Source organism: Chelonia mydas, chromosome 23 (assembly GCF_015237465.2).
Source record: "Chelonia mydas isolate rCheMyd1 chromosome 23, rCheMyd1.pri.v2, whole genome shotgun sequence".
Taxonomy (NCBI): domain Eukaryota; kingdom Metazoa; phylum Chordata; order Testudines; family Cheloniidae; genus Chelonia; species Chelonia mydas.
In genome coordinates this window covers 12537839-12609927 of record NC_051263.2, presented here as the reverse complement: position 1 = coordinate 12609927, position 72089 = coordinate 12537839, and the positions used below count along the sequence as shown (strand labels likewise).

Below are 72089 nucleotides of genomic sequence, written 5' to 3'. Positions count from 1 at the left end.
GTCCCCAGAACTCTTTGTTTGTTCAGTAGTACCTGTAGTCAGTTAGTTAGTTTAGTTAGTCATTGAGCCCGGGCAGGGGCATGCCCTGCACCCCAGGCTTTAAGTCATGTGGCTCTTGTAGGCGCTCTATGCCAAGGAGCGACCCGCACACGGATTGTCTGCACTGCTTGGGAGAAACCCATATCAGCAAAACGTGCAAGATCTGCAAGTCTTTCAAGCCCCGGACTAAAAAAGAAAGGAATATTAAGCTCCAGACCATCCTGATGGAGTCAGCGCTGGTCCCGACTCCGGCACGCTGCTCCGAACCGGTATCTGGCACTGCGGCATCGGTACGCGGAGACCCTCTGGTTCCATCATAGGGTCTCTCTCCCTTGTGGATCCTCTGGTGGGCGATAAAGTTGGAGCTCATGCTGAAGCTTTTCTCACAGTTGGGGCATGTCCAGGGCCTCTGCCCAGTGTGGGTTCTCTGGTGCACAATAAGGTTGGAGCTGCCACTCTCTCCTCCTTCAGCGTGAGCTCCAACCTTATCGCCCACCAGAGGATCCACAAGGGAGAGAGACCCTACGAATGCCCCAAGGGCGGGAAAGGGTTCACTCGGAGCTCCCACCTCGTTTCCCACCAGAGAATCCACATGGGAGAGAGACCCTACGAATGCCTGGACTGTGGGAAGACCTTCAGTGAGGGCTCAGACCTTACTAAGCACCAGAGGTTCCGCACGGGCGAGAGACCCTATAAATGTCCTGAGTGTGGACACCAGAGCCTAATTAAACACCAGAGAGTCCACACCAGGAAAAAAAAAAACCTATAACTGCCCTGAGTGCGGGATAAGTTTCCCCCTGAGCTCCACCCTTATTGCTCATCAGAGAACCCACACAAGAGAGACCCTATAAATGTCCATTCTGTGGGGAAGGCTGCAAGCGGGAGGTCTCTGTAATGTCCCACTAGACATGCCACAGAGAAGGTGGCAGGAGCTCTCCCTGAACATAATGATTCTGTGCCCTGCTGATGCAATCTACAAACGTGCTTCATTTGAGGATGGTCTAGGTAGAGGGTGGGCCAGGCAGGTGGATGCTTTGGGTTTCAGTGTGGCCAGAGGCGGGAGCACTGGGTCCTGGGGAGATGGGTCATTTCAAGGTCTGGGGGAGCAGGTGTTGAAATTAGTGAGGAGACGTTTCGGCTGGGACTACACACACTTGCCAGGTCAGAAAAGACATGAAGATGCCCCATTACAGTTTGGGTCCATGTTGTCTCTGCAGCTCCCAAGGCCTCTCAGGGTGGGGGTGAGGGCAGAGATGCTCTTATTATTAATTATTGGTGTTATCAGAGCCCTAGTCATGGCCCAGGACCCCTCTGCACCAGGCACTGTGCAAGCATGGAATGAAAAGCCGGTCCCTGCCCCAAAGGGTTTACAATATAGGTTGAGAGATGGGACAACAGATGGAGACGGACAGATGCGGGGCAGGGGTCCAAGGAAGCAGACAGTACTGGTAGCATGACAGGTACTGCGCTCAGCACACCAGCACCCTAAACACTGTCAGGTTTTTTCCTCACCGCAAAGGAGAATTTTAAGTTTTTCAGGGAAAGAGTGTGGGGGCCCGTGGGGCCATAGTATAAACAGTAAGAGCTGCTGATCCGAAGTGACAGGATGGACTCTGTAAATGCAGGGGCTGGGGCTGGAGATTGGGGAATTCATGAGAGAGATGGGGGATTGCCCTGTTCCCAAGAGGGTGGTATGGTGTAGCAGTGAGAGCAGGGGGAATTGGGCCTCCGGAGTCCTGGGTTTAGTTCCTAGCTCCAAGCAGGGACTGTGATCTCGTGGTTAGAGCAGGGTGGGGGTGACTGCTGGGCTCAATAACCAGCTCTGCTAGTGTCACCTCATCCCAGTCACTTCCCCTCCTTTCTCTGCGTGTGTCCCTTCCATCTGCCAATGGGGATAAGTCACACACCATCCCAGGGAGTCGTCACTAATTACTGTGTGCTCAGAGGCTCAGGAGGACAGAGGTGCCAAGGGAGGGGAAGTGTCATTGTTACTGTGTTTCATTATTAGCTGATCCTCTCCCATCCCTCCCCAGCTGAAGGAAAGGGTTTCATCTATTTCTAGGGAGGGGCTCAGCTCACATTGTCACATACTGGGCTTATTCCTGAACTAACTGTCCTGGGAGGACTTTTCTCTTTGTTTCTGGATGGGGCAGGGGAGAGGTGGGGTCCTGTTTTTTCGGTTTTCGGCAATAGCAAAGGCTGGATTGAACGACACAGGAGCCCCCTTCCAGTTCTATGTTCCTACTTCTGGAGACGCAAGTTTCGGAGGAATGTTTATGTCTTGCTAAAGTTTTTAACCTAATCGGATTCCCAGATAAATTCCTAATAAAATGTTTATTGTGAATCCCTCATCTCCCTGAGAATTTCCCGTTCTCGATGTGGGGAGCGAAGTGCCATACACGGACATTCCCTGGCCCCCCTGTTATTTGCTCCCCATCAGCAGGAATTGCTGACTCCTCCATATCCACCCATTCACTGATGTCTCTGCTCCCCCGGTGTTTGAAGTGGGGTCGGGTGCCCCCACATCTTTGTTCTTGCAACCGTTTGTGCCTCAGGGCTCAGTCTCAGTATCCTCCATTCCCCTCTCCTGGGGGTTAATTGCTGCCCGGGTTAATGAGCCACCCAGGCAGAATCCAGGCGCTCCAGCTGGGTGTGAGCCCCTGAAGCCAGTTCCCAGTAGGCTGGAGCCAGGCACATGTCCGGACAGGGAGCAGCCCAGCTCCTTGTCCCCAGTACCGTCTCCAGCATCTGTCTCCACTCAGCTCTGTGCCCAGCGGGTCTGAACAGTGACCTTTTCCTGTGGACGCAGAGCAGTGCAGGCCTCTTTACGTCCTGGCCACACTCCATCCCAGGATCCCTGTTCCTGGGGCTCAGACCCTGATGGACACTGAGACAGGGACCCATAGATCAGCCAAAGTTGGGAGTTCGTTTCCCCAAGCCTAGAAACTAAAATAGCTAATAGAGATTATTGTTACTCACCTAGGCAAGAATCTCTCATATTTTGCCTATGGATAAGTTTTATGTCCACTACAGAATGGAATCAAATAGGATAACTCCTTTTTATTGAGTCCAGGGAGTGTTAGCTTACTCATTTTAATGCTGAGTTGTTTTCAGGTCAACTTTTAACCTGAACTGTGTTTCTCACATCAGGACACTTGCTTATGTTTAACCAACCAACAATTTATTAATTCACCTGGCTCGATATTAACATACAATCAACAGTTCACCACTTAAGTGTAGACACAACCAATGTTCTAGGTGTGTACTACTCACACAATACAGTCTTGAAAGCAATTATCACAGAGGAGTGATACCAAAATTTCTTATTCCATTTACTTATGACCATCCGTTCTCAGTGCTTTATTACCTAACACATTTATCCCAAGTCCAAGGATGCATTTGCCTTCAAGGCACTTTTAAGAGTGTGGTTTCTACTGTTCAAATGGCTTCGGCTGAAAAGGCACTAGTTTAGAACAGCAAAAACAATTGCTTAAAGTTATTGTTTTCAATCTCTTTTAGGACAATTTGCTTGGACGGATAAAGAAGTTAAAATGTAAAATACGGTTATTTGAGGTCTCACTAGAAAGTGCAGACTCAGCTAGATAACCCATGGTTACTTATATTAACAAATAGAAGAGAAAATACAATCTCTAAATGAAATGTAATCATCTCTTATCCTCTTAATTCTGGGATGGGGAACATTCCTTTCTGCATGGCTGACCCGATTCCAGAGGCTCCAGAATAGGGGACCATGATCTGCCCAGTTCTCAGATTTCATCTCTCATTTCTCTGCTGCTCCCGTAAATATCCAGTAGATGGCGATGTTCTATAATAAATGTCTTCAATCCTCACTATAACCTGCAATCTCCCCAGCCTTTAAAGGAATATCTCTTAATATTCCAAAGTTATATCATGATTTATATCCTTCAGCATTCCTTCTTCCTTGTGCCAGGAAATCCTATTACTTCACTGCGGGTTGGTTAGGTAAATTTCAGTAGAATGATTGGTTAAGGTATAGCTAAGAATATTACTATATAAATTAGGAGCAAACAGGAAGTAAGTTGGGATTCGAAAATAAGGAAAAAGGAATTTGGATTTCAGCTTGCTAGGTTTACTTGGTCCTGCCGCAGGGGAGTGGGCTGGACTTAGTGACTTCTCCAGGTCCCTTCCAGCCTGACGTTTCGATGATGCTTCAGGCCACCTTGGACCCCAAAAGACTGAGCTGAATGTTGGCAGAAGATTTTACAGGGTGGTGATAGCTCAAGCTGTCCAGAAGTAATAAGCAATGGCCCAGTTTGCAGCAGAAGAGGAAACCTGGGGCCAGAAGCAGGACCACTCTCTGGCAGGCAGAGACCAGTACACCCTTGGAGTTGGTAGAATTGGACTCCTGGAAGGTGGAGCCCAGCTATAGTGGTGCATCCTGTATTCTGACCATGGTGAATCACAGACATTTTATGGTTCACATCCTCTCAAGTCCAGGCCATGCAGTCATGGCTACATTGTGCCTGGGGCCAGAGCCATCCCTTGGGTAGGGTGAATCAGGGAGACCACTCCGGGCCCTGCACTTTGGGGGGCCCTGCAGGCCTGGGTCGCTGACCGGCACGGTCGGACACCAAAGGCGAATCCGTCACTGCCACAGGACTGCCATCTTGTGGGCAGTTAGCAGAGACAGCGCCAGGCTTGGCCATTCGCCTTTCAGTGCAGCGAGTCCCCCACCGTGGCCAGAGCCCTGAGCTGCCAAGGCACGATGGCCAACAATAGCCCAATGGTAGATGCTGGCAACTTCCAGCAGCAGCAGGTGGCCCAGCACCAGGCTGGATCCGTCCCACTGGCCTATCCGCTGAGGGAGAGCGGGGCCCCCAAGCTGCTAGGGGCTGATTTGTCCTGGGCCCCGCACCCCCCAGGGACAGCTCTGCCTGAATCATCTGTGATGCCCTCTAAGCGACTGCTCAAACCTGAAAGGCACAGAAACCCATACAATCACACACACACCAGATTTATGTTTACGGATTGGCACCAGCTTAGTTAGCGCAACACTAAATTCCTCCCACAAAGTCAGATTGTCCAGGACTGTGGAATTTAGCACCATCTTTTCTCTTTGCATCCTGTCGAACATCTGCCTTCAGATTAGGGCGAAAGCAGGTCTTTACGGTCATCATTGTCCAGATTCCCTAAAACCTGTGAAGAAACATGGCTCAGGTGCTGCGAGTTTTCAGATAACAACTTAAGGTTTCATTTTAATTTTCACGGGATGCTTTAAAAACCTTTACTTTGCGTCTAGGCCACTTTCTCACATGGCTTAACATTTGACTTCGGGATGCTGAGTGACACAGACATCCTTGAGCTCCAGGAACTGCCAGCCTCCCAGCTCCAGTCGGGGGTCTCAGAGCTTCCCAGCTCCCTGCTGCGGAGCTGGCAGCCCAATCCCAGTTAGAGTCAGGTCTGCCAGGCACTAGCTCATTTACTGCCTCGAAACTGACAGTGCTACTCACACGCTAGGGAAGAATGATTCCTTCCCCTTCAGGAGTAACAGGGTAGGGGTCTCTGGCTTGGGTCATAACAGGAGGCCCTATGTCATTGTCCATTCCATAAAAGGCATCTTCCAATTCTCCCACAGGCAGTAGAAAGTTACTATGCACCGTCTTTGTTTTTCCCCAACCTAGTCTCGGGTTTAATCTTGTACACCCGCAGATCTCCCAGCTTTTCCACCACCAGGTAAGATCTTGCCTTCCACCTGTAAGCAATCTTGTGTTTGCCAGCCACACCAAATTTCGCAGCAGAACTCTATTCCCTAGCTGGAGTTCCTGCGAATGCACCCTTGCATGCATAGGCGCCAACTTCCCCTCTGCCCCGAGGGTACTCGACCCCATCCTCCCACGGCCCCACCCCTGCACTTCAAGACTTTAAGAAGTCTTTTTTCATGGTCCTTCAAGTGTCTTCCAAATACAATCAGGTCATTTATATAAACCAAGACTTGCAGTAAGTTCACGTCTCCCACAACTTTCTTCATAAGATGTTGAAATGTGGCAGGTGCCCCAGAAATCCCTTGAGGCATGCGTTCAAACTGATAAAACCCTAAAGAGCAGATGAAGGCGGTCTTCTCCTTATCTTCTGCTCCCAGAGGGATCGGGTAGTATCCACTTTGAAGATCCAACACTGAGAACCACTGGCTTCCCAGCAAACAGTCTAAGGAGGGGTTCGCACAGCAAATATTTGGTGGCCTCAAAGTGCTGGTGGTCATGCTGGTGGCCATGCTGACAATTTTCCTCAAATAATTTACTTTAGAAAAATCAGATAAATATACCCATAAACATGTCTAAATCATTATTTATTGAGTCTTTTTGCAGACTCAATAACAAAAATAATGTACGTTGTCTCTATTCTTTATTAGAGCTAAACAGAATACAAACACAAATAAGGTGCTCTGCAGAGTCTTGTCTTGTTTGTTCTTGTTTCTTTTGCTTTTTTGGTTGCTTTTTTAAAAGATTTGCTAGCTTGTGTGTCTGCTGCTGTGAAATGTGAGCATAACAAACATACAAGTAACTTTTCACAGCAGCAGACTTACTCGGTCCTGGCAACCCCAGGGACAAATTCAGCCTTGGATGGGGAGGTCAGTAGGGTGGAACTGAGGAGGCAGCAATGGAGGTAGCAGGGGCCACAGGCAATGGGGCGGGGGGGTGAACCCTGCACCCAGGCACTTACCTGGCAGTTACCCCATTCCTGGGCTAAAACATTGAGAGAAGCTGAGGGAGGCTGGCTGAATAGCTGGCCACATGTGTGGCCAGCTCAATCAGGGCACCGCTGGTCTCATCAAAGCGCAGGCTGAGGCAGAGTTAGAGAGTCTCACGTCTGTCCTGGAGTGGGAAGGACCTGGCTTCCTGGGAGTCCCATTTCAAGCACTGCTTTATATTCTGTCCTTTCAATCTTCGTCATGACTTATGCTCGAGGTCCTATCCGCCCTGAGGCGATCCCAGCTGGATAGTCTATCCCAGACGAGCCCACCGCAAAATGTATCCCTTCTGCCAGCAGCAGCGAGGGCCAGGTTCAATATCATAGAATCATAGAACTGGACGGGGCCTCGAGAGGTCATCAAGTCCAGTCCCCTGCACTCATGGCAGGCCCAGCACCACCTATAACATCCCTGATAGGTATTTGTCTAACCTGCTCTTAAAAATAACCAATGAGGGAGATTCAAAAACCACTGTACGCTATTTATCCCAGTGGCTAAGCACCATGAAAGTTAGGAATTTTTTTCCTAATGTCCAACCCTAACCATTCTTGCTGCAATTGAAGCCTGTTCCTTCTTGTCCTGTCATGAGGTTGAGAATATTTTTTTCTCCTTCCTCCTTGTAACAACCTTTTAGGTATTTGAAAACTCATGTCCTCTCTCACTCCTCTTTTTCAGACTAAACAAACCCAGTTCTTTCAATCTTCCCTCATAGGTCATGTTTTCCAGATCCCCTACTCATCCTTGTTGCTCTTCTCTGGACTCTCCAATTTGTCCTGAAATGTGGCGCCCAGGACTGGACACACTACACCAGTTGAGGTCTAATTAGCGCAATGCAGACTGGAAGAATTACTTCTCGTCTTTTCTTTCGACACTCCTGCCAATACATCACAGAGTAATGTTTGCTATTTTTGCCACAGCGTTACACTGTTGACTCATATTTCCCTTGTGATCCACTATGTGACCCCCCCCAGATCCCATTCCACACTACTCCTTCCTAGCGAGTCATTTCCCATTCTGTATGTGTGCATCTGAGTGTTCCTTCCTAAGTGGAGTACTTTGCATTTGTCCTTATTGGATTTCATCCTATTTACCTCAGACCGTTGCTCCAGGTTCTGCAGATCATTTTGAATTTTCATCCTATCCTCCAAAGCACTTGCAACCCCTTCCAGATTTGTATCATTCACAAACTATAAAAGTGTACTCTCTGTGCCATTATCTAAATCGTTGATGAAGACATTGAAAAGAACCTGACCCAGAACTGATCCCTGCGGGATCCTACTTGTTATGCCCTTCCAGCGTGACTGTGAAACATTGATAATTACTCTCTGGGAGTGGTTTTCCAACCAGTTATGCACCCACCTTATACTAATTCCATCTAGGTTGTATTTCCCTAGTTTCTCAATGAGACGATCATGCAAAATTGTATCAAAAGCCTTACTAAAGGCTAAATATACCACATCTAACGCTTCCCCCTATTCACAAGACTTGTTACGCTGTCAAAGAGAGTTATCAGGTTGGTTTGATATGATTTGTTCTTGACAAATCCGTGATGACTATCCCTTGTCACCTTATTATCTTCTAGATGTTTGCAAATTGAGTCCTTAATGATTTTCTCTATTATGTTTCCTGGTAGAAAAGTTAACCTCACTGGTCCGTAACTGCTCTTATTTCCCTTTTTATAGATAGGCACTATATGTGCTCTTTTCCAGTCTTCTTGAATGCCTCCTGTCTTCCATGATTTTTCAAAGATAATAGCTAATGGCGCGGCTATCGCCTCAGTAAGTTCCTTGAGTAGTCTAGGATGCATTTCGTGAGCCCCTGGTGACTTGAAGACATCTAACTTGACCAGGTAACTTTTAACTTGTTCTTTTCCTATTTTAGCATCTAGGGGTTCCTTTCCATCGAGCCAACACAGAACCGCCTCGAGCCCTCACCGAGTAAGCTGGGAAATTTACACACCACCCCTGCGCGCCTCTGAGAGTCAAAACCTCCCCTTTCGGAAGCACAGAGTCTGAGTGTAAAAAAGAAACTTTTAATAAAAGAAGGGAAGTAACTCATCATTAATTTGGGAAAACACCACAAACAGAGTTCATAAACATAAACCATGAGTAAAGACCCACCTCAAGTATGTTAGGCAGTCTCCTTTTCCCCTCAGGTTCTTAAATCCAGTAATCCAAAAGTCTCCTTCACATGTGCAACCCTTCTCTGCACCCCACTCACAGCTGTCTGTGGCCAGTGCTGCATAATTATTGTGGAATACAGAAAACAGGACTGTGCTTAAACTGTATCCCCACAATATTTACACATTCGTAATCATCCCTCAGTGTCCCTACATTCAGTACTAACATAATTTGTGGCCCAACAACAGCTAACTTAATTACAATGACCAAAACACTGCTCTGTCTGAATATCTAGCAAAGCACGAGCAAACTGTATTTACGTAATCACACCCAGAGTCTCTTCGCACTACCAGCTAGCTGTCAGGGAAGCATTCATTCATTCATATTCACTTAATATTTTAATTCACAGTACAATCACAAGACAATCTTTATATCTAGTTGTAAAAAATAAAACTAAATATGCACCTAATTGGAGGGGATCTTGCATTGATGAACACAAATCCTTGAAGTGGGTTTCTGTGAGGCAGAGGAAAAACAGACGTCATCTTCAACAGTTAGACGGGCCCTGCATTTGTTTTTCAGTAAATCAGTGAACAAAAGAAGATAAGAATGACCAAAAGTTCACCTAGCCCAGTAGTCTGTGTTCTGACAGTGGCCAGTGCCAGTTGCCTCAGAGGGAATGAACAGAACAGGTAATCAAAAAATGATCCATTTCCTATCACGTTTTTCCAGCTTCTTGCAAACAGAAGCTAGGGACACCTTCCCTCCCCATCTTGGCTAATAGCCATAGATGGACCTATCCTCCATGAAGCTATCTAGTTTTTTTTTGAACCCTGCTATGGTTTTGGCCTTCACAATATTAGTTTTAAACCGGCTGCTTATTGATTGCATTTGGTGACACACACCCCCCCGCCCCCCCCCCCCCCCCAGTTCTTGTGTCATGAGAAGCAATACACTTCCTTATCTACTTTGTCTACACCACTCATGATTTTATAGACCTCAATCATATCTCCCCTAAGCCATCTTTGGCATCTGAAGCAGGGAGCTCAAATGCTTGGGCCAAAACTTTGAAAGTCTCCAGTGCCCTGCATTGTTGGTGTAGATCTTCAGGTATAGTGAGCAGTTTTGGAATATCATACAATACCCCAAATATCCGGGGGCTAGGCTAGTATTTGCGACTTCCCCATGTTTTACCCGATTGGACAGTAAGAACTTGAAGGGGCGTTTGCTATGAGTGTAATATGATCCGGCTGAGGCCAATTGGAAAAGAAAAGTGTTGTATGGCCCAACTGGTTGCCAATAGCTACTTTTCACAATTATCATACTTAAGTTCAATTGATGACATTCATAGGTTTGATTTTTCTATCGAACACCTTTTTTTTATAGTTGATAAAAGGGACCTGCAATGGAAGAAAATGGAATGAAATCCCTGTGGTACCCACTTAAACCCAAAGAGGATCTAAAGGGGTCCTGTGGCAAAGGCAAGGTTTGGATTTCATTTACTTTGTGTTGCACCAGGGTTCTACCCCGTTTTGATTGGCTGAGGCCCAAGAAAAAGACACGATTGGCCATTAGCTATTATAGTCCTGGGAGAGCTAAGGCTGGATTTGGAGCTCTAAAGGTAAATACTGACCAGGAACTAAAGGGACCAGTAGAGACACACTCTGCAAAAGCTTCAGACGACGTGGCGGTACTGAAGGTGTTACAGGTGGAGAACCAGAAAGTCTCCCTGGCAATATTTACCAATTTGGACTGAGTGTTCAGAGCTCACACCTACTAAAGGAGCCCATTGCTCACCAAAAGATTGATGGTCTGTGACGCTCTGTACCTCGGGGGAAACCCCAGAACTCCCATATTCAGCCTTGTTCTTTTGGTAGTTCTACCACTGATCAACCTAGCTGGCCACTAGATTAGTCTGGACTCTGGACTGGTAACTATAACATCGAGGAGAGGGGCAGTGTGTCTGTGTGTGTGTGATTGAATGCATATGCTAATTGTTGTATCGCTAATAAACTCGGCGTATTGCCTTTGCCCCTGAAAAAGAGCTCGTGTGCTTCTTATAAGCATAACATTTTTTGTGGAGAATTGTAAAAGGGGGGAGACATGCACTGGGCAATAGGGGGCGATAAGGGGGAGGATTAGCGTCTACACTGCTCATATCCGTCCATCGGGGAAAAATTGCTTAGGTGAATATGTCCTCACTCGTAGCAGGATTAAGCCCAGAAGTAGGGTGCTTAGCGTTCTCCCGTCCTGCTCCTTCGAGCAGGGTTTTTAGTGGGTATAGACTGGCCACCGGGATCCAAAGCTAGTTGGACAGTCTCAAAAAATACCCTAAAAGAGAAGGAATTCTCTGAACAGATAGAGGAAAAAAATTGAATACAAAAAGAGAACAGGGAATGGTAAAGAAACTAACGTTGGAACATAAGATAGAGCCTCGGCCAATCACAACCCCTGTGAATCCATTATTAAAACCTCTCCATTCAAGGTTGGGGTTTGCCACATGCCAGATAGAGGCTGTGACGGCAGGAGAATGTGGCCAACCCCAGACGGTGAGATTCCCCGAATGGGAGGGAGAATGGGACCGTAGTGAAGCTTGGAATGGAGCTATATGGGATGAGCCCCAGGTATTGGAACCTATTGAACAAATCTCTATCACAGCCATACAACGAAGAACAATCACAACACCCACAGAAAGTGGGGGAAATACAATTGTCAACACTGTCCCTGTATCAGCCGCTGACCTAAAAGCCATGGTTGATAAATTGGGACCTGCTAAAGAGAGAGAGGTTTCTGAGTGGTAGCCGTGTTAGTCTGTATCAACAAACACAACGAGGGGGGGGTCCTTGTGGTACTGTAGAGACTAACAAATGTATTTGGGCATAAGCTTCGTGCGCTAAAACCCACTTCATCAGCTGCATGGAGTGTAAAATACAGTAGAAAGGAAGTCAGTGGTGTCTCGAAGATAGCTGGGAGTGCTGATAGCATAGGGCCTGAGGAGTGAGTCTACATAGCCAGACAATCCTGCTGTCAGGGTGCCAATGCCTGAGATGATGAGGCGTCCAGGATTCCCAAGTTTATGGATCTTGGGTAGCAGATAGAATACCCCAGGTCGAAGCTCTAGGGGGTGTGTTAGTGTGGATCTGTGCTTATTCAGGGAGTTTCTTGAGCAGATGATGTAATTTCTTTTGGTAACCCTCAGTGGGATCAGAGGGTGATGGCCTGTAGAATGTGGTGTCAGAGAGTTGCCGCAGCACACAATCCATTGTCTATAGCCAAGCTCTACGATGCAACTGCATTTGCTCCAACCCCTCAGACAGAGACAAACACCTACAAGATCTCTATCAAGCAGTCTTACAACTACAGTACCCACCTGCTGAAGTGAAGAAACAAATTGACAGAGCCAGAAGAGTACCCAAAACAAACCTACTACAGGACAGGCCCAACAAAGAATCTAACAGAACACGATGAGCCGCCAACTACAGCCCCCAACTAAAACCTCTCCAGGGCATCATCAGGGATCTACAACCTATCCTGAAGGACGATCCCTCACTCTCACAGACCTTGGAGATAGGCCAGTCATCGCTTACGGACAGCCCACCACACCTGAAGGAAATATTCACCAGCAATTAAACACCACACAACAAAAATACTCACCCAGGAACCAAACCCTGTAACAAACCCGGGTGCCAACGTTATCCGCATATCTACTCAAGGGACACCATCATAGGACCTAGCCACACTATCAGAGGCTCGTTCACCTGCACATCTACTAATGTGATATATGCCACAATGTGCCAGCAATGTCCCTCTGCCATGTACATTGGCCAACCCAGACAGTCTCTATGCAAAAGAACAAATGGACACAAATCTGACATCAAGAACTATAACATTAAAAAAACAGTAGAAGACCACTTCAATCTCTATGGACATTCAATAAGAACATTAAAAGTGGCAATTCTTCAACAAAAAAAACTTCAAAGACAGATTCCAACTAGAAACTGCAGAACTGAGATTTTTTTCCTCCCTTCTTCTCAACTATTGAGAACAGCCATCTTCTACCTTAATTTATTTGGCTTCTTAGCATTTGACCCCTCCACTTGGTAAGGAAATTCCCATCTTTTCATATGCTGTATATTTATACCTCTCTACAAAAGTTTATGCCCAAATAAATTTGTTAGTTTACAAGGTTCCACAAGGCCTCCTCGTTGTTTTTAAGAGAGACAATTTCTCCAGATGGCGTTCTAACTTGTCTTTGCTCGCAGTACACCAGTGAGAACGGCACAAAGGGAATCCCGGTATCCCGGTATTCCGGAGAGGCTATGGTAGAGGCGCTTCCCGTGGACGGGGAAAGGGGGAGGCGACAAGGAGATCAGTTATACCCATACCTCCATCAGTATCAGACAGCCTCCTCCCAGCAATTAAATGAGGGAGGTGGAGTCGCAAAAAATGAGGTTTTCTGGCTCGCGTGGTGAATGCTAATGCAGCACGGGGCAAACCGAGAAAAGTGGAACAGGGCCCCCCACAAAAAGTAGTCAGGGAAGCCAGAGCTGGCTAGTGTAACTCTTAGTACACCACCGTCTTCTGCAATGCCTCCCGGATCCGCTTCCTTTTTCGGGGGCAAGACTAGAGGGGCCTGCTGCATGAGGAACCTCCACCACCAGTAGGGGTACAGAGGCGGAGGTTCATAGCCAGAGTCTCCTGAGAGCCCAGGGGTCGGCCGTGTGTACGCTCAGCAGGGTGGATATACCCCTATATTAGCTTTAATAGATACAGAAGATGCTATATCTTTAATCAAAACAGCCCCAAATGGAAAAAAAATTAAAACAGTCGTTTCAACGAAAAGCTACTCTCGCGTGGGAATAGACCCAAGTCCCTTTTTTGGCACAAGAGTTTAAGACGTTAGGGGATTTAATCCATACTCCCGATATGGTTGATGAAATTATTCTGGGCTCCCACTCTTCAAAAACAATGTGGTGTTTGATCTGCCTAGAGGTACCCTTTGAAAGTTCCCCTTCCCCATTCATGAAAAATTGGGCAGGCTATCTTAACAAAAGGACCATTAGCCGCACTAATTAGCCAACAAGCTGAAAAGTGGCGCTTGAAATTCGTCTCGGTATGGACTCAACAGAACATACTAAAGCTTTTGTGAAATTTGTTGGGGAATTTGTGCCTCCCCAAAACAATACTCCTACCCGAGAGTGCCAGAGGCACAATCGCTGCAAACCATCCAGGAATTAGAACCCCCATTCTAAAAACGGGTTCTTCCTTTAACCCCCCCGTGTGGCTAGTGCTAAGGGCAGACAGCCAATTCTGGCGTCTAACAAGTGATTATAGAAGAATCAATAAGGGCACCATCCCTATAGCCCATATTGTGGCTGATACGATAAAGGGCATACAAAAATTTCAAGCCACATCTAAACATTTCTGTGACTGATTTGGCCGAAACTTTCTTTGCCACACCTCTACATCCGGACTTAAAAAATCGGTTTGCCTTTACAGTAAAGTAGCAACAAAGGACCTTTTGTCGCTTACCTCAGGGATATCAAACAGTCCGGCAATTCCCCGTCAGCATGTTGTGGATATATTAAACCAGTTGAATCCACAAGGAAGACCTTTTGTCTTTTCATAGGTAGATAGCATTTTGATATTTGGGGGGAAAGAGGCACAAACTCCAACACTAACGGGAAAGCTTTTGGCAATAATTCAGGAAACAGGATTCAAAGTAGTCTTAGACAAGGCTCAGTTGGTGCTACCTCAGGTTACATACCTGGGCATAGTCGCTGGACAAGAAGAGAGACAGGTTGATCAGCGAAAGGTAAGGGCACTAATAAAAATGCCAAGCCCTAGTGACACCCACCCTTCAAGAGCACTGCTAGGAGGATTCAATTTTCTCAGCCCACACTTTTATAAATATGCTGAAATAACTCACTCATTGTGGAAACTGCTAAAAAATAAAGACAGAGTGGGAACGGGGAAAAGAGCAGGTCTTCGCTTTGAACCTTTTAAAACAGAAGGCTCTCACGGCCCCAACCCTGCATTTCCATGTGAATCTCAGCCTTTTGTTATTCGTTTGGCAGCCGATAAAGATAACGTGGCCTTGGCTGCCACACTATTACAAAATAATAAAGAGCGAAATCTACTACCAATAGTATATGAATCTAAGAAATTGCAAGTAGCAGAAATACATTTTGATCCCTGCAGCCGTCTTGGCAGTAGACCACTCACAAGAACAGCCCCTATTACTATCCAAAGCACCCACACTTCCCTGAAATACATTTTGTCACGGAGATTGATGGGAGGTAAAGTCTCAGACACCCGACTGGCTCAATGGATGCTTATCTTAGTCAACAGAAAAGGTGTCCAAGCTGGACGTGGTAACGCAAGCCCTGATTAAAAAAGGAAACCGACATCAATGTCCAGGGGTCACTCTGGAGCAAAGAATTGCCTTGATAGAGGCACCCCCCCACTGGAAGAATTAAATACTGTAAGTCAAAAAAAGCACGTCTGGTTTACTGACGGGAGTGCAATGGTAGTAAAAGGGAAAAGCTCTGTAAAATACGCTGCCAATAATTTAAAAGAGGAAATCATTCAGGGACTTCTAGATCCCCCCCAATATTCTGAGCCCCTTGTAATTTTTTAGGTTTTAAGACAATATAAGCCTCACGTAATTTATTAGGTTTTTAAGACAATATGGGTCCCTGGCCCGTGTATATTTATGCTGACAGTAATTTTTGTGTAAATGGGATATAATTTTGGACACATGAATGATATAGAAATGGGTGAAAAGCAGAAAATGAAAAGAGTATTGCATATTCAAAGGTGCGGAAATGGATTTATCAGCGGCTAACAAAGAACCCTAAACAGTTAAAGGTGCGGCATGTAAAAAGGCACACAGTAAAGGAACGGATATAGAGGCCACCTGGAATAATCAGGTAGATACATCAGGTAGATAGATGCCACTACATGCATCCGATGAAGTGAGCTGTAGCTCACGAAAGCTTATGCTCAAATAAATTCGTTAATCTCTAAGATGCCACAAGTACTCCTTTTCTTTTTGCTGATACAGACTAACACGGCTGCTACTCTGAAATAGGTAGCTACAATATCCCAACAGCATGACATAGCAGTTGTAACTAGAAATAAGAAAAGGAGCGTCTGTACTGATACATCTGAGCCAACAGATTGCACTACGGACCTCCGTAACTGAATTCCAGAAAAAATAGAAACACAGTGTTTACTTAATGTAACCCATCAGTTTATGCATAAAGGTGAGGAAAGGATTTTAAGAAGGCTAAAGGAAGTAACACAATGGGAGTGTATGGCGAATGATGTTAAAATGTGGGTGTGAAATCGTATGCAGTGCGCTTGGGACAAGGCCCGTCCTCCCCACTGGCAACCCATGATGCACCAACGAGGGCTTGGGCCCTGGCACAGGGTACAAATTTATTATATTAATACATTACGAAACAGTAAGAAAGGATTCCAGTATTTATTGGTGATAATTGATTCCTTTTCAATATGGGTGGAGGCATTTGTCATTAAAAATAACAGCACTAGTTCTTTAATGAGGTAGTATGTAGATAAGGCATCACCGAAATAATAGAGTCTGACAATGGGGGGTCATTTGTAGGCGAGAACTTTACAACAATGATACAAACCTGGGGAGTTAAACAAACGTTCCATATACCATCCTCAGGCCAAGTCCAGCGCATGAACCTCACTCTTCAGGAAGCGCCCCGGAAAGTAGTAAATCACACAGGAAAAGACTGGCCCGATAAACAGCCTCTGATTCTGGCTGTCGTCCAGACTAAAAACAAAAATCCAACACTTTCGAATTCTGTTTGGACATCCAATGCGCCCAATGATTGAGCCTAGCTACCTGGTACAGTGTCAAAAGGAGAGCTCTAATATAAGCCAGCATGATTATTTTCAATGGCTCAAACAGTTACAAGAAGATAAAAACCACCTTCCAGTAGAGGCCGTCGAACAGATAACAACAAAATTGAGATACAAAGGCCCACAAAGGGGAAAGAGGAAAAAGGGGTCGCTCACGGTAATCAAAACGGATAGGCCCTTACTCAATAGTGAACCGCCTTAGTCCAGGGGTATACTGCATTGAAAAAGATGGCAAACTGAAATGCGTCCATGTTTCACAAATTAAATTGTTTACATAAATAATCAAGTTTGAATTCTTTGTAAAAAGGACTTCCCGGAACCAGACCACGAGGCGCTGCTTAAGCGCCACAATTTTAATCCACAGAAAATGAGACTCCAGTGAAAGATCTGGCTGTACCTGCTTTTAGCGCCCAGATAATTAGAGCGATCATTTAAAAAAATTCAGCCCTCTTTATAAGCCAATATTTAAGGAATAATTCACTCCGCGCCAACCAATCTGGCATTCCTACCCGTGATCCGGTAATCCTCATAAAATAGTAGAATAAAAAGACTAGCCAAATCTTGAAACACTTAAAAAATACTAATGTGTATGCCTAGAAAGAAAAAGGGGAACTTAAGGTTTACCTTATAAACACCACAAAAGTCTCAAACGACTGGTAAATAGGGGTTAAAATAAAAGGTCCCTATAAAACTACCACCTAAAGTTCCAGCTACCCACACTTACCATATCAACGGAATGAGCTTGTTAAAACCAAAACAATGCTAACAATTATTGTGGACTACTGTTCAATACCCAGCAGTAAATTGAAGCTGTGGTTCCCGGACACATGCATCAGAACCTGGCGCAGGAACTATGCATTCAAAAAAGGTACCGCCAATTAAAATAAACCGAAAAAGTTTGTGACTTCAAGTAATCCAGTAAAAGGCTTGTTAAATCCACTACTAGTAAAAATAAAAATGAGTCTGAATTGGACTCAGTTAAACGTGTCTAAATTAAAACACAAATGTTCACCCTACTCCAGTCCTATGATAAGAGCCTAACTAAAAACACGATGCGATGGAATTCTTGATTCGGTCCTTCCTGCATTAAAACTGCTCCCACAACCGCGCTCGGATGCATCTGTGGCTACTAGGAAAGGTTTGTCAAAGTCCGGGGCCCTGAGCACTTCCTTTCTATGATAACAGCCTGAATAAAAGCACATCAACACTACAGTTGCTAAACAAAACAACATAGCTATAGAGGTGAATCCTGTATCCTGACAGTGATAGATCAGTGAAATTTTATGGTAAACATCCTCGAAAGTCCAACTCACACAGTTATGGCTGCATTGTGCATGCGGCATCTATGACAGGTCTCTCAGAGAGTGCTCAAAGCTTTCATGCACAGAAACGCATACAATTACACAAAAATTTTACGTTTACGGATTGGCACTTACTCAGTTAGATCAACGCTAAATTCCTCCCACAATGGTAGCTAGTCTATGTCTGTGGAATTAGCACCATCTTTTCTCTCTGCATCCTGTTGAACATCTGCCTTCAGACTGGGGCAAAAGCAGGTCTTTACAGTTGTCATTGTCCAGATGCCCTAAAGCCTATGAAGAACCATGGGTCACCTGTTGCGAGTTTTCAGATAACAACGTAAAGTTTCATTTCCACAGGATACTTTGACACATTTACTTTGAATTAAGGCCGCTTTGTAACATGTCTTAACATTTTGCCTTCGGGTTGCTGAGTGAAATTGATATTCTGTGTCTCAAGGAACTGCCAGGCTCCTATCTCCAGTCGGGGTTCCTAGGGCGTCCCGGATCCCTGCCGTGCAGCTGACAGACCAGCCCCAGTTACAGTTATAGTAAAATAAATCCCTGAAATATACACCCTTGTATCAGAGGCCCGTTATGAGCCCCGAGGCCTGAACTAAAATAATAGTCAAATAATGGTTAACATAAAGCAAAAATATGCTATGAGCCAGAGGCAGGACCTGCTCACAGAAGTTGGAAAGAAGGAGGCTGCTAAAAGCATGTATACACAGATACGCTCTAGTAAGAAGAACTTGTGCCAGGATGTGCCGGTAGGAACACATTCCACAGAGATAAAAAGGAACAAGCAGACCCATCCTAAAGACAGGCTCAGAAGGACAATATGCTAGGTAGACTTGTTTTGGTCGAACCAGCATGTACAAGGTGAGAGGCGGCACCTTACTGCCTGGAGAGGTTGCACCTCAATACCTCACCTGATGTGTAACTTATTTGTACCCCTGTATAAGACTACATCCCTGGGGCGGTGTCTTTGTCCAGCCTAGGGGGCAGTAGAGTGTCCTGCCACTGACTGAGCTGTGTCCATTGTCAGGGAGCACATACGTACTAGGAGAACTGTAGACGTCTGATCCGGTGAGTTAGCGTCTGTGTTTCGATTGGCAATAAACCTGGCCGCGTGTCTTCCTGGGGGGTCTCTCAGCTATCTGCGCAGAGCCGGGGCAGCACGCAGAGGGAACACACGCATGCAGCCAACTGTTATCAACATTGAACAGAGCAGAGCACCATACCGGTCGTGTCTGACAACAACTGTCAGGGCTGCCAATCACTAGCTCAACCACAAGTTTCAGAATTGACAGTGCTACTCAAATGCTAGGGGAGAATGATTCCTTCCCCTTCGGGCGTCACAGGGTAGAGGTCTGTGGCTTGGGTCATAACAGATGAGCGTAATGGTCCCTTCTGGCCCTAGAATCTAGGTCTGTACTGAATTCTTGGAGTAATTTAGATCAAGTCAGAAACAGAAAACGTGAGCAATAGATTCTTTCAAGGCCCTTTTAATTTCAAATATTGAATAGTCATACTAGAAGTGCAAGGAATGAACCTCAGCCTAGACTTATTCAGTCTTTAATTTAAAATAAGGATGCATGCTAGAAGCTCGCAAGACTTCACCCATCAGTCTCAGGGGGCTCTAGTATATCAAAGGCTTTTCCACCCTCCAGCAAGTGTTGGGGCCCGTCCCCTTGGCCAGAAGGTTCACCCTACTACATGCCCTTTCTTTTTTGCCAAGTCTCTAGAAATGCAATTTGAATCATTAGATGAGAACCTTCTTGGGGTGTGGTACCTCTCAGGAGGTGTTTGCAATGTGAGTGATTCACTACCCAGTCTTAGTACCTGAAGTAGCTGTGGTTCCCTACCGAACCGAGGAGAACACAATCATTCATACTATCCCAGCTTCACAGTGATAACTAATCTTACTACTATAGAATATGTACCCCAAAGATTCTGCGTGCGGTTGCAATGTCTGTCTCAAAGGTGTCTCATTAGTCTTTTAGAACTTGAGATGACCAGAATAGCTTGCCACTTTCTAAAATCTTGGCCTTGATATTTAATTTTGTAACTACTGTGGGGGCAGAAAGTACTCTTCGGAGGATAACTCTTTTCAGCAATCTTATCACATGGCTATTGGGCTCAAGATTAGGATTCCAGATTACTTTAGAATTTACATAAACCTTTAGAAAAAAGTATATAACAGTGCAGTGATGCATTGACAGATGGTGTTATTCTACTTCCAGTTTTCATGACCCGTCCCCTCCGTGTAATTCTATATTACACCTCGTTCTGAGGGATAAAGATAAGTAGCTCAAGGAGTTAAAAATTGATAGTTACCTAGACGAACGAGAGCATGAACTAATTTTATTTGCTGTGTGCAAACAGAATTATAGTCCCATCCAGCAGAACTGTCAAGAGAACTCTGGAGCCTTAGTATATCGTTTTTGTTGGGGCCACATCTTCTCCCATTTCACCCCAGTTACAGATGGGGGGGTGGAGAGGGTTCTGATTTGGGACTCTGGTACAATTGTTCCTCCTTTCCAATTTGCCATCAGCGCTGTCAACCAGGAATATAAATTTTTGGAACCTTGTACAAATTGTCAATTTCCCAAAGCTGAAAAGATTCATGAGCAAAAGTGGGTGGGAACGAAATAATAAGCATAAGAATGTAATTATCATTGAAAGTTGTTAAGACTGCTATACTAAATATCCATAAACCTACAATCCTCAAATCATATAAAAAGCACATCCTGGTAAAGCTTGGAAATGAAAGCAGCAAGGTTGCTTCCATGTAATTTTCAGAAACCTCATATTTCAGTTTTTTTTAAAGGAATTTTATCCTTTAGTTGAAGAAAAGACACGATGAGATGTCACACAAGACTTAGTGTCAAGAGAAAAATTGTTAGTAGTGAAGAGCTAGAATCAGATTGCTAGTCTGGCAGTCCAGCCGCATCCCTACAACTATTGAGATCTACGCTATGCAGTTTGTAACCAACCATCCTTAGCTGCAACGCTGTATTTCAATGCAGCAACTAGTTATGGGGCGTGTTTTGTACGGTAACATTTTCACTTTCATGTTTACTCGTTGTGCTTAGTAATTTGTAGAACGTGGACCTGAAAGATAAGGTTAATTGACGCCCTGACTTAGCAAAGAACTGGTAGCAGGATCAAATGGCAGTTAGAAAGAAATACTTTGGGACCTGGAAAAGTAATCTTCCCATTTTAGCTGTGTCATTTTGGTCTTTAATTTTGTTAGTGGTTGAAGAAGTAATTGATGGTGAATTTAAATGTCCTCAACGAAATAATGCGAGCATTTACTACAGCTTGGCATTTTTCTTTTTTCCAGCCCTTATTTTCCTTGTCCTGAGCTTGATACTTCAGCAGGATTTCATTGATTGGGTTCGCTGCTCAGAAAAACGCAGTAGGGACCGCACGTGTGAAATAGTGGGAAAGACTTCTGGAGCTGCTCTTTTATGGCGTGTGATTCTCCTCATTGATGGCCGATCCGCTGAGTGCATAAATAGGACATTTAAGGGAAGCAGCATAGAACCCACAGCACAAACAATGCCATCACAGCCATCCAGCGAAGCTTATCGCAGGTAAGAGCCCAAATGAAGTAGGGGACAGAACTATTTCAGGCATTTTTGAAAAACCCTGGAAAAAATGTAGTTAGAGAAATGGTTTTATGTTTTAGAACGATTTATTTATGTTGTAGAACGATTTATTTAAGTAGTAGTTTTGAATGTTATTTGACTATTTGTAATTGTGCTGTATGTATTACTTTTTTTTAAAAATAGCTATATCCATGTAAGTTAATAAACTCATCCTTCATGAAACTAAAGCTTTGACATTGAAAATATGTTAGAACTACTGGAATACTTCCATTAATATTTTGCACCCAGCTGCTAAATGACTTCTATAGGTAACTTTGAATAAAAGGAAAACAATCGTAGCTGGTGGAAATGAAACAGTTATAATTTAATAAAGACTACATTGGTTCGAAGTCTGGGTCTCCTTTATAATATTAGTACTTAGCAACAACAATGGATACCTGTGTCTTTTTTATTTCTTCAGATTTCTAAAAGGTAAAAAGCGTCCCCGTCTTTGTTTGCAGGTGCTCAGGCAATAAATAAAAATGCAATTTTAAGATCCAATTAAAGGATAACTCTTGTGAATCAAAAAGTTTTTGTGGTCAATAGCTCTTGTCAGATCAAAGTTTTTTAATGAGATCATAAATTTGCTTGACAAAAGTCGCTATGTTGACATTATATATTTAAATTTCCGTAAGGCATTAAATTAGCGTCACATCATATTCTGTTAAACGATAGCACATTAAAAATACAGTATACCGCATCTTAAATGAATTAAAACTGACTGCTAGATTTCGAAAAGAAATTATAAATGGGGAACTTCATCCAAAAGGTCCAGTGTTATTTAATATCTTTAAGGACCCTTTTCTAATTCCTCTATGATTGCTTGTACTTCGGACTGAACAAAAGTCATCGATTCAATTGCTCAGACGGTCAGTTAGTTTTTCTGGATTTGTGCTGGAAATGGCCCAACTTGATGATCACTTTAGATGAGCTATTACCAGCAGGAGAGTGGGGTGGGAGGAGGTATTGTTACATGGTCTCTGTGTATATAATGTCTTCTGCAGTTTCCACAGTATGCATCCGACGAAGTGAGCTGTAGCTCACGAAAGCTCATGCTCAAATAAATTGGTTAGTCTCTAAGGTGCCACAAGTACGCCTTTTCTTTTTGCGAATACAGACTAACACGGCTGTTACTCTGAAATTTTTCTTACTATGCTCACTGAATTTTCTTTGTAATTATCTTTCTTATTTTTATGTATCAAACCTTTAAAATAAAATTATTTTGGAATACACCATTTGTTTAATCTTTTTTTATTTTTTAACAAGAATGATCGTGTTACACCTTTTGACCTGAGGGGATTATTCAAAATTCGGGGTCTTGCAGGTTGTTCCAGTTGGGAGGACAAATTGATGATGGAGTCAGGTATCTTTGTTGCAATCCTTTTTATTTACAAAGAATGGACAGAGGACGGTATTCCTGAGAACCGAACGAGCAAACAACAGGTTATCATAGTCTATTGTGGCTCCACGGCGGATAATGGTAGCAGTGCAATCAGGCAGGAGAACCCTGAGGTTCTAAAAAGGTCAAATAGGGTGTTTCCCTGTGCGCAACTGATACAGCGGTGCTGAGGGTGCCCCAGACACGAGGTGTGCCTCCTACCAGGGGACAGGTGTGTTTAACTCGTAGGGGTGGGACTGAGTCGAACCCTCCCCTTCCCTTCTCTCCCTTTCCGGCCACTTTGCAATTCATTGGGCCACAGGGCAACCAAGCGAGCTCGGCTCGGGTAGTGCTACTCCAAACCGAGGATAGAGAGCTGGCTACAAACCGCAAAGGACAACGGTTGGAGCAGTGGGGTGAAGTTTGGCGCGAACAAAGAAAGAGCAGCCGCAAGCTGGAAAACAATGAGCTTTGGATTGGTAACTGGTTAAAAGATAGGAAACAAAGGGTAGGAATAAATTGTCAGTTTTCAGAATGGAAGTAGTGGTGTCCCCCAGGGGTCTGTTCTGGGACCAGTCCTAGTCAACATATTCCTAAATGATCTGGAAAAAGGGGTAAACAGTGAGCTGGCAAAATCTGCAGATGATTCAAAATTACTCAAGATAGTTAAGACCCAGGCAGACTGTGAAGAGCTACAAAAGGGTCTCTCAAAACTGGGTGACTGGGCAACAAAATGGCAGATGAAATTAAACGTTGATAAATTCAAAGTAATGCACATTGGAAAGCATAATCCCAACTATACATATACAACGATGGGGTCTAAATTAGCTGTTACCACTCAAGAAAGATCTTGGAGTCATTGTGGATACTTCTCTGAAAACACCCACTCAATGTGCAGCGGCAGTCAAAAAAGTGAAGAGAATGCTGGGAATAATTAAGAAAGGGATAGATAATAGGACAGAAAATATCATGTTGCCTCTATATAAATCCATGGTATTCCCACATCTTGAATACTGTGTGCAGATGTGGTCATCCCATCTCAAAGAAGATATACTGGAATTGGAAAAGGTTCAGAAAAGGGCAACAAAAATTATTAGGGGTATGGAACAGCTTCCGTATGAGGAGAGATTAATAAGACTGGGACTCTTCAGCTTGGAAAAGAGACAGCTAAGGGGAGATATGATTGAGGTCTATAAAATCCTGACTGGTGTAGAGAAAGTAGATAAGGAAGTGTTGTTTACTACTTCTCATAACACAAGAACTAGGGGTCACCAAATGAAATTAATAGGCAACTGGTTTAAAACAAATAAAAGGAAGTATTTCTTCACACAACACATAGTCAATCTGTGGACCTCCTTGCCAGAGGATGTTGTGACGCCCAAGACCATAACAGGGTTCAAAAAAGAACTAGATAAATTCATAGAGGATAGGTCCATCAATGGTGATTAGCCAGGATGGGCAGGAATGGTGTCCCTAACCTCTGTTTGCCAGAAGCTGGGAATGAGCGACAGGGGATGGATCACTTGATGATTACCTGTTCTGTTCATTGCCTCTGGGGTACCTGGCACTGGCCACTGTCAGTAGACAGGATACTGGGGCTAGATAGACCTTTGGTCTGACCCAGTAGGGCCATTCTTACGTTCTTATATTAAGACATCTTGGCGAGTGGGCAGCTGGCGGAGAGGTGCAGCCAGCAAGGCGGCTGGTGGAGAGGCGTGGCCAACAGGGCGGCTGGCGGAGAGGCATGGCAAGTGGCCATCTGGGCGGTTGGTGGAGAGGTGCAGCAAGCAGCCAGCAGGGTGGCTGGTGGAGAGGCATGGCCATCTGGGCGGCTGGCGGAGAGACGTGGCAAGCGGCCAGCAGAGAAGCTGGTGGAGAGGGCCAGCGCAGAGCTCCACAGAGGCGTGGCAATTGGCCGTTGGGGCAATGAGCGAGTGCCTGAGCTGTGCAGCCTCCTCCCCCCTTCCCCCCATTCCCCCCCCCCCTCCGCCTTCCACACAGGATGGGAGGTGAACTCTGCAGATGAACCTCTGAACTTGGACTGCACTAGTCAAGGACAGCAACTGTGAGTGGGGTACAGAGAAGGGACAGGCACGTTAAAGGGACTTTTGGGTTTCTGGACTTAAGATCCTGTGGAAAAAAAGACACTGCCCAATTTATTTGGGGGTGGGTCTTTTGCTCATGGTTTGTGTTTATGGACCCTAGTTGTGGTGTTTTCCCAAATTAATGTTAATTCCCTCCTTTTATTAAAAGTTTTTGCTACACTCATACTCTGTGCTTGCAGAGGGGAAGTATTGCCTCTTAGAGGCACCCAGGGGTGGTGTGTAATTGTCCCAGGTCACTGCGTGGGGGCTCAAGCAGGCTTTGTTGAAAAGGAACCCCTAGATACTGAACCCGGCCCTTGTTGCTGTTGGCTCCACCTCACAGAAGGGTTACATAAGCAAGACACGGGGGGTAATTCTTCCACTCTACTTCTTGCTGATTAGGCCTCAACTGGAGTACTGTGTCCGGTTCTGGGCGCTACATTTCTGGAAAGATGAGATGTAGAAATTTGAGAAAGTCCAGAGAAGAGCAACAAAAATGATTCAGGTCTAGAAAACATGACCTATGAGGGAAGATTGAAAAAAACTGGGTTTGTTTAGTCTGGAGAAGAGATAGACTAAGAGGGGACATGATAACAGTTTTCAAGTACATAAAAGGTTGTTACACGGAGGAAGAAGGTTAATTGTTCTCCTTAACCTCTGAGGATAGGACAAGAAGAAAACAGGCTTAACTGTCAGGGTGGTTAAGCACCGGAATAAATTGCCTAGGGAGCAATTTCTTTTCATTTCTTTTCTTTTTTGGTTGCTTTTTTAAAAGATTTGCTAGCTTGTATGTCTGCTGCTGTGAAATGTGAGCATAACAAACATACAAGTAACTTTTCACAGCAGCAGACTTACTCGGTCCTGGCAACCCCAGGGACAAATTCAGCCTTGGATGGGGAGGTCAGTAGGGTGGAACTGAGGAGGCAGCAATGGAGGTAGCAGGGGCCACAGGCAATGGGGCGGGGGGGTGAACCCTGCACCCAGGCACTTACCTGGCAGTTACCCCATTCCTGGGTTAAAACATTGAGAGAAGCTGAGGGAGGCTGGCTGAATTGCTGGCCACAGGTGTGGCCGGCTCAATCAGGGCACCGCTGGTCTCATCAAAGAGCAGGCTGAGGCAGAGTTAGAGAGTCTCACGTCTGTCCTGGAGTGGGAAGGACCTGGCTTCCTGGGAGTCCCATTTCAAGCAATGCTTTATATTCTGTCCTTTCAATCCTCATCATGACTTATGCTCGAGGTCCTATCTGCCCTGAGGCGATCCCAGCTGGATAGTCTATCCCAGACGAGCCCACCGCAAAATGTCTCCCTTCTGACCGCAGCAGCGAGGGCCAGGTTCAATATCATAGAATCATAGAACTGGACGGGGCCTCGAGAGGTCATCAAGTCCAGTCCCCTGCACTCATGGCAGGCCCAGCACCACCTATAACATCCCTGATAGGTATTTGTCTAACCTGCTCTTAAAAATAACCAATGAGGGAGATTCAAAAACCACTGTATGCAATTTATCCCAGCGGCTAACCACCATGAAAGTTAGGAATTTTTTTCCTAATGTCCAACCCTAACCATTCTTGCTGCAAATTGAAGCCTGTTCCTTCTTGTCCTGTCATGAGGTTCAGAATATTTTTTCTCCTTCCTCCTTGTAACAACCTTTTAGGTATTTGAAAACTCATGTCCTCTCTCACTCCTCTTTTTCAGACTAAACAAACCCAGTTCTTTCAATCTTCCCTCATAGGTCATGTTTTCCAGATCCCCTACTCATCCTTGTTGTTCTTCTCTGGACTCTCCAATTTGTCCTGAAATGTGGCGCCCAGGACTGGACACACTACACCAGTTGAGGTCTAATTAGCGCAATGCAGACTGGAAGAATTACTTCTCGTCTTTTCTTTCAACACTCCTGCCAATACATCCCAGAGTAATGTTTGCTATTTTTGCCACAGCGTTACACTGTTGACTCATATTTCCCTTGTGATCCACTATGTGACCCCCCCCAGATCCCATTCCACACTACTCCTTCCTAGCGAGTCATTTCCCATTCTGTATGTGTGCATCTGAGTGTTCCTTCCTAAGTGGAGTACTTTGCATTTGTCCTTATTGGATTTCATCCTATTTACCTCAGACCGTTGCTCCAGGTTCTGCAGATCATTTTGAATTTTCATCCTATCCTCCAAAGCACTTGCAACCCCTTCCAGATTTGTTTCATTCACAAACTATAAAAGTGTACTCTCTGTGCCATTATCTAAATCGTTGATGAAGACATTGAAAAGAACCTGACCCAGAACTGATCCCTGCGGGATCCTACTTGTTATGCCCTTCCAGCGTGACTGTGAAACATTGATAATTACTCTCTGGGAGTGGTTTTCCAACCAGTTATGCACCCACCTTATACTAATTCCATCTAGGTTGTATTTCCCTAGTTTCTCAATGAGACGATCATGCAAAATTGTATCAAAAGCCTTACTAAAGGCTAAATATACCACATCTAACGCTTCCCCCTATTCACAAGACTTGTTACGCTGTCAAAGAGAGTTATCAGGTTGGTTTGATATGATTTGTTCTTGACAAATCCGTGATGACTATCCCTTATCACCTTATTATCTTCTAGATGTTTGCAAATTGAGTCCTTAATGATTTTCTCTATTATGTTTCCTGGTAGAAAAGTTAACCTCACTGGTCCGTAACTGCTCTTATTTCCCTTTTTATAGATAGGCACTATATGTGCTCTTTTCCAGTCTTCTTGAATGCCTCCTGTCTTCCATGATTTTTCAAAGATAATAGCTAATGGCGCGGCTACCGCCTCAGTAAGTTCCTTGAGTAGTCTAGGATGCATTTCGTGAGCCCCTGGTGACTTGAAGACATCTAACTTGACCAGGTAACTTTTAACTTGTTCTTTTCCTATTTTAGCATCTAGGGGTTCCTTTCCATCGAGCCAACACAGAACCGCCTCGAGCCCTCACCGAGTAAGCTGGGAAATTTACACACCACCCCTGCGCACCTCTGAGAGTCAAAACCTCCCTTTCGGAAGCACAGAGTCTGAGTGTAAAAAGGAAACTTTTAATAAAAGAAGGGAAGTAACTCATCATTAATTTGGGAAAACACCACAAACAGAGTTCATAAACATAAACCATGAGTAAAGACCCACCTCAAGTATGTTAGGCAGTCTCCTTTTCCCCTCAGGTTCTTAAATCCAGTAATCCAAAAGTCTCCTTCACATGTGCAACCCTTCTCTGCACCCCACTCACAGCTGTCTGTGGCCAGTGCTGCATAATTATTGTGGAATACAGAAAACAGGACTGTGCTTAAACTGTATCCCCACAATATTTACACATTCGTAATCATCCCTCAGTGTCCCTACATTCAGTACTAACATAATTTGTGGCCCAACAACAGCTAACTTAATTACAATGACCAAAACACTGCTCTGTCTGAATATCTAGCAAAGCACGAGCAAACTGTATTTATGTAATCACACCCAGAGTCTCTTCGCACTACCAGCTAGCTGTCAGGGAAGCATTCATTCATTCATATTCACTTAATATTTTAATTCACAGTACAATCACAAGACAATCTTTATATCTAGTTGTAAAAAATAAAACTAAATATGCACCTAATTGGAGGGGATCTTGCATTGATGAACACAAATCCTTGAAGTGGGTTTCTGTGAGGCAGAGGAAAAACAGACGTCATCTTCAACAGTTAGACGGGCCCTGCATTTGTTTTTCAGTAAATCAGTGAACAAAAGAAGATAAGAATGACCAAAAGTTCACCTAGCCCAGTAGTCTGTGTTCTGACAGTGGCCAGTGCCAGTTGCCTCAGAGGGAATGAACAGAACAGGTAATCAAAAAATGATCCATTTCCTATCACGTTTTTCCAGCTTCTTGCAAACAGAAGCTAGGGACACCTTCCCTCCCCATCTTGGCTAATAGCCATAGATGGACCTATCCTCCATGAAGCTATCTAGTTTTTTTTTGAACCCTGCTATGGTTTTGGCCTTCACAATATTAGTTTTAAACCGGCTGCTTATTGATTGCATTTGGTGACACACCCCCCCGCCCCCCCCCCAGTTCTTGTGTCATGAGAAGCAATACACTTCCTTATCTACTTTGTCTACACCACTCATGATTTTATAGACCTCAATCATATCTCCCCTAAGCCATCTTTGGCATCTGAAGCAGGGAGCTCAAATGCTTGGGCCAAAACTTTGAAAGTCTCCAGTGCCCTGCATTGTTGGTGTAGATCTTCAGGTATAGTGAGCAGTTTTGGAATATCATACAATACCCCAAATATCCGGGGGCTAGGCTAGTATTTGCGACTTCCCCATGTTTTACCCGATTGGACAGTAAGAACTTGAAGGGGCGTTTGCTATGAGTGTAATATGATCCGGCTGAGGCCAATTGGAAAAGAAAAGTGTTGTATGGCCCAACTGGTTGCCAATAGCTACTTTTCACAATTATCATACTTAAGTTCAATTGATGACATTCATAGGTTTGATTTTTCTATCGAACACCTTTTTTTTATAGTTGATAAAAGGGACCTGCAATGGAAGAAAATGGAATGAAATCCCTGTGGTACCCACTTAAACCCAAAGAGGATCTAAAGGGGTCCTGTGGCAAAGGCAAGGTTTGGATTTCATTTACTTTGTGTTGCACCAGGGTTCTACCCCGTTTTGATTGGCTGAGGCCCAAGAAAAAGACACGATTGGCCATTAGCTATTATAGTCCTGGGAGAGCTAAGGCTGGATTTGGAGCTCTAAAGGTAAATACTGACCAGGAACTAAAGGGACCAGTAGAGACACACTCTGCAAAAGCTTCAGACGACGTGGCGGTACTGAAGGTGTTACAGGTGGAGAACCAGAAAGTCTCCCTGGCAATATTTACCAATTTGGACTGAGTGTTCAGAGCTCACACCTACTAAAGGAGCCCATTGCTCACCAAAAGATTGATGGTCTGTGACGCTCTGTACCTCGGGGGAAACCCCAGAACTCCCATATTCAGCCTTGTTCTTTTGGTAGTTCTACCACTGATCAACCTAGCTGGCCACGAGATTAGTCTGGACTCTGGACTGGTAACTATAACATCGAGGAGAGGGGCAGTGTGTCTGTGTGTGTGTGATTGAATGCATATGCTAATTGTTGTATCGCTAATAAACTCGGCGTATTGCCTTTGCCCCTGAAAAAGAGCTCGTGTGCTTCTTATAAGCATAACATTTTTTGTGGAGAATTGTAAAAGGGGGGAGACATGCACTGGGCAATAGGGGGCGATAAGGGGGAGGATTAGCGTCTACACTGCTCATATCCGTCCATCGGGGAAAAATTGCTTAGGTGAATATGTCCTCACTCGTAGCAGGATTAAGCCCAGAAGTAGGGTGCTTAGCGTTCTCCCGTCCTGCTCCTTCGAGCAGGGTTTTTAGTGGGTATAGACTGGCCACCGGGATCCAAAGCTAGTTGGACAGTCTCAAAAAATACCCTAAAAGAGAAGGAATTCTCTGAACAGATAGAGGAAAAAAATTGAATACAAAAAGAGAACAGGGAATGGTAAAGAAACTAACGTTGGAACATAAGATAGAGCCTCGGCCAATCACAACCCCTGTGAATCCATTATTAAAACCTCTCCATTCAAGGTTGGGGTTTGCCACATGCCAGATAGAGGCTGTGACGGCAGGAGAATGTGGCCAACCCCAGACGGTGAGATTCCCCGAATGGGAGGGAGAATGGGACCGTAGTGAAGCTTGGAATGGAGCTATATGGGATGAGCCCCAGGTATTGGAACCTATTGAACAAATCTCTATCACAGCCATACAACGAAGAACAATCACAACACCCACAGAAAGTGGGGGAAATACAATTGTCAACACTGTCCCTGTATCAGCCGCTGACCTAAAAGCCATGGTTGATAAATTGGGACCGCTAAAGAGAGAGAGGTTTCTGAGTGGTAGCCGTGTTAGTCTGTATCAACAAACACAACGAGGGGGGGGTCCTTGTGGTACTGTAGAGACTAACAAATGTATTTGGGCATAAGCTTCGTGCGCTAAAACCCACTTCATCAGCTGCATGGAGTGTAAAATACAGTAGAAAGGAAGTCAGTGGTGTCTCGAAGATAGCTGGGAGTGCTGATAGCATAGGGCCTGAGGAGTGAGTCTACATAGCCAGACAATCCTGCTGTCAGGGTGCCAATGCCTGAGATGATGAGGCGTCCAGGATTCCCAAGTTTATGGATCTTGGGTAGCAGATAGAATACCCCAGGTCGAAGCTCTAGGGGGTGTGTTAGTGTGGATCTGTGCTTATTCAGGGAGTTTCTTGAGCAGATGATGTAATTTCTTTTGGTAACCCTCAGTGGGATCAGAGGGTGATGGCCTGTAGAATGTGGTGTCAGAGAGTTGCCGCAGCACACAATCCATTGTCTATAGCCAAGCTCTACGATGCAACTGCATTTGCTCCAACCCCTCAGACAGAGACAAACACCTACAAGATCTCTATCAAGCAGTCTTACAACTACAGTACCCACCTGCTGAAGTGAAGAAACAAATTGACAGAGCCAGAAGAGTACCCAAAACAAACCTACTACAGGACAGGCCCAACAAAGAATCTAACAGAACACGATGAGCCGCCAACTACAGCCCCCAACTAAAACCTCTCCAGGGCATCATCAGGGATCTACAACCTATCCTGAAGGACGATCCCTCACTCTCACAGACCTTGGAGATAGGCCAGTCATCGCTTACGGACAGCCCACCACACCTGAAGGAAATATTCACCAGCAATTAAACACCACACAACAAAAATACTCACCCAGGAACCAAACCCTGTAACAAACCCGGGTGCCAACGTTATCCGCATATCTACTCAAGGGACACCATCATAGGACCTAGCCACACTATCAGAGGCTCGTTCACCTGCACATCTACTAATGTGATATATGCCACAATGTGCCAGCAATGTCCCTCTGCCATGTACATTGGCCAACCCAGACAGTCTCTATGCAAAAGAACAAATGGACACAAATCTGACATCAAGAACTATAACATTAAAAAAACAGTAGAAGACCACTTCAATCTCTATGGACATTCAATAAGAACATTAAAAGTGGCAATTCTTCAACAAAAAAAACTTCAAAGACAGATTCCAACTAGAAACTGCAGAACTGAGATTTTTTTCCTCCCTTCTTCTCAACTATTGAGAACAGCCATCTTCTACCTTAATTTATTTGGCTTCTTAGCATTTGACCCCTCCACTTGGTAAGGAAATTCCCATCTTTTCATATGCTGTATATTTATACCTCTCTACAAAAGTTTATGCCCAAATAAATTTGTTAGTTTACAAGGTTCCACAAGGCCTCCTCGTTGTTTTTAAGAGAGACAATTTCTCCAGATGGCGTTCTAACTTGTCTTTGCTCGCAGTACACCAGTGAGAACGGCACAAAGGGAATCCCGGTATCCCGGTATTCCGGAGAGGCTATGGTAGAGGCGCTTCCCGTGGACGGGGAAAGGGGGAGGCGACAAGGAGATCAGTTATACCCATACCTCCATCAGTATCAGACAGCCTCCTCCCAGCAATTAAATGAGGGAGGTGGAGTCGCAAAAAATGAGGTTTTCTGGCTCGCGTGGTGAATGCTAATGCAGCACGGGGCAAACCGAGAAAAGTGGAACAGGGCCCCCCACAAAAAGTAGTCAGGGAAGCCAGAGCTGGCTAGTGTAACTCTTAGTACACCACCGTCTTCTGCAATGCCTCCCGGATCCGCTTCCTTTTTCGGGGGCAAGACTAGAGGGGCCTGCTGCATGAGGAACCTCCACCACCAGTAGGGGTACAGAGGCGGAGGTTCATAGCCAGAGTCTCCTGAGAGCCCAGGGGTCGGCCGTGTGTACGCTCAGCAGGGTGGATATACCCCTATATTAGCTTTAATAGATACAGAAGATGCTATATCTTTAATCAAAACAGCCCCAAATGGAAAAAAAATTAAAACAGTCGTTTCAACGAAAAGCTACTCTCGCGTGGGAATAGACCCAAGTCCCTTTTTTGGCACAAGAGTTTAAGACGTTAGGGGATTTAATCCATACTCCCGATATGGTTGATGAAATTATTCTGGGCTCCCACTCTTCAAAAACAATGTGGTGTTTGATCTGCCTAGAGGTACCCTTTGAAAGTTCCCCTTCCCCATTCATGAAAAATTGGGCAGGCTATCTTAACAAAAGGACCATTAGCCGCACTAATTAGCCAACAAGCTGAAAAGTGGCGCTTGAAATTCGTCTCGGTATGGACTCAACAGAACATACTAAAGCTTTTGTGAAATTTGTTGGGGAATTTGTGCCTCCCCAAAACAATACTCCTACCCGAGAGTGCCAGAGGCACAATCGCTGCAAACCATCCAGGAATTAGAACCCCCATTCTAAAAACGGGTTCTTCCTTTAACCCCCCCGTGTGGCTAGTGCTAAGGGCAGACAGCCAATTCTGGCGTCTAACAAGTGATTATAGAAGAATCAATAAGGGCACCATCCCTATAGCCCATATTGTGGCTGATACGATAAAGGGCATACAAAAATTTCAAGCCACATCTAAACATTTCTGTGACTGATTTGGCCGAAACTTTCTTTGCCACACCTCTACATCCGGACTTAAAAAATCGGTTTGCCTTTACAGTAAAGTAGCAACAAAGGACCTTTTGTCGCTTACCTCAGGGATATCAAACAGTCCGGCTATTCCCCGTCAGCATGTTGTGGATATATTAAACCAGTTGAATCCACAAGGAAGACCTTTTGTCTTTTCATAGGTAGATAGCATTTTGATATTTGGGGGGAAAGAGGCACAAACTCCAACACTAACGGGAAAGCTTTTGGCAATAATTCAGGAAACAGGATTCAAAGTAGTCTTAGACAAGGCTCAGTTGGTGCTACCTCAGGTTACATACCTGGGCATAGTCGCTGGACAAGAAGAGAGACAGGTTGATCAGCGAAAGGTAAGGGCACTAATAAAAATGCCAACCCCTAGTGACACCCACCCTTCAAGAGCACTGCTAGGAGGATTCAATTTTCTCAGCCCACACTTTTATAAATATGCTGAAATAACTCACTCATTGTGGAAACTGCTAAAAAATAAAGACAGAGTGGGAACGGGGAAAAGAGCAGGTCTTCGCTTTGAACCTTTTAAAACAGAAGGCTCTCACGGCCCCAACCCTGCATTTCCATGTGAATCTCAGCCTTTTGTTATTCGTTTGGCAGCCGATAAAGATAACGTGGCCTTGGCTGCCACACTATTACAAAATAATAAAGAGCGAAATCTACTACCAATAGTATATGAATCTAAGAAATTGCAAGTAGCAGAAATACATTTTGATCCCTGCAGCCGTCTTGGCAGTAGACCACTCACAAGAACAGCCCCTATTACTATCCAAAGCACCCACACTTCCCTGAAATACATTTTGTCACGGAGATTGATGGGAGGTAAAGTCTCAGACACCCGACTGGCTCAATGGATGCTTATCTTAGTCAACAGAAAAGGTGTCCAAGCTGGACGTGGTAACGCAAGCCCTGATTAAAAAAGGAAACCGACATCAATGTCCAGGGGTCACTCTGGAGCAAAGAATTGCCTTGATAGAGGCACCCCCCCACTGGAAGAATTAAATACTGTAAGTCAAAAAAAGCACGTCTGGTTTACTGACGGGAGTGCAATGGTAGTAAAAGGGAAAAGCTCTGTAAAATACGCTGCCAATAATTTAAAAGAGGAAATCATTCAGGGACTTCTAGATCCCCCCCAATATTCTGAGCCCCTTGTAATTTTTTAGGTTTTAAGACAATATAAGCCTCACGTAATTTATTAGGTTTTTAAGACAATATGGGTCCCTGGCCCGTGTATATTTATGCTGACAGTAATTTTTGTGTAAATGGGATATAATTTTGGACACATGAATGATATAGAAATGGGTGAAAAGCAGAAAATGAAAAGAGTATTGCATATTCAAAGGTGCGGAAATGGATTTATCAGCGGCTAACAAAGAACCCTAAACAGTTAAAGGTGCGGCATGTAAAAAGGCACACAGTAAAGGAACGGATATAGAGGCCACCTGGAATAATCAGGTAGATACATCAGGTAGATAGATGCCACTACATGCATCCGATGAAGTGAGCTGTAGCTCACGAAAGCTTATGCTCAAATAAATTCGTTAATCTCTAAGATGCCACAAGTACTCCTTTTCTTTTTGCTGATACAGACTAACACGGCTGCTACTCTGAAATAGGTAGCTACAATATCCCAACAGCATGACATAGCAGTTGTAACTAGAAATAAGAAAAGGAGCGTCTGTACTGATACATCTGAGCCAACAGATTGCACTACGGACCTCCGTAACTGAATTCCAGAAAAAATAGAAACACAGTGTTTACTTAATGTAACCCATCAGTTTATGCATAAAGGTGAGGAAAGGATTTTAAGAAGGCTAAAGGAAGTAACACAATGGGAGTGTATGGCGAATGATGTTAAAATGTGGGTGTGAAATCGTATGCAGTGCGCTTGGGACAAGGCCCGTCCTCCCCACTGGCAACCCATGATGCACCAACGAGGGCTTGGGCCCTGGCACAGGGTACAAATTTATTATATTAATACATTACGAAACAGTAAGAAAGGATTCCAGTATTTATTGGTGATAATTGATTCCTTTTCAATATGGGTGGAGGCATTTGTCATTAAAAATAACAGCACTAGTTCTTTAATGAGGTAGTATGTAGATAAGGCATCACCGAAATAATAGAGTCTGACAATGGGGGGTCATTTGTAGGCGAGAACTTTACAACAATGATACAAACCTGGGGAGTTAAACAAACGTTCCATATACCATCCTCAGGCCAAGTCCAGCGCATGAACCTCACTCTTCAGGAAGCGCCCCGGAAAGTAGTAAATCACACAGGAAAAGACTGGCCCGATAAACAGCCTCTGATTCTGGCTGTCGTCCAGACTAAAAACAAAAATCCAACACTTTCGAATTCTGTTTGGACATCCAATGCGCCCAATGATTGAGCCTAGCTACCTGGTACAGTGTCAAAAGGAGAGCTCTAATATAAGCCAGCATGATTATTTTCAATGGCTCAAACAGTTACAAGAAGATAAAAACCACCTTCCAGTAGAGGCCGTCGAACAGATAACAACAAAATTGAGATACAAAGGCCCACAAAGGGGAAAGAGGAAAAAGGGGTCGCTCACGGTAATCAAAACGGATAGGCCCTTACTCAATAGTGAACCGCCTTAGTCCAGGGGTATACTGCATTGAAAAAGATGGCAAACTGAAATGCGTCCATGTTTCACAAATTAAATTGTTTACATAAATAATCAAGTTTGAATTCTTTGTAAAAAGGACTTCCCGGAACCAGACCACGAGGCGCTGCTTAAGCGCCACAATTTTAATCCACAGAAAATGAGACTCCAGTGAAAGATCTGGCTGTACCTGCTTTTAGCGCCCAGATAATTAGAGCGATCATTTAAAAAAATTCAGCCCTCTTTATAAGCCAATATTTAAGGAATAATTCACTCCGCGCCAACCAATCTGGCATTCCTACCCGTGATCCGGTAATCCTCATAAAATAGTAGAATAAAAAGACTAGCCAAATCTTGAAACACTTAAAAAATACTAATGTGTATGCCTAGAAAGAAAAAGGGGAACTTAAGGTTTACCTTATAAACACCACAAAAGTCTCAAACGACTGGTAAATAGGGGTTAAAATAAAAGGTCCCTATAAAACTACCACCTAAAGTTCCAGCTACCCACACTTACCATATCAACGGAATGAGCTTGTTAAAACCAAAACAATGCTAACAATTATTGTGGACTACTGTTCAATACCCAGCAGTAAATTGAAGCTGTGGTTCCCGGACACATGCATCAGAACCTGGCGCAGGAACTATGCATTCAAAAAAGGTACCGCCAATTAAAATAAACCGAAAAAGTTTGTGACTTCAAGTAATCCAGTAAAAGGCTTGTTAAATCCACTACTAGTAAAAATAAAAATGAGTCTGAATTGGACTCAGTTAAACGTGTCTAAATTAAAACACAAATGTTCACCCTACTCCAGTCCTATGATAAGAGCCTAACTAAAAACACGATGCGATGGAATTCTTGATTCGGTCCTTCCTGCATTAAAACTGCTCCCACAACCGCGCTCGGATGCATCTGTGGCTACTAGGAAAGGTTTGTCAAAGTCCGGGGCCCTGAGCACTTCCTTTCTATGATAACAGCCTGAATAAAAGCACATCAACACTACAGTTGCTAAACAAAACAACATAGCTATAGAGGTGAATCCTGTATCCTGACAGTGATAGATCAGTGAAATTTTATGGTAAACATCCTCGAAAGTCCAACTCACACAGTTATGGCTGCATTGTGCATGCGGCATCTATGACAGGTCTCTCAGAGAGTGCTCAAAGCTTTCATGCACAGAAACGCATACAATTACACAAAAATTTTACGTTTACGGATTGGCACTTACTCAGTTAGATCAACGCTAAATTCCTCCCACAATGGTAGCTAGTCTATGTCTGTGGAATTAGCACCATCTTTTCTCTCTGCATCCTGTTGAACATCTGCCTTCAGACTGGGGCAAAAGCAGGTCTTTACAGTTGTCATTGTCCAGATGCCCTAAAGCCTATGAAGAACCATGGGTCACCTGTTGCGAGTTTTCAGATAACAACGTAAAGTTTCATTTCCACAGGATACTTTGACACATTTACTTTGAATTAAGGCCGCTTTGTAACATGTCTTAACATTTTGCCTTCGGGTTGCTGAGTGAAATTGATATTCTGTGTCTCAAGGAACTGCCAGGCTCCTATCTCCAGTCGGGGTTCCTAGGGCGTCCCGGATCCCTGCCGTGCAGCTGACAGACCAGCCCCAGTTACAGTTATAGTAAAATAAATCCCTGAAATATACACCCTTGTATCAGAGGCCCGTTATGAGCCCCGAGGCCTGAACTAAAATAATAGTCAAATAATGGTTAACATAAAGCAAAAATATGCTATGAGCCAGAGGCAGGACCTGCTCACAGAAGTTGGAAAGAAGGAGGCTGCTAAAAGCATGTATACACAGATACGCTCTAGTAAGAAGAACTTGTGCCAGGATGTGCCGGTAGGAACACATTCCACAGAGATAAAAAGGAACAAGCAGACCCATCCTAAAGACAGGCTCAGAAGGACAATATGCTAGGTAGACTTGTTTTGGTCGAACCAGCATGTACAAGGTGAGAGGCGGCACCTTACTGCCTGGAGAGGTTGCACCTCAATACCTCACCTGATGTGTAACTTATTTGTACCCCTGTATAAGACTACATCCCTGGGGCGGTGTCTTTGTCCAGCCTAGGGGGCAGTAGAGTGTCCTGCCACTGACTGAGCTGTGTCCATTGTCAGGGAGCACATACGTACTAGGAGAACTGTAGACGTCTGATCCGGTGAGTTAGCGTCTGTGTTTCGATTGGCAATAAACCTGGCCGCGTGTCTTCCTGGGGGGTCTCTCAGCTATCTGCGCAGAGCCGGGGCAGCACGCAGAGGGAACACACGCATGCAGCCAACTGTTATCAACATTGAACAGAGCAGAGCACCATACCGGTCGTGTCTGACAACAACTGTCAGGGCTGCCAATCACTAGCTCAACCACAAGTTTCAGAATTGACAGTGCTACTCAAATGCTAGGGGAGAATGATTCCTTCCCCTTCGGGCGTCACAGGGTAGAGGTCTGTGGCTTGGGTCATAACAGATGAGCGTAATGGTCCCTTCTGGCCCTAGAATCTAGGTCTGTACTGAATTCTTGGAGTAATTTAGATCAAGTCAGAAACAGAAAACGTGAGCAATAGATTCTTTCAAGGCCCTTTTAATTTCAAATATTGAATAGTCATACTAGAAGTGCAAGGAATGAACCTCAGCCTAGACTTATTCAGTCTTTAATTTAAAATAAGGATGCATGCTAGAAGCTCGCAAGACTTCACCCATCAGTCTCAGGGGGCTCTAGTATATCAAAGGCTTTTCCACCCTCCAGCAAGTGTTGGGGCCCGTCCCCTTGGCCAGAAGGTTCACCCTACTACATGCCCTTTCTTTTTTGCCAAGTCTCTAGAAATGCAATTTGAATCATTAGATGAGAACCTTCTTGGGGTGTGGTACCTCTCAGGAGGTGTTTGCAATGTGAGTGATTCACTACCCAGTCTTAGTACCTGAAGTAGCTGTGGTTCCCTACCGAACCGAGGAGAACACAATCATTCATACTATCCCAGCTTCACAGTGATAACTAATCTTACTACTATAGAATATGTACCCCAAAGATTCTGCGTGCGGTTGCAATGTCTGTCTCAAAGGTGTCTCATTAGTCTTTTAGAACTTGAGATGACCAGAATAGCTTGCCACTTTCTAAAATCTTGGCCTTGATATTTAATTTTGTAACTACTGTGGGGGCAGAAAGTACTCTTCGGAGGATAACTCTTTTCAGCAATCTTATCACATGGCTATTGGGCTCAAGATTAGGATTCCAGATTACTTTAGAATTTACATAAACCTTTAGAAAAAAGTATATAACAGTGCAGTGATGCATTGACAGATGGTGTTATTCTACTTCCAGTTTTCATGACCCGTCCCCTCCGTGTAATTCTATATTACACCTCGTTCTGAGGGATAAAGATAAGTAGCTCAAGGAGTTAAAAATTGATAGTTACCTAGACGAACGAGAGCATGAACTAATTTTATTTGCTGTGTGCAAACAGAATTATAGTCCCATCCAGCAGAACTGTCAAGAGAACTCTGGAGCCTTAGTATATCGTTTTTGTTGGGGCCACATCTTCTCCCATTTCACCCCAGTTACAGATGGGGGGGTGGAGAGGGTTCTGATTTGGGACTCTGGTACAATTGTTCCTCCTTTCCAATTTGCCATCAGCGCTGTCAACCAGGAATATAAATTTTTGGAACCTTGTACAAATTGTCAATTTCCCAAAGCTGAAAAGATTCATGAGCAAAAGTGGGTGGGAACGAAATAATAAGCATAAGAATGTAATTATCATTGAAAGTTGTTAAGACTGCTATACTAAATATCCATAAACCTACAATCCTCAAATCATATAAAAAGCACATCCTGGTAAAGCTTGGAAATGAAAGCAGCAAGGTTGCTTCCATGTAATTTTCAGAAACCTCATATTTCAGTTTTTTTTAAAGGAATTTTATCCTTTAGTTGAAGAAAAGACACGATGAGATGTCACACAAGACTTAGTGTCAAGAGAAAAATTGTTAGTAGTGAAGAGCTAGAATCAGATTGCTAGTCTGGCAGTCCAGCCGCATCCCTACAACTATTGAGATCTACGCTATGCAGTTTGTAACCAACCATCCTTAGCTGCAACGCTGTATTTCAATGCAGCAACTAGTTATGGGGCGTGTTTTGTACGGTAACATTTTCACTTTCATGTTTACTCGTTGTGCTTAGTAATTTGTAGAACGTGGACCTGAAAGATAAGGTTAATTGACGCCCTGACTTAGCAAAGAACTGGTAGCAGGATCAAATGGCAGTTAGAAAGAAATACTTTGGGACCTGGAAAAGTAATCTTCCCATTTTAGCTGTGTCATTTTGGTCTTTAATTTTGTTAGTGGTTGAAGAAGTAATTGATGGTGAATTTAAATGTCCTCAACGAAATAATGCGAGCATTTACTACAGCTTGGCATTTTTCTTTTTTCCAGCCCTTATTTTCCTTGTCCTGAGCTTGATACTTCAGCAGGATTTCATTGATTGGGTTCGCTGCTCAGAAAAACGCAGTAGGGACCGCACGTGTGAAATAGTGGGAAAGACTTCTGGAGCTGCTCTTTTATGGCGTGTGATTCTCCTCATTGATGGCCGATCCGCTGAGTGCATAAATAGGACATTTAAGGGAAGCAGCATAGAACCCACAGCACAAACAATGCCATCACAGCCATCCAGCGAAGCTTATCGCAGGTAAGAGCCCAAATGAAGTAGGGGACAGAACTATTTCAGGCATTTTTGAAAAACCCTGGAAAAAATGTAGTTAGAGAAATGGTTTTATGTTTTAGAACGATTTATTTATGTTGTAGAACGATTTATTTAAGTAGTAGTTTTGAATGTTATTTGACTATTTGTAATTGTGCTGTATGTATTACTTTTTTTTAAAAATAGCTATATCCATGTAAGTTAATAAACTCATCCTTCATGAAACTAAAGCTTTGACATTGAAAATATGTTAGAACTACTGGAATACTTCCATTAATATTTTGCACCCAGCTGCTAAATGACTTCTATAGGTAACTTTGAATAAAAGGAAAACAATCGTAGCTGGTGGAAATGAAACAGTTATAATTTAATAAAGACTACATTGGTTCGAAGTCTGGGTCTCCTTTATAATATTAGTACTTAGCAACAACAATGGATACCTGTGTCTTTTTTATTTCTTCAGATTTCTAAAAGGTAAAAAGCGTCCCCGTCTTTGTTTGCAGGTGCTCAGGCAATAAATAAAAATGCAATTTTAAGATCCAATTAAAGGATAACTCATGTGAATCAAAACGTTTTTGTGGTCAATAGCTCTTGTCAGATCAAAGTTTTTTAATGAGATCATAAATTTGCTTGACAAAAGTCGCTATGTTGACATTATATATTTAAATTTCCGTAAGGCATTAAATTAGCGTCACATCATATTCTGTTAAACGATAGCACATTAAAAATACAGTATACCGCATCTTAAATGAATTAAAACTGACTGCTAGATTTCGAAAAGAAATTATAAATGGGGAACTTCATCCAAAAGGTCCAGTGTTATTTAATATCTTTATTCATGATCTGGTGGAAAATATAAAATCTTTGCGGATAAACTCTGCAGATGACACAAGGCTTGGTAGAATAATAAATAAAGATAAAGACGGAATTTTAGTGACTTTGCCAAATCCGAACTCCAAAACGTTTGAGTTTCGTTCATCAGTCTTAGTAATACTGAAACATTTCCCTATTCCCCATTCCGATATCTGGTTGAAGAGCTTTTTTTGGTCATTTTTTTAATAGATCTATGCAGCTAAATTTATAGCAGAGGCCATATCCATTTTGGTGAGATGCAAAAGATGCATAAAGAAAAATTCCCATGAAAATAACTAGTTTTGCTTCCCCCCAGGTTTTTGGACTATTTGCCCTTTTTGTTATGATCGTTGTCTACTGCCTATACACACTTTACCCATTCTGCTTCTGCTGTAAAGATAAAGAAAAAATGAAGCGGACATAGAGCCAGCGCATACGAGAGAAAGAAGCTCAAATCTGTATGTCAAAAGAGGAAAAGTATGTGTAGGAAATAGTGCAGAATGTCCTGCGATCTAAGTTTCGGGATCACCTGAAAAATGTTCCGAATGACACAAGTATAACAGGTATATTTGAAGAAGTAAAAAACTTTCTTAACCAGCCAGCAACATCTCAAACTCCTCAAATGGACACTGAATTGGAAGTAAGGCTCGGATAACTACTAATACGTATATAATCTTCTTGGAAAAGGTGCAGTTCCACACATGCATAGTGGCTTTCCTATACCAATACAACCAGAACCCCCCCAACACTTTTTAAAAAGAATAAACATAATAGAATTTAACCAAAAAATCATACTTTATAATGTACGCTTCATATTAGCAAGTAGAAAACAGCTGTATGGCTGAGTATTCCCCACAATAGCTCCCACAGAGATGTTTGCACTGTTGTATCTCTGTTGGTCCCAGGATATTAAAAAGACAAGGTGGGTGAGGGAATATCTTTTATTGGATCAACTTCTCTTGGTGTGAGACACAATCTTTCAAGAGCTCTTCTTCATGTTCTGCATCTTGTCTTTCTGTAGAAATTAATGTTCATGTGGTTGATGTATCCTCAAGTAATAAGCCTAAAGACATGCAGTAATCTGCTGATCAGGCCATATTCTGTTTATTTAATGGCAGTTTCTTTGTGCATTAAAATCATAAGCAGATATCACTGGTGCTGAGGATTTTAAATCTGTGCCCTCTGTCTGTTTCAGAGCTGTACGTTTCTAAAACCATGGAATGTTTCATTTGGTTTGGTCAGGTTTAAGGACCCTTTTCTAATTCCTCTATGATTGCTTGTACTTCGGACTGAACAAAAGTCATCGATTCAATAGCTCAGATGGTCAGTTAGTTTTTCTGGATTTGTGCTGGAAATGGCCCACCTTGATTATCATACACATTGTAAGGAGAGTGGTCACTTTGGATGAGCTATTACCAGCAGGAGAGTGAGTTTGTGGGTGTATGGGGGTGGGGGGGGTTGAGAAAACCTGGATTTGTGCTGGAAATGGCCCAACTTGATGATCATTTTAGATAAGCTATTACCAGCAGGAGAGTGGGGTGGGAGGAGGTATTGTTTCATGGTCTCTGTGTGTATATAATGTCTTCTGCAGTTTCCACAGTATGCATCCGACGAAGTGAGCTGTAGCTCACGAAAGCTCATGCTCAAATAAATTGGTTAGTCTCTAAGGTGCCACAAGTACGCCTTTTCTTTTTGCGAATACAGACTAACACGGCTGTTACTCTGAAATTTTTCTTACTATGCTCACTGAATTTTCTTTGTAATTATCTTTCTTATTTTTATGTATCAAACCTTTAAAATAAAATTATTTTGGAATACACCATTTGTTTAATCTTTTTTTATTTTTTAACAAGAATGATCGTGTTACACCTTTTGACCTGAGGGGATTATTCAAAATTCGGGGTCTTGCAGGTTGTTCCAGTTGGGAGGACAAATTGATGATGGAGTCAGGTATCTTTGTTGCAATCCTTTTTATTTACAAAGAATGGACAGAGGACGGTATTCCTGAGAACCGAACGAGCAAACAACAGGTTATCATAGTCTATTGTGGCTCCACGGCGGATAATGGTAGCAGTGCAATCAGGCAGGAGAACCCTGAGGTTCTAAAAAGGTCAAATAGGGTGTTTCCCTGTGCGCAACTGATACAGCGGTGCTGAGGGTGCCCCAGACACGAGGTGTGCCTCCTACCAGGAGACAGGTGTGTTTAACTCGTAGGGGTGGGACTGAGTCGAACCCTCCCCTTCCCTTCTCTCCCTTTCCGGCCACTTTGCAATTCATTGGGCCACAGGGCAACCAAGCGAGCTCGGCTCGGGTAGTGCTACTCCAAACCGAGGATAGAGAGTTGGCTACAAACCGCAAAGGACAACGGTTGGAGCAGTGGGGTGAAGTTTGGAGCGAACAAAGAAAGAGCAGCCGCAAGCTGGAAAACAATGAGCTTTGGATTGGTAACTGGTTAAAAGATAGGAAACAAAGGGTAGGAATAAATTGTCAGTTTTCAGAATGGAAGTAGTGGTGTCCCCCAGGGGTCTGTTCTGGGACCAGCCCTAGTCAACATATTCCTAAATGATCTGGAAAAAGGGGTAAACAGTGAGCTGGCAAAATCTGCAGATGATTCAAAATTACTCAAGATAGTTAAGACCCAGGCAGACTGTGAAGAGCTACAAAAGGGTCTCTCAAAACTGGGTGACTGGGCAACAAAATGGCAGATGAAATTAAACGTTGATAAATTCAAAGTAATGCACATTGGAAAGCATAATCCCAACTATACATATACAACGATGGGGTCTAAATTAGCTGTTACCACTCAAGAAAGATCTTGGAGTCATTGTGGATACTTCTCTGAAAACACCCACTCAATGTGCAGCGGCAGTCAAAAAAGTGAAGAGAATGCTGGGAATAATTAAGAAAGGGATAGATAATAGGACAGAAAATATCATGTTGCCTCTATATAAATCCATGGTATTCCCACATCTTGAATACTGTGTGCAGATGTGGTCATCCCATCTCAAAGAAGATATACTGGAATTGGAAAAGGTTCAGAAAAGGGCAACAAAAATTATTAGGGGTATGGAACAGCTTCCGTATGAGGAGAGATTAATAAGACTGGGACTCTTCAGCTTGGAAAAGAGACAGCTAAGGGGAGATATGATTGAGGTCTATAAAATCCTGACTGGTGTAGAGAAAGTAGATAAGGAAGTGTTGTTTACTACTTCTCATAACACAAGAACTAGGGGTCACCAAATGAAATTAATAGGCAACTGGTTTAAAACAAATAAAAGGAAGTATTTCTTCACACAACACATAGTCAATCTGTGGACCTCCTTGCCAGAGGATGTTGTGACGCCCAAGACCATAACAGGGTTCAAAAAAGAACTAGATAAATTCATAGAGGTTAGGTCCATCAATGGTGATTAGCCAGGATGGGCAGGAATGGTGTCCCTAACCTCTGTTTGCCAGAAGCTGGGAATGAGCGACAGGGGATGGATCACTTGATGATTACCTGTTCTGTTCATTGCCTCTGGGGTACCTGGCACTGGCCACTGTCAGTAGACAGGATACTGGGGCTAGATAGACCTTTGGTCTGACCCAATAGGGCCATTCTTACGTTCTTATATTAAGACATCTTGGCGAGTGGGCAGCTGGCGGAGAGGTGCAGCCAGCAAGGCGGCTGGTGGAGAGGCGTGGCCAACAGGGCGGCTGGCGGAGAGGCATGGCAAGTGGCCATCTGGGCGATTGGTGGAGAGGTGCAGCAAGCAGCCAGCAGGGTGGCTGGTGGAGAGGCATGGCCATCTGGGCGGCTGGCGGAGAGACGTGGCAAGCGGCCAGCAGAGAAGCTGGTGGAGAGGGCCAGCGCAGAGCTCCACAGAGGCGTGGCAATTGGCCGTTGGGGCAATGAGCGAGTGCCTGAGCTGTGCAGCCTCCTCCCCCCTTCCCCCCATTCCCCCCCCCTCCGCCTTCCACACAGGATGGGAGGTGAACTCTGCAGATAAACCTCTGAACTTGGACTGCACTAGTCAAGGACAGCAACTGTGAGTGGGGTACAGAGAAGGGACAGGCACGTTAAAGGGACTTTTGGGTTTCTGGACTTAAGATCCTGTGGAAAAAAAGACACTGCCCAATTTATTTGGGGGTGGGTCTTTTGCTCATGGTTTGTGTTTATGGACCCTAGTTGTGGTGTTTTCCCAAATTAATGTTAATTCCCTCCTTTTATTAAAAGTTTTTGCTACACTCATACTCTGTGCTTGCAGAGGGGAAGTATTGCCTCTTAGAGGCACCCAGGGGTGGTGTGTAATTGTCCCAGGTCACTGCGTGGGGGCTCAAGCGGGTTTTGTTGAAAAGGAACCCCTAGATACTGAACCTGGCCCTTGTTGCTGTTGGCTCCACCTCGCAGAAGGGTTACATAAGCAAGACACGAGGAGTAATTCTTCCACTCTACTTCTTGCTGATTAGGCCTCAACTGGAGTACTGTGTCCGGTTCTGGGCGCTACATTTCTGGAAAGATGAGATGTAGAAATTTGAGAAAGTCTAGAGAAGAGCAACAAAAATGATTCAGGTCTAGAAAACATGACCTATGAGGGAAGATTGAAAAAAACTGGGTTTGTTTAGTCTGGAGAAGAGATAGACTAAGAGGGGACATGATAACAGTTTTCAAGTACGTAAAAGGTTGTTACACGGAGGAAGAAGGTTAATTGTTCTCCTTAACCGCTGAGGATAGGACAAGAAGAAAACAGGCTTAACTGTCAGGGTGGTTAAGCACCGGAATAAATTGCCTAGGGAGCAATTTCTTTTCATTTCTTTTCTTTTCTTGTTTCTTTTGCTTTTTTGGTTGCTTTTTTAAAAGATTTGCTAGCTTGTGTGTCTGCTGCTGTGAAATGTGAGCATAACAAACATACAAGTAACTTTTCACAGCAGCAGACTTACTCGGTCCTGGCAACCCCAGGGACAAATTCAGCCTTGGATGGGGAGGTCAGTAGGGTGGAACTGAGGAGGCAGCAATGGAGGTAGCAGGGGCCACAGGCAATGGGGCGGGGGGGTGAACCCTGCACCCAGGCACTTACCTGGCAGTTACCCCATTCCTGGGTTAAAACATTGAGAGAAGCTGAGGGAGGCTGGCTGAATTGCTGGCCACAGGTGTGGCCGGCTCAATCAGGGCACCGCTGGTCTCATCAAAGAGCAGGCTGAGGCAGAGTTAGAGAGTCTCACGTCTGTCCTGGAGTGGGAAGGACCTGGCTTCCTGGGAGTCCCATTTCAAGCACTGCTTTATATTCTGTCCTTTCAATCCTCATCATGACTTATGCTCGAGGTCCTATCTGCCCTGAGGCGATCCCAGCTGGATAGTCTATCCCAGACGAGCCCACCGCAAAATGTCTCCCTTCTGACCGCAGCAGCGAGGGCCAGGTTCAATATCATAGAATCATAGAACTGGACGGGGCCTCGAGAGGTCATCAAGTCCAGTCCCCTGCACTCATGGCAGGCCCAGCACCACCTATAACATCCCTGATAGGTATTTGTCTAACCTGCTCTTAAAAATAACCAATGAGGGAGATTCAAAAACCACTGTATGCAATTTATCCCAGCGGCTAACCACCATGAAAGTTAGGAATTTTTTTCCTAATGTCCAACCCTAACCATTCTTGCTGCAAATTGAAGCCTGTTCCTTCTTGTCCTGTCATGAGGTTCAGAATATTTTTTCTCCTTCCTCCTTGTAACAACCTTTTAGGTATTTGAAAACTCATGTCCTCTCTCACTCCTCTTTTTCAGACTAAACAAACCCAGTTCTTTCAATCTTCCCTCATAGGTCATGTTTTCCAGATCCCCTACTCATCCTTGTTGTTCTTCTCTGGACTCTCCAATTTGTCCTGAAATGTGGCGCCCAGGACTGGACACACTACACCAGTTGAGGTCTAATTAGCGCAATGCAGACTGGAAGAATTACTTCTCGTCTTTTCTTTCAACACTCCTGCCAATACATCCCAGAGTAATGTTTGCTATTTTTGCCACAGCGTTACACTGTTGACTCATATTTCCCTTGTGATCCACTATGTGACCCCCCCCAGATCCCATTCCACACTACTCCTTCCTAGCGAGTCATTTCCCATTCTGTATGTGTGCATCTGAGTGTTCCTTCCTAAGTGGAGTACTTTGCATTTGTCCTTATTGGATTTCATCCTATTTACCTCAGACCGTTGCTCCAGGTTCTGCAGATCATTTTGAATTTTCATCCTATCCTCCAAAGCACTTGCAACCCCTTCCAGATTTGTTTCATTCACAAACTATAAAAGTGTACTCTCTGTGCCATTATCTAAATCGTTGATGAAGACATTGAAAAGAACCTGACCCAGAACTGATCCCTGCGGGATCCTACTTGTTATGCCCTTCCAGCGTGACTGTGAAACATTGATAATTACTCTCTGGGAGTGGTTTTCCAACCAGTTATGCACCCACCTTATACTAATTCCATCTAGGTTGTATTTCCCTAGTTTCTCAATGAGACGATCATGCAAAATTGTATCAAAAGCCTTACTAAAGGCTAAATATACCACATCTAACGCTTCCCCCTATTCACAAGACTTGTTACGCTGTCAAAGAGAGTTATCAGGTTGGTTTGATATGATTTGTTCTTGACAAATCCGTGATGACTATCCCTTATCACCTTATTATCTTCTAGATGTTTGCAAATTGAGTCCTTAATGATTTTCTCTATTATGTTTCCTGGTAGAAAAGTTAACCTCACTGGTCCGTAACTGCTCTTATTTCCCTTTTTATAGATAGGCACTATATGTGCTCTTTTCCAGTCTTCTTGAATGCCTCCTGTCTTCCATGATTTTTCAAAGATAATAGCTAATGGCGCGGCTACCGCCTCAGTAAGTTCCTTGAGTAGTCTAGGATGCATTTCGTGAGCCCCTGGTGACTTGAAGACATCTAACTTGACCAGGTAACTTTTAACTTGTTCTTTTCCTATTTTAGCATCTAGGGGTTCCTTTCCATCGAGCCAACACAGAACCGCCTCGAGCCCTCACCGAGTAAGCTGGGAAATTTACACACCACCCCTGCGCACCTCTGAGAGTCAAAACCTCCCCTTTCGGAAGCACAGAGTCTGAGTGTAAAAAGGAAACTTTTAATAAAAGAAGGGAAGTAACTCATCATTAATTTGGGAAAACACCACAAACAGAGTTCATAAACATAAACCATGAGTAAAGACCCACCTCAAGTATGTTAGGCAGTCTCCTTTTCCCCTCAGGTTCTTAAATCCAGTAATCCAAAAGTCTCCTTCACATGTGCAACCCTTCTCTGCACCCCACTCACAGCTGTCTGTGGCCAGTGCTGCATAATTATTGTGGAATACAGAAAACAGGACTGTGCTTAAACTGTATCCCCACAATATTTACACATTCGTAATCATCCCTCAGTGTCCCTACATTCAGTACTAACATAATTTGTGGCCCAACAACAGCTAACTTAATTACAATGACCAAAACACTGCTCTGTCTGAATATCTAGCAAAGCACGAGCAAACTGTATTTATGTAATCACACCCAGAGTCTCTTCGCACTACCAGCTAGCTGTCAGGGAAGCATTCATTCATTCATATTCACTTAATATTTTAATTCACAGTACAATCACAAGACAATCTTTATATCTAGTTGTAAAAAATAAAACTAAATATGCACCTAATTGGAGGGGATCTTGCATTGATGAACACAAATCCTTGAAGTGGGTTTCTGTGAGGCAGAGGAAAAACAGACGTCATCTTCAACAGTTAGACGGGCCCTGCATTTGTTTTTCAGTAAATCAGTGAACAAAAGAAGATAAGAATGACCAAAAGTTCACCTAGCCCAGTAGTCTGTGTTCTGACAGTGGCCAGTGCCAGTTGCCTCAGAGGGAATGAACAGAACAGGTAATCAAAAAATGATCCATTTCCTATCACGTTTTTCCAGCTTCTTGCAAACAGAAGCTAGGGACACCTTCCCTCCCCATCTTGGCTAATAGCCATAGATGGACCTATCCTCCATGAAGCTATCTAGTTTTTTTTTGAACCCTGCTATGGTTTTGGCCTTCACAATATTAGTTTTAAACCGGCTGCTTATTGATTGCATTTGGTGACACCCCCCCCCCCCCCCCCCCCAGTTCTTGTGTCATGAGAAGCAATACACTTCCTTATCTACTTTGTCTACACCACTCATGATTTTATAGACCTCAATCATATCTCCCCTAAGCCATCTTTGGCATCTGAAGCAGGGAGCTCAAATGCTTGGGCCAAAACTTTGAAAGTCTCCAGTGCCCTGCATTGTTGGTGTAGATCTTCAGGTATAGTGAGCAGTTTTGGAATATCATACAATACCCCAAATATCCGGGGGCTAGGCTAGTATTTGCGACTTCCCCATGTTTTACCCGATTGGACAGTAAGAACTTGAAGGGGCGTTTGCTATGAGTGTAATATGATCCGGCTGAGGCCAATTGGAAAAGAAAAGTGTTGTATGGCCCAACTGGTTGCCAATAGCTACTTTTCACAATTATCATACTTAAGTTCAATTGATGACATTCATAGGTTTGATTTTTCTATCGAACACCTTTTTTTTATAGTTGATAAAAGGGACCTGCAATGGAAGAAAATGGAATGAAATCCCTGTGGTACCCACTTAAACCCAAAGAGGATCTAAAGGGGTCCTGTGGCAAAGGCAAGGTTTGGATTTCATTTACTTTGTGTTGCACCAGGGTTCTACCCCGTTTTGATTGGCTGAGGCCCAAGAAAAAGACACGATTGGCCATTAGCTATTATAGTCCTGGGAGAGCTAAGGCTGGATTTGGAGCTCTAAAGGTAAATACTGACCAGGAACTAAAGGGACCAGTAGAGACACACTCTGCAAAAGCTTCAGACGACGTGGCGGTACTGAAGGTGTTACAGGTGGAGAACCAGAAAGTCTCCCTGGCAATATTTACCAATTTGGACTGAGTGTTCAGAGCTCACACCTACTAAAGGAGCCCATTGCTCACCAAAAGATTGATGGTCTGTGACGCTCTGTACCTCGGGGGAAACCCCAGAACTCCCATATTCAGCCTTGTTCTTTTGGTAGTTCTACCACTGATCAACCTAGCTGGCCACGAGATTAGTCTGGACTCTGGACTGGTAACTATAACATCGAGGAGAGGGGCAGTGTGTCTGTGTGTGTGTGATTGAATGCATATGCTAATTGTTGTATCGCTAATAAACTCGGCGTATTGCCTTTGCCCCTGAAAAAGAGCTCGTGTGCTTCTTATAAGCATAACATTTTTTGTGGAGAATTGTAAAAGGGGGGAGACATGCACTGGGCAATAGGGGGCGATAAGGGGGAGGATTAGCGTCTACACTGCTCATATCCGTCCATCGGGGAAAAATTGCTTAGGTGAATATGTCCTCACTCGTAGCAGGATTAAGCCCAGAAGTAGGGTGCTTAGCGTTCTCCCGTCCTGCTCCTTCGAGCAGGGTTTTTAGTGGGTATAGACTGGCCACCGGGATCCAAAGCTAGTTGGACAGTCTCAAAAAATACCCTAAAAGAGAAGGAATTCTCTGAACAGATAGAGGAAAAAAATTGAATACAAAAAGAGAACAGGGAATGGTAAAGAAACTAACGTTGGAACATAAGATAGAGCCTCGGCCAATCACAACCCCTGTGAATCCATTATTAAAACCTCTCCATTCAAGGTTGGGGTTTGCCACATGCCAAATAGAGGCTGTGACGGCAGGAGAATGTGGCCAACCCCAGACGGTGAGATTCCCCGAATGGGAGGGAGAATGGGACCGTAGTGAAGCTTGGAATGGAGCTATATGGGATGAGCCCCAGGTATTGGAACCTATTGAACAAATCTCTATCACAGCCATACAACGAAGAACAATCACAACACCCACAGAAAGTGGGGGAAATACAATTGTCAACACTGTCCCTGTATCAGCCGCTGACCTAAAAGCCATGGTTGATAAATTGGGACCGCTAAAGAGAGAGAGGTTTCTGAGTGGTAGCCGTGTTAGTCTGTATCAACAAACACAACGAGGGGGGGGTCCTTGTGGTACTGTAGAGACTAACAAATGTATTTGGGCATAAGCTTCGTGCGCTAAAACCCACTTCATCAGCTGCATGGAGTGTAAAATACAGTAGAAAGGAAGTCAGTGGTGTCTCGAAGATAGCTGGGAGTGCTGATAGCATAGGGCCTGAGGAGTGAGTCTACATAGCCAGACAATCCTGCTGTCAGGGTGCCAATGCCTGAGATGATGAGGCGTCCAGGATTCCCAAGTTTATGGATCTTGGGTAGCAGATAGAATACCCCAGGTCGAAGCTCTAGGGGGTGTGTTAGTGTGGATCTGTGCTTATTCAGGGAGTTTCTTGAGCAGATGATGTAATTTCTTTTGGTAACCCTCAGTGGGATCAGAGGGTGATGGCCTGTAGAATGTGGTGTCAGAGAGTTGCCGCAGCACACAATCCATTGTCTATAGCCAAGCTCTACGATGCAACTGCATTTGCTCCAACCCCTCAGACAGAGACAAACACCTACAAGATCTCTATCAAGCAGTCTTACAACTACAGTACCCACCTGCTGAAGTGAAGAAACAAATTGACAGAGCCAGAAGAGTACCCAAAACAAACCTACTACAGGACAGGCCCAACAAAGAATCTAACAGAACACGATGAGCCGCCAACTACAGCCCCCAACTAAAACCTCTCCAGGGCATCATCAGGGATCTACAACCTATCCTGAAGGACGATCCCTCACTCTCACAGACCTTGGAGATAGGCCAGTCATCGCTTACGGACAGCCCACCACACCTGAAGGAAATATTCACCAGCAATTAAACACCACACAACAAAAATACTCACCCAGGAACCAAACCCTGTAACAAACCCGGGTGCCAACGTTATCCGCATATCTACTCAAGGGACACCATCATAGGACCTAGCCACACTATCAGAGGCTCGTTCACCTGCACATCTACTAATGTGATATATGCCACAATGTGCCAGCAATGTCCCTCTGCCATGTACATTGGCCAACCCAGACAGTCTCTATGCAAAAGAACAAATGGACACAAATCTGACATCAAGAACTATAACATTAAAAAAACAGTAGAAGACCACTTCAATCTCTATGGACATTCAATAAGAACATTAAAAGTGGCAATTCTTCAACAAAAAAAACTTCAAAGACAGATTCCAACTAGAAACTGCAGAACTGAGATTTTTTTCCTCCCTTCTTCTCAACTATTGAGAACAGCCATCTTCTACCTTAATTTATTTGGCTTCTTAGCATTTGACCCCTCCACTTGGTAAGGAAATTCCCATCTTTTCATATGCTGTATATTTATACCTCTCTACAAAAGTTTATGCCCAAATAAATTTGTTAGTTTACAAGGTTCCACAAGGCCTCCTCGTTGTTTTTAAGAGAGACAATTTCTCCAGATGGCGTTCTAACTTGTCTTTGCTCGCAGTACACCAGTGAGAACGGCACAAAGGGAATCCCGGTATCCCGGTATTCCGGAGAGGCTATGGTAGAGGCGCTTCCCGTGGACGGGGAAAGGGGGAGGCGACAAGGAGATCAGTTATACCCATACCTCCATCAGTATCAGACAGCCTCCTCCCAGCAATTAAATGAGGGAGGTGGAGTCGCAAAAAATGAGGTTTTCTGGCTCGCGTGGTGAATGCTAATGCAGCACGGGGCAAACCGAGAAAAGTGGAACAGGGCCCCCCACAAAAAGTAGTCAGGGAAGCCAGAGCTGGCTAGTGTAACTCTTAGTACACCACCGTCTTCTGCAATGCCTCCCGGATCCGCTTCCTTTTTCGGGGGCAAGACTAGAGGGGCCTGCTGCATGAGGAACCTCCACCACCAGTAGGGGTACAGAGGCGGAGGTTCATAGCCAGAGTCTCCTGAGAGCCCAGGGGTCGGCCGTGTGTACGCTCAGCAGGGTGGATATACCCCTATATTAGCTTTAATAGATACAGAAGATGCTATATCTTTAATCAAAACAGCCCCAAATGGAAAAAAAATTAAAACAGTCGTTTCAACGAAAAGCTACTCTCGCGTGGGAATAGACCCAAGTCCCTTTTTTGGCACAAGAGTTTAAGACGTTAGGGGATTTAATCCATACTCCCGATATGGTTGATGAAATTATTCTGGGCTCCCACTCTTCAAAAACAATGTGGTGTTTGATCTGCCTAGAGGTACCCTTTGAAAGTTCCCCTTCCCCATTCATGAAAAATTGGGCAGGCTATCTTAACAAAAGGACCATTAGCCGCACTAATTAGCCAACAAGCTGAAAAGTGGCGCTTGAAATTCGTCTCGGTATGGACTCAACAGAACATACTAAAGCTTTTGTGAAATTTGTTGGGGAATTTGTGCCTCCCCAAAACAATACTCCTACCCGAGAGTGCCAGAGGCACAATCGCTGCAAACCATCCAGGAATTAGAACCCCCATTCTAAAAACGGGTTCTTCCTTTAACCCCCCCGTGTGGCTAGTGCTAAGGGCAGACAGCCAATTCTGGCGTCTAACAAGTGATTATAGAAGAATCAATAAGGGCACCATCCCTATAGCCCATATTGTGGCTGATACGATAAAGGGCATACAAAAATTTCAAGCCACATCTAAACATTTCTGTGACTGATTTGGCCGAAACTTTCTTTGCCACACCTCTACATCCGGACTTAAAAAATCGGTTTGCCTTTACAGTAAAGTAGCAACAAAGGACCTTTTGTCGCTTACCTCAGGGATATCAAACAGTCCGGCTATTCCCCGTCAGCATGTTGTGGATATATTAAACCAGTTGAATCCACAAGGAAGACCTTTTGTCTTTTCAGAGGTAGATAGCATTTTGATATCTGGGGGGAAAGAGGCACAAACTCCAACACTAACGGGAAAGCTTTTGGCAATAATTCAGGAAACAGGATTCAAAGTAGTCTTAGACAAGGCTCAGTTGGTGCTACCTCAGGTTACATACCTGGGCATAGTCGCTGGACAAGAAGAGAGACAGGTTGATCAGCGAAAGGTAAGGGCACTAATAAAAATGCCAACCCCTAGTGACACCCACCCTTCAAGAGCACTGCTAGGAGGATTCAATTTTCTCAGCCCACACTTTTATAAATATGCTGAAATAACTCACTCATTGTGGAAACTGCTAAAAATAAAGACAGAGTGGGAACGGGGAAAAGAGCAGGTCTTCGCTTTGAACCTTTTAAAACAGAAGGCTCTCACGGCCCCAACCCTGCATTTCCATGTGAATCTCAGCCTTTTGTTATTCGTTTGGCAGCCGATAAAGATAACGTGGCCTTGGCTGCCACACTATTACAAAATAATAAAGAGCGAAATCTACTACCAATAGTATATGAATCTAAGAAATTGCAAGTAGCAGAAATACATTTTGATCCCTGCAGCCGTCTTGGCAGTAGACCACTCACAAGAACAGCCCCTATTACTATCCAAAGCACCCACACTTCCCTGAAATACATTTTGTCACGGAGATTGATGGGAGGTAAAGTCTCAGACACCCGACTGGCTCAATGGATGCTTATCTTAGTCAACAGAAAAGGTGTCCAAGCTGGACGTGGTAACGCAAGCCCTGATTAAAAAAGGAAACCGACATCAATGTCCAGGGGTCACTCTGGAGCAAAGAATTGCCTTGATAGAGGCACCCCCCCACTGGAAGAATTAAATACTGTAAGTCAAAAAAAGCACGTCTGGTTTACTGACGGGAGTGCAATGGTAGTAAAAGGGAAAAGCTCTGTAAAATACGCTGCCAATAATTTAAAAGAGGAAATCATTCAGGGACTTCTAGATCCCCCCAATATTCTGAGCCCCTTGTAATTTTTTAGGTTTTAAGACAATATAAGCCTCACGTAATTTATTAGGTTTTTAAGACAATATGGGTCCCTGGCCCGTGTATATTTATGCTGACAGTAATTTTTGTGTAAATGGGATATAATTTTGGACACATGAATGATATAGAAATGGGTGAAAAGCAGAAAATGAAAAGAGTATTGCATATTCAAAGGTGCGGAAATGGATTTATCAGCGGCTAACAAAGAACCCTAAACAGTTAAAGGTGCGGCATGTAAAAAGGCACACAGTAAAGGAACGGATATAGAGGCCACCTGGAATAATCAGGTAGATACATCAGGTAGATAGATGCCACTACATGCATCCGATGAAGTGAGCTGTAGCTCACGAAAGCTTATGCTCAAATAAATTCGTTAATCTCTAAGATGCCACAAGTACTCCTTTTCTTTTTGCTGATACAGACTAACACGGCTGCTACTCTGAAATAGGTAGCTACAATATCCCAACAGCATGACATAGCAGTTGTAACTAGAAATAAGAAAAGGAGCGTCTGTACTGATACATCTGAGCCAACAGATTGCACTACGGACCTCCGTAACTGAATTCCAGAAAAAATAGAAACACAGTGTTTACTTAATGTAACCCATCAGTTTATGCATAAAGGTGAGGAAAGGATTTTAAGAAGGCTAAAGGAAGTAACACAATGGGAGTGTATGGCGAATGATGTTAAAATGTGGGTGTGAAATCGTATGCAGTGCGCTTGGGACAAGGCCCGTCCTCCCCACTGGCAACCCATGATGCACCAACGAGGGCTTGGGCCCTGGCACAGGGTACAAATTTATTATATTAATACATTACGAAACAGTAAGAAAGGATTCCAGTATTTATTGGTGATAATTGATTCCTTTCCAATATGGGTGGAGGCATTTGTCATTAAAAATAACAGCACTAGTTCTTTAATGAGGTAGTATGTAGATAAGGCATCACCGAAATAATAGAGTCTGACAATGGGGGGTCATTTGTAGGCGAGAACTTTACAACAATGATACAAACCTGGGGAGTTAAACAAACGTTCCATATACCATCCTCAGGCCAAGTCCAGCGCATGAACCTCACTCTTCAGGAAGCGCCCCGGAAAGTAGTAAATCACACAGGAAAAGACTGGCCCGATAAACAGCCTCTGATTCTGGCTGTCGTCCAGACTAAAAACAAAAATCCAACACTTTCGAATTCTGTTTGGACATCCAATGCGCCCAATGATTGAGCCTAGCTACCTGGTACAGTGTCAAAAGGAGAGCTCTAATATAAGCCAGCATGATTATTTTCAATGGCTCAAACAGTTACAAGAAGATAAAAACCACCTTCCAGTAGAGGCCGTCGAACAGATAACAACAAAATTGAGATACAAAGGCCCACAAAGGGGAAAGAGGAAAAAGGGGTCGCTCACGGTAATCAAAACGGATAGGCCCTTACTCAATAGTGAACCGCCTTAGTCCAGGGGTATACTGCATTGAAAAAGATGGCAAACTGAAATGCGTCCATGTTTCACAAATTAAATTGTTTACATAAATAATCAAGTTTGAATTCTTTGTAAAAAGGACTTCCCGGAACCAGACCACGAGGCGCTGCTTAAGCGCCACAATTTTAATCCACAGAAAATGAGACTCCAGTGAAAGATCTGGCTGTACCTGCTTTTAGCGCCCAGATAATTAGAGCGATCATTTAAAAAAATTCAGCCCTCTTTATAAGCCAATATTTAAGGAATAATTCACTCCGCGCCAACCAATCTGGCATTCCTACCCGTGATCCGGTAATCCTCATAAAATAGTAGAATAAAAAGACTAGCCAAATCTTGAAACACTTAAAAAATACTAATGTGTATGCCTAGAAAGAAAAAGGGGAACTTAAGGTTTACCTTATAAACACCACAAAAGTCTCAAACGACTGGTAAATAGGGGTTAAAATAAAAGGTCCCTATAAAACTACCACCTAAAGTTCCAGCTACCCACACTTACCATATCAACGGAATGAGCTTGTTAAAACCAAAACAATGCTAACAATTATTGTGGACTACTGTTCAATACCCAGCAGTAAATTGAAGCTGTGGTTCCCGGACACATGCATCAGAACCTGGCGCAGGAACTATGCATTCAAAAAAGGTACCGCCAATTAAAATAAACCGAAAAAGTTTGTGACTTCAAGTAATCCAGTAAAAGGCTTGTTAAATCCACTACTAGTAAAAATAAAAATGAGTCTGAATTGGACTCAGTTAAACGTGTCTAAATTAAAACACAAATGTTCACCCTACTCCAGTCCTATGATAAGAGCCTAACTAAAAACACGATGCGATGGAATTCTTGATTCGGTCCTTCCTGCATTAAAACTGCTCCCACAACCGCGCTCGGATGCATCTGTGGCTACTAGGAAAGGTTTGTCAAAGTCCGGGGCCCTGAGCACTTCCTTTCTATGATAACAGCCTGAATAAAAGCACATCAACACTACAGTTGCTAAACAAAACAACATAGCTATAGAGGTGAATCCTGTATCCTGACAGTGATAGATCAGTGAAATTTTATGGTAAACATCCTCGAAAGTCCAACTCACACAGTTATGGCTGCATTGTGCATGCGGCATCTATGACAGGTCTCTCAGAGAGTGCTCAAAGCTTTCATGCACAGAAACGCATACAATTACACAAAAATTTTACGTTTACGGATTGGCACTTACTCAGTTAGATCAACGCTAAATTCCTCCCACAATGGTAGCTAGTCTATGTCTGTGGAATTAGCACCATCTTTTCTCTCTGCATCCTGTTGAACATCTGCCTTCAGACTGGGGCAAAAGCAGGTCTTTACAGTTGTCATTGTCCAGATGCCCTAAAGCCTATGAAGAACCATGGGTCACCTGTTGCGAGTTTTCAGATAACAACGTAAAGTTTCATTTCCACAGGATACTTTGACACATTTACTTTGAATTAAGGCCGCTTTGTAACATGTCTTAACATTTTGCCTTCGGGTTGCTGAGTGAAATTGATATTCTGTGTCTCAAGGAACTGCCAGGCTCCTATCTCCAGTCGGGGTTCCTAGGGCGTCCCGGATCCCTGCCGTGCAGCTGACAGACCAGCCCCAGTTACAGTTATAGTAAAATAAATCCCTGAAATATACACCCTTGTATCAGAGGCCCGTTATGAGCCCCGAGGCCTGAACTAAAATAATAGTCAAATAATGGTTAACATAAAGCAAAAATATGCTATGAGCCAGAGGCAGGACCTGCTCACAGAAGTTGGAAAGAAGGAGGCTGCTAAAAGCATGTATACACAGATACGCTCTAGTAAGAAGAACTTGTGCCAGGATGTGCCGGTAGGAACACATTCCACAGAGATAAAAAGGAACAAGCAGACCCATCCTAAAGACAGGCTCAGAAGGACAATATGCTAGGTAGACTTGTTTTGGTCGAACCAGCATGTACAAGGTGAGAGGCGGCACCTTACTGCCTGGAGAGGTTGCACCTCAATACCTCACCTGATGTGTAACTTATTTGTACCCCTGTATAAGACTACATCCCTGGGGCGGTGTCTTTGTCCAGCCTAGGGGGCAGTAGAGTGTCCTGCCACTGACTGAGCTGTGTCCATTGTCAGGGAGCACATACGTACTAGGAGAACTGTAGACGTCTGATCCGGTGAGTTAGCGTCTGTGTTTCGATTGGCAATAAACCTGGCCGCGTGTCTTCCTGGGGGGTCTCCCAGCTATCTGCGCAGAGCCGGGGCAGCACGCAGAGGGAACACACGCATGCAGCCAACTGTTATCAACATTGAACAGAGCAGAGCACCATACCGGTCGTGTCTGACAACAACTGTCAGGGCTGCCAATCACTAGCTCAACCACAAGTTTCAGAATTGACAGTGCTACTCAAATGCTAGGGGAGAATGATTCCTTCCCCTTCGGGCGTCACAGGGTAGAGGTCTGTGGCTTGGGTCATAACAGATGAGCGTAATGGTCCCTTCTGGCCCTAGAATCTAGGTCTGTACTGAATTCTTGGAGTAATTTAGATCAAGTCAGAAACAGAAAACGTGAGCAATAGATTCTTTCAAGGCCCTTTTAATTTCAAATATTGAATAGTCATACTAGAAGTGCAAGGAATGAACCTCAGCCTAGACTTATTCAGTCTTTAATTTAAAATAAGGATGCATGCTAGAAGCTCGCAAGACTTCACCCATCAGTCTCAGGGGGCTCTAGTATATCAAAGGCTTTTCCACCCTCCAGCAAGTGTTGGGGCCCGTCCCCTTGGCCAGAAAGTTCACCCTACTACATGCCCTTTCTTTTTTGCCAAGTCTCTAGAAATGCAATTTGAATCATTAGATGAGAACCTTCTTGGGGTGTGGTACCTCTCAGGAGGTGTTTGCAATGTGAGTGATTCACTACCCAGTCTTAGTACCTGAAGTAGCTGTGGTTCCCTACCGAACCGAGGAGAACACAATCATTCATACTATCCCAGCTTCACAGTGATAACTAATCTTACTACTATAGAATATGTACCCCAAAGATTCTGCGTGCGGTTGCAATGTCTGTCTCAAAGGTGTCTCATTAGTCTTTTAGAACTTGAGATGACCAGAATAGCTTGCCACTTTCTAAAATCTTGGCCTTGATATTTAATTTTGTAACTACTGTGGGGGCAGAAAGTACTCTTCGGAGGATAACTCTTTTCAGCAATCTTATCACATGGCTATTGGGCTCAAGATTAGGATTCCAGATTACTTTAGAATTTACATAAACCTTTAGAAAAAAGTATATAACAGTGCAGTGATGCATTGACAGATGGTGTTATTCTACTTCCAGTTTTCATGACCCGTCCCCTCCGTGTAATTCTATATTACACCTCGTTCTGAGGGATAAAGATAAGTAGCTCAAGGAGTTAAAAATTGATAGTTACCTAGACGAACGAGAGCATGAACTAATTTTATTTGCTGTGTGCAAACAGAATTATAGTCCCAACCAGCAGAACTGTCAAGAGAACTCTGGAGCCTTAGTATATCGTTTTTGTTGGGGCCACATCTTCTCCCATTTCACCCCAGTTACAGATGGGGGGGTGGAGAGGGTTCTGATTTGGGACTCTGGTACAATTGTTCCTCCTTTCCAATTTGCCATCAGCGCTGTCAACCAGGAATATAAATTTTTGGAACCTTGTACAAATTGTCAATTTCCCAAAGCTGAAAAGATTCATGAGCAAAAGTGGGTGGGAACGAAATAATAAGCATAAGAATGTAATTATCATTGAAAGTTGTTAAGACTGCTATACTAAATATCCATAAACCTACAATCCTCAAATCATATAAAAAGCACATCCTGGTAAAGCTTGGAAATGAAAGCAGCAAGGTTGCTTCCATGTAATTTTCAGAAACCTCATATTTCAGTTTTTTTTAAAGGAATTTTATCCTTTAGTTGAAGAAAAGACACGATGAGATGGCACACAAGACTTAGTGTCAAGAGAAAAATTGTTAGTAGTGAAGAGCTAGAATCAGATTGCTAGTCTGGCAGTCCAGCCGCATCCCTACAACTATTGAGATCTACGCTATGCAGTTTGTAACCAACCATCCTTAGCTGCAACGCTGTATTTCAATGCAGCAACTAGTTATGGGGCGTGTTTTGTACGGTAACATTTTCACTTTCATGTTTACTCGTTGTGCTTAGTAATTTGTAGAACGTGGACCTGAAAGATAAGGTTAATTGACGCCCTGACTTAGCAAAGAACTGGTAGCAGGATCAAATGGCAGTTAGAAAGAAATACTTTGGGACCTGGAAAAGTAATCTTCCCATTTTAGCTGTGTCATTTTGGTCTTTAATTTTGTTAGTGGTTGAAGAAGTAATTGATGGTGAATTTAAATGTCCTCAACGAAATAATGCGAGCATTTACTACAGCTTGGCATTTTTCTTTTTTCCAGCCCTTATTTTCCTTGTCCTGAGCTTGATACTTCAGCAGGATTTCATTGATTGGTTTCGCTGCTCAGAAAAACGCAGTAGGGACCGCACGTGTGAAATAGTGGGAAAGACTTCTGGAGCTGCTCTTTTATGGCGTGTGATTCTCCTCATTGATGGCCGATCCGCTGAGTGCATAAATAGGACATTTAAGGGAAGCAGCATAGAACCCACAGCACAAACAATGCCATCACAGCCATCCAGCGAAGCTTATCGCAGGTAAGAGCCCAAATGAAGTAGGGGACAGAACTATTTCAGGCATTTTTGAAAAACCCTGGAAAAAATGTAGTTAGAGAAATGGTTTTATGTTTTAGAACGATTTATTTATGTTGTAGAACGATTTATTTAAGTAGTAGTTTTGAATGTTATTTGACTATTTGTAATTGTGCTGTATGTATTACTTTTTTTTAAAAATAGCTATATCCATGTAAGTTAATAAACTCATCCTTCATGAAACTAAAGCTTTGACATTGAAAATATGTTAGAACTACTGGAATACTTCCATTAATATTTTGCACCCAGCTGCTAAATGACTTCTATAGGTAACTTTGAATAAAAGGAAAACAATCGTAGCTGGTGGAAATGAAACAGTTATAATTTAATAAAGACTACATTGGTTCGAAGTCTGGGTCTCCTTTATAATATTAGTACTTAGCAACAACAATGGATACCTGTGTCTTTTTTATTTCTTCAGATTTCTAAAAGGTAAAAAGCGTCCCCGTCTTTGTTTGCAGGTGCTCAGGCAATAAATAAAAATGCAATTTTAAGATCCAATTAAAGGATAACTCATGTGAATCAAAAAGTTTTTGTGGTCAATAGCTCTTGTCAGATCAAAGTTTTTTAATGAGATCATAAATTTGCTTGACAAAAGTCGCTATGTTGACATTATATATTTAAATTTCCGTAAGGCATTAAATTAGCGTCACATCATATTCTGTTAAACGATAGCACATTAAAAATACAGTATACCGCATCTTAAATGAATTAAAACTGACTGCTAGATTTCGAAAAGAAATTATAAATGGGGAACTTCATCCAAAAGGTCCAGTGTTATTTAATATCTTTATTCATGATCTGGTGGAAAATATAAAATCTTTGCGGATAAACTCTGCAGATGACACAAGGCTTGGTAGAATAATAAATAAAGATAAAGACGGAATTTTAGTGACTTTGCCAAATCCGAACTCCAAAACGTTTGAGTTTCGTTCATCAGTCTTAGTAATACTGAAACATTTCCCTATTCCCCATTCCGATATCTGGTTGAAGAGCTTTTTTTGGTCATTTTTTTAATAGATCTATGCAGCTAAATTTATAGCAGAGGCCATATCCATTTTGGTGAGATGCAAAAGATGCATAAAGAAAAATTCCCATGAAAATAACTAGTTTTGCTTCCCCCCAGGTTTTTGGACTATTTGCCCTTTTTGTTATGATCGTTGTCTACTGCCTATACACACTTTACCCATTCTGCTTCTGCTGTAAAGATAAAGAAAAAATGAAGCGGACATAGAGCCAGCGCATACGAGAGAAAGAAGCTCAAATCTGTATGTCAAAAGAGGAAAAGTATGTGTAGGAAATAGTGCAGAATGTCCTGCGATCTAAGTTTCAGGATCACCTGAAAAATGTTCCGAATGACACAAGTATAACAGGTATATTTGAAGAAGTAAAAAACTTTCTTAACCAGCCAGCAACATCTCAAACTCCTCAAATGGACACTGAATTGGAAGTAAGGCTCGGATAACTACTAATACGTATATAATCTTCTTGGAAAAGGTGCAGTTCCACACATGCATAGTGGCTTTCCTATACCAATACAACCAGAACCCCCCCAACACTTTTTAAAAAGAATAAACATAATAGAATTTAACCAAAAAATCATACTTTATAATGTACGCTTCATATTAGCAAGTAGAAAACAGCTGTATGGCTGAGTATTCCCCACAATAGCTCCCACAGAGATGTTTGCACTGTTGTATCTCTGTTGGTCCCAGGATATTAAAAAGACAAGGTGGGTGAGGGAATATCTTTTATTGGATCAACTTCTCTTGGTGTGAGACACAATCTTTCAAGAGCTCTTCTTCATGTTCTGCATCTTGTCTTTCTGTAGAAATTAATGTTCATGTGGTTGATGTATCCTCAAGTAATAAGCCTAAAGACATGCAGTAATCTGCTGATCAGGCCATATTCTGTTTATTTAATGGCAGTTTCTTTGTGCATTAAAATCATAAGCAGATATCACTGGTGCTGAGGATTTTAAATCTGTGCCCTCTGTCTGTTTCAGAGCTGTACGTTTCTAAAACCATGGAATGTTTCATTTGGTTTGGTCAGGTTTAAGGACCCTTTTCTAATTCCTCTATGATTGCTTGTACTTCGGACTGAACAAAAGTCATCGATTCAATAGCTCAGATGGTCAGTTAGTTTTTCTGGATTTGTGCTGGAAATGGCCCACCTTGATTATCATACACATTGTAAGGAGAGTGGTCACTTTGGATGAGCTATTACCAGCAGGAGAGTGAGTTTGTGGGGGTATGGGGGTGGGGGGGGTTGAGAAAACCTGGATTTGTGCTGGAAATGACCCACCTTGATTATCATGCACATTGTAGGGAGAGTGGTCACTTTGGATAAGCTATTACCAGCAGGAGAGTGAGTTTGTGGGGTAGGGGGTCGGGAGGGTGAGAAAACCTGGATTTGTGCTGGCAAATGACCCAACTTGATGATCACTTTAGATAAGCTATTACCAGCAGGAGAGTGGGGTGGGAGGAGGTATTGTTTCATGGTCTCTGTGTGTATATAATGTCTTCTGCAGTTTCCACAGTATGCATCCGACGAAGTGAGCTGTAGCTCACGAAAGCTCATGCTCAAATAAATTGGTTAGTCTCTAAGGTGCCACAAGTACGCCTTTTCTTTTTGCGAATACAGACTAACACGGCTGTTACTCTGAAATTTTTCTTACTATGCTCACTGAATTTTCTTTGTAATTATCTTTCTTATTTTTATGTATCAAACCTTTAAAATAAAATTATTTTGGAATACACCATTTGTTTAATCTTTTTTTATTTTTTAACAAGAATGATCGTGTTACACCTTTTGACCTGAGGGGATTATTCAAAATTCGGGGTCTTGCAGGTTGTTCCAGTTGGGAGGACAAATTGATGATGGAGTCAGGTATCTTTGTTGCAATCCTTTTTATTTACAAAGAATGGACAGAGGACGGTATTCCTGAGAACCGAACGAGCAAACAACAGGTTATCATAGTCTATTGTGGCTCCACGGCGGATAATGGTAGCAGTGCAATCAGGCAGGAGAACCCTGAGGTTCTAAAAAGGTCAAATAGGGTGTTTCCCTGTGCGCAACTGATACAGCGGTGCTGAGGGTGCCCCAGACACGAGGTGTGCCTCCTACCAGGGGACAGGTGTGTTTAACTCGTAGGGGTGGGACTGAGTCGAACCCTCCCCTTCCCTTCTCTCCCTTTCCGGCCACTTTGCAATTCATTGGGCCACAGGGCAACCAAGCGAGCTCGGCTCGGGTAGTGCTACTCCAAACCGAGGATAGAGAGTTGGCTACAAACCGCAAAGGACAACGGTTGGAGCAGTGGGGTGAAGTTTGGAGCGAACAAAGAAAGAGCAGCCGCAAGCTGGAAAACAATGAGCTTTGGATTGGTAACTGGTTAAAAGATAGGAAACAAAGGGTAGGAATAAATTGTCAGTTTTCAGAATGGAAGTAGTGGTGTCCCCCAGGGGTCTGTTCTGGGACCAGCCCTAGTCAACATATTCCTAAATGATCTGGAAAAAGGGGTAAACAGTGAGCTGGCAAAATCTGCAGATGATTCAAAATTATTCAAGATAGTTAAGACCCAGGCAGACTGTGAAGAGCTACAAAAGGGTCTCTCAAAACTGGGTGACTGGGCAACAAAATGGCAGATGAAATTAAACGTTGATAAATTCAAAGTAATGCACATTGGAAAGCATAATCCCAACTATACATATACAACGATGGGGTCTAAATTAGCTAGATAGACCTTTGGTCTGACCCAATAGGGCCATTCTTACGTTCTTATATTAAGACATCTTGGCGAGTGGGCAGCTGGCGGAGAGGTGCAGCCAGCAAGGCGGCTGGTGGAGAGGCGTGGCCAACAGGGCGGCTGGCGGAGAGGCATGGCAAGTGGCCATCTGGGCGGTTGGTGGAGAGGTGCAGCAAGCAGCCAGCAGGGTGGCTGGTGGAGAGGCATGGCCATCTGGGCGGCTGGCGGAGAGACGTGGCAAGCGGCCAGCAGAGAAGCTGGTGGAGAGGGCCAGAGCAGAGCTCCACAGAGGCGTGGCAATTGGCCGTTGGGGCAATGAGCGAGTGCCTGAGCTGTGCAGCCTCCTCCCCCCTTCCCCCCATTCCCCCCCCCCCCCGCCTTCCACACAGGATGGGAGGTGAACTCTGCAGATGAACCTCTGAACTTGGACTGCACTAGTCAAGGACAGCAACTGTGAGTGGGGTACAGAGAAGGGACAGGCACGTTAAAGGGACTTTTGGGTTTCTGGACTTAAGATCCTGTGGAAAAAAAGACACTGCCCAATTTATTTGGGGGTGGGTCTTTTGCTCATGGTTTGTGTTTATGGACCCTAGTTGTGGTGTTTTCCCAAATTAATTGTTAATTCCCTCCTTTTATTAAAAGTTTTTGCTACACTCATACTCTGTGCTTGCAGAGGGGAAGTATTGCCTCTTAGAGGCACCCAGGGGTGGTGTGTAATTGTCCCAGGTCACTGCGTGGGGGCTCAAGCAGGGCTTTGTTGATAAGGAACCCCTAGATACTGAACCCGGCCCTTGTTGCTGTTGGCTCCACCTCACAGAAGGGTTACATAAGCAAGACACGAGGGGTAATTCTTCCACTCTACTTCTTGCTGATTAGGCCTCAACTGGAGTACTGTGTCCGGTTCTGGGCGCTACATTTCTGGAAAGATGAGATGTAGAAATTTGAGAAAGTCCAGAGAAGAGCAACAAAAATGATTCAGGTCTAGAAAACATGACCTATGAGGGAAGATTGAAAAAAACTGGGTTTGTTTAGTCTGGAGAAGAGATAGACTAAGAGGGGACATGATAACAGTTTTCAAGTACGTAAAAGGTTGTTACACGGAGGAAGAAGGTTAATTGTTCTCCTTAACCGCTGAGGATAGGACAAGAAGAAAACAGGCTTAACTGTCAGGGTGGGTAAGCACCGGAATAAATTGCCTAGGGAGCAATTTCTTTTCATTTCTTTTCTTTTCTTGTTTCTTTTGCTTTTTTGGTTGCCTTTTTTAAAAGATTTGCTAGCTTGTGTGTCTGCTGCTGTGAAATGTGAGCATAACAAACATACAAGTAACTTTTCACAGCAGCAGACTTACTCGGTCCTGGCAACCCCAGGGACAAATTCAGCCTTGGATGGGGAGGTCAGTAGGGTGGAACTGAGGAGGCAGCAATGGAGGTAGCAGGGGCCACAGGCAATGGGGCGGGGGGGTGAACCCTGCACCCAGGCACTTACCTGGCAGTTACCCCATTCCTGGGCTAAAACATTGAGAGAAGCTGAGGGAGGCTGGCTGAATTGCTGGCCACAGGTGATCAGTGAACTGGTTCTACCACTGATCAACCTAGCTGGCTACTAGATTAGTCTGGACTCTGGACTGGTAACTATAACATCGACGAGAGGGGCAGTGTGTCTGTGTGTGTGTGATTGAATGCATATGCTAATTGTTGTATCGCTAATAAACTCGGCGTATTGCCTTTGCCCCTGAAAAAGAGCTCGTGTGCTTCTTATAAGCATAACATTTTTTGTGGAGAATTGTAAAAGGGGGGAGACATGCACTGGGCAATAGGGGGCAATAGGGGGCGATAAGGGGGAGGATTAGCGTCTACACTGCTCATATCCGTCCATCGGGGAAAAATTGCTTAGGTGAATATGTCCTCACTCGTAGCAGGATTAAGCCCAAAAGTAGGGTGCTTAGCGTTCTCCCTTCCTGCTCCTTCGAGCAGGGTTTTTAGTGGGTATAGACTGGCCACCGGGATCCAAAGCTAGTTGGACAGTCTCAAAAAATACCCTAAAAGAGAAGGAATTCTCTGAACAGATAGAGGAAAGAAATTGAATACAAAAAGAGAACAGGGAATGGTAAAGAAACTAACGTTGGAACAAGATAGAGCCTCGGCCAATCACAACCCCTGTGAATCCATTATTAAAACCTCTCCATTCAAGGTTGGGGTTTGCCACATGCCAAATAGAGGCTGTGACGGCAGGAGAATGTGGCCAACCCCAGACGGTGAGATTCCCCGAATGGGAGGGAGAATGGGACCGTAGTGAAGCTTGGAATGGAGCTATATGGGATGAGCCCCAGGTATTGGAACCTATTGAACAAATCTCTATCATAGCCATACAACGAAGAACAATCACAACACCCACAGAAAGTGGGGGAAATACAATTGTCAACACTATCCCTGTATCAGCCGCTGACCTAAAAGCCATGGTTGATAAATTGGGACCGCTAAAGAGAGAGAGGTTTCTGAGTGGTAGCCGTGTTAGTCTGTATCAACAAACACAACGAGGGGGGGGTCCTTGTGGTACTGTAGAGACTAACAAATGTATTTGGGCATAAGCTTCGTGCGCTAAAACCCACTTCATCAGCTGCATGGAGTGTAAAATACAGTAGAAAGGAAGTCAGTGGTGTCTCGAAGATAGCTGGGAGTGCTGATAGCGTAGGGCCTGAGGAGTGAGTCTACATAGCCAGACAATCCTGCTGTCAGGGTGCCAATGCCTGAGATGATGAGGCGTCCAGGATTCCCAAGTTTATGGATCTTGGGTAGCAGATAGAATACCCCAGGTCGAAGCTCTAGGGGGTGTGTTAGTGTGGATTTGTGCTTATTCAGGGAGTTTCTTGAGCAGATGATGTAATTTCTTTTGGTAACCCTCAGTGGGATCAGAGGGTGATGGCCTGTAGAATGTGGTGTCAGAGAGTTGCCGCAGCACACAATCCATTGTCTATAGCCAAGCTCTACGATACAACTGCATTTGCTCCAACCCCTCAGACAGAGACAAACACCTACAAGATCTCTATCAAGCAGTCTTACAACTACAGTACCCACCTGCTGAAGTGAAGAAACAAATTGACAGAGCCAGAAGAGTACCCAAAACAAACCTACTACAGGACAGGCCCAACAAAGAATCTAACAGAACACGATGAGCCGCCAACTACAGCCCCCAACTAAAACCTCTCCAGGGCATCATCAGGGATCTACAACCTATCCTGAAGGACGATCCCTCACTCTCACAGACCTTGGAGATAGGCCAGTCATCGCTTACAGACAGCCCGCCACACCTGAAGGAAATATTCACCAGCAATTAAACACCACACAACAAAAATACTCACCCAGGAACCCAACCCTGTAACAAACCCGGGTGCCAACGTTATCCGCATATCTACTCAAGGGACACCATCATAGGACCTAGCCACACTATCAGAGGCTCGTTCACCTGCACATCTACTAATGTGATATATGCCACAATGTGCCAGCAATGTCCCTCTGCCATGTACATTGGCCAACCCAGACAGTCTCTATGCAAAAGAACAAATGGACACAAATCTGACATCAAGAACTATAACATTAAAAAAACAGTAGAAGACCACTTCAATCTCTATGGACATTCAATAAGAACATTAAAAGTGGCAATTCTTCAACAAAAAAAACTTCAAAGACAGATTCCAACTAGAAACTGCAGAACTGAGATTTTTTTCCTCCCTTCTTCTCAACTATTGAGAACAGCCATCTTCTACCTTAATTTATTTGGCTTCTTAGCATTTGACCCCTCCACTTGGTAAGGAAATTCCCATCTTTTCATATGCTGTATATTTATACCTCTCTACAAAAGTTTATGCCCAAATAAATTTGTTAGTTTACAAGGTTCCACAAGGCCTCCTCGTTGTTTTTAAGAGAGACAATTTCTCCAGATGGCGTTCTAACTTGTCTTTGCTCGCAGTACACCAGTGAGAACGGCACAAAGGGAATCCCGGTATCCCGGTATTCCGGAGAGGCTATGGTAGAGGCGCTTCCCGTGGACGGGGAAAGGGGGAGGCGACAAGGAGATCAGTTATACCCATACCTCCATCAGTATCAGACAGCCTCCTCCCAGCAATTAAATGAGGGAGGTGGAGTCGCAAAAAATGAGGTTTTCTGGCTCGCGTGGTGAATGCTAATATGCAGCACGGGGCAAACCGAGAAAAGTGGAACAGGGCCCCCCACAAAAAGTAGTCAGGGAAGCCAGAGCTGGCTAGTGTAACTCTTAGTACACCACCGTCTTCTGCAATGCCTCCCGGATCCGCTTCCTTTTTCGGGGGCAAGACTAGAGGGGCCTGCTGCATGAGGAACCTCCACCACCAGTAGGGGTACAGAGGCGGAGGTTCATAGCCAGAGTCTCCTGAGAGCCCAGGGGTCGGCCGTGTGTACGCTCAGCAGGGTGGATATACCCCTATATTAGCTTTAATAGATACAGAAGATGCTATATCTTTAATCAAAACAGCCCCAAATGGAAAAAAAATTAAAACAGTCGTTTCAACGAAAAGCTACTCTCGCGTGGGAATAGACCCAAGTCCCTTTTTTGGCACAAGAGTTTAAGACGTTAGGGGATTTAATCCATACTCCCGATATGGTTGATGAAATTATTCTGGGCTCCCACTCTTCAAAAACAATGTGGTGTTTGATCTGCCTAGAGGTACCCTTTGAAAGTTCCCCTTCCCCATTCATGAAAAATTGGGCAGGCTATCTTAACAAAAGGACCATTAGCCGCACTAATTAGCCAACAAGCTGAAAAGTGGCGCTTGAAATTCGTCTCGGTATGGACTCAACAGAACATACTAAAGCTTTTGTGAAATTTGTTGGGGAATTTGTGCCTCCCCAAAACAATACTCCTACCCGAGAGTGCCAGAGGCACAATCGCTGCAAACCATCCAGGAATTAGAACCCCCATTCTAAAAACGGGTTCTTCCTTTAACCCCCCCGTGTGGCTAGTGCTAAGGGCAGACAGCCAATTCTGGCGTCTAACAAGTGATTATAGAAGAATCAATAAGGGCACCATCCCTATAGCCCATATTGTGGCTGATACGATAAAGGGCATACAAAAATTTCAAGCCACATCTAAACATTTCTGTGACTGATTTGGCCGAAACTTTCTTTGCCACACCTCTACATCCGGACTTAAAAAATCGGTTTGCCTTTACAGTAAAGTAGCAACAAAGGACCTTTTGTCGCTTACCTCAGGGATATCAAACAGTCCGGCAATTCCCCGTCAGCATGTTGTGGATATATTAAACCAGTTGAATCCACAAGGAAGACCTTTTGTCTTTTCATAGGTAGATAGCATTTTGATATTTGGGGGGAAAGAGGCACAAACTCCAACACTAACGGGAAAGCTTTTGGCAATAATTCAGGAAACAGGATTCAAAGTAGTCTTAGACAAGGCTCAGTTGGTGCTACCTCAGGTTACATACCTGGGCATAGTCGCTGGACAAGAAGAGAGACAGGTTGATCAGCGAAAGGTAAGGGCACTAATAAAAATGCCAAGCCCTAGTGACACCCACCCTTCAAGAGCACTGCTAGGAGGATTCAATTTTCTCAGCCCACACTTTTATAAATATGCTGAAATAACTCACTCATTGTGGAAACTGCTAAAAAATAAAGACAGAGTGGGAACGGGGAAAAGAGCAGGTCTTCGCTTTGAACCTTTTAAAACAGAAGGCTCTCACGGCCCCAACCCTGCATTTCCATGTGAATCTCAGCCTTTTGTTATTCGTTTGGCAGCCGATAAAGATAACGTGGCCTTGGCTGCCACACTATTACAAAATAATAAAGAGCGAAATCTACTACCAATAGTATATGAATCTAAGAAATTGCAAGTAGCAGAAATACATTTTGATCCCTGCAGCCGTCTTGGCAGTAGACCACTCACAAGAACAGCCCCTATTACTATCCAAAGCACCCACACTTCCCTGAAATACATTTTGTCACGGAGATTGATGGGAGGTAAAGTCTCAGACACCCGACTGGCTCAATGGATGCTTATCTTAGTCAACAGAAAAGGTGTCCAAGCTGGACGTGGTAACGCAAGCCCTGATTAAAAAAGGAAACCGACATCAATGTCCAGGGGTCACTCTGGAGCAAAGAATTGCCTTGATAGAGGCACCCCCCCACTGGAAGAATTAAATACTGTAAGTCAAAAAAAGCACGTCTGGTTTACCTGACGGGAGTGCAATGGTAGTAAAAGGGAAAAGCTCTGTAAAATACGCTGCCAATAATTTAAAAGAGGAAATCATTCAGGGACTTCTAG

General features: G+C 43.9%; 5 long non-coding RNA genes across 7 annotated transcripts; all 5 read left to right on the top strand.

Annotated features, from left to right (window-relative positions):
* Positions 1-21186: 21186 nt before the first annotated feature.
* Positions 21187-22089, top strand: LOC119564904. The gene is made up of 2 exons (XR_005223689.1): positions 21187-21294; positions 21433-22089. It is a non-coding gene; the product is annotated as an uncharacterized LOC119564904 (long non-coding RNA).
* Positions 22090-25131: 3042 nt separating this feature from the next.
* Positions 25132-30256, top strand: LOC119564946. Of its 2 annotated transcripts, XR_005223712.2 has the most exons (5): positions 25132-25182; positions 26934-27113; positions 27904-28070; positions 28923-29032; positions 29719-30256. It is a non-coding gene; the product is annotated as an uncharacterized LOC119564946 (long non-coding RNA). The 2 variants fall into 2 exon arrangements; XR_005223713.2 differs by lacking the exon at positions 26934-27113 and having other exon boundaries at positions 25134-25182; positions 29719-30255.
* Positions 30257-40615: 10359 nt separating this feature from the next.
* Positions 40616-42809, top strand: LOC122463671. Its single transcript, XR_006287249.1, has 2 exons — positions 40616-41127; positions 42308-42809. It is a non-coding gene; the product is annotated as an uncharacterized LOC122463671 (long non-coding RNA).
* Positions 42810-45922: 3113 nt separating this feature from the next.
* Positions 45923-51119, top strand: LOC119564945. Of its 2 annotated transcripts, XR_005223710.2 has the most exons (5): positions 45969-46019; positions 47789-47968; positions 48759-48925; positions 49779-49888; positions 50575-51119. It is a non-coding gene; the product is annotated as an uncharacterized LOC119564945 (long non-coding RNA). The 2 variants fall into 2 exon arrangements; XR_005223711.2 differs by lacking the exon at positions 47789-47968 and having other exon boundaries at positions 45923-46019; positions 50575-51118.
* Positions 51120-61469: 10350 nt separating this feature from the next.
* LOC122463673 lies at positions 61470-63663 on the top strand. The gene is made up of 2 exons (XR_006287251.1): positions 61470-61981; positions 63162-63663. It is a non-coding gene; the product is annotated as an uncharacterized LOC122463673 (long non-coding RNA).
* Positions 63664-72089: the final 8426 nt, after the last annotated feature.